At 46.7% G+C, this 72,089-nt stretch overlaps 1 long non-coding RNA gene across 1 annotated transcript; it reads right to left on the bottom strand.

Annotated features, from left to right (window-relative positions):
• Positions 1-55,310: 55,310 nt before the first annotated feature.
• Positions 55,311-70,031, bottom strand: LOC120905440. Its single transcript, XR_005739913.1, has 4 exons — positions 69,764-70,031; positions 69,328-69,421; positions 65,734-65,940; positions 55,311-55,771 (listed from the first exon to the last, which is right to left on the bottom strand). It is a non-coding gene; the product is annotated as an uncharacterized LOC120905440 (long non-coding RNA).
• Positions 70,032-72,089: the final 2,058 nt, after the last annotated feature.

Raw genomic sequence — 72,089 nt, 5'->3', positions numbered from 1 at the left:
ACAGCAAAAAATCTGCAACCACAACCCACACACACAAAACAAAAACCTTCCCGAGTGATACGCACTTAAAGCTTCCCTTTCGCCGGTGGGACGTTTGGGTGGATTGCTCTGCATTTTTCCCACGCCCCGGTTTTCTGCTTGGCGTCGGCGGACGATTCTATGCCGAAGCGTTTGCCCGTGCTGTTTTGTTATTGTTTTTGCAGGTTTTGCTGTTTGGATTTTTAGAGGTCGTTGGAAGAAAATGAAACACACATTAAGCATCGGGTCGGGAAGCGGCTGGACGATAACGGGAGCCCGGTTTCGTTTTCATCGACACCAAGGGTCTCTTATCGTTTCGGTACATTCGATGCGGGTGTGTGCGTGTGTGTCGGTGAAACCAACGGGCGCTAGTGCACAGTGTAAGCAATAGACCACACGTAGCGTCTGCGGGTGGTGTAGCTTGTTCGCTCGGAAGTAGTCGCAGCGGCAGCTGCTGCTGCCTCCGCTCGCTGCCAGCATCCCGAAAGCTGTGTCCTTCAAGGAGTTCACAACACCACGTGGGCTGGGGCTGGGGCATTGGTCGAATGGGCGCGCAGGCGTACCAGCACCCCGAGCAGACACGTGACGCCGATGCCCGAGGTTGCCGTTCGGCCCCAACGCAGGCACGGTGAGTGTTGCCCGAACCGCCCCGGGTTCGGGTGTTCACGCCGGCACTCAGCCGGCCCTGCGGGCGATCGCGAATGAACTGGCGAACCGTCCCCCTATCGTGCGGTTTTCAAGCCCTCTGCCCCGAACCAATCCCTCGAAGCCCGCAATGTCTCGCTTATGCGGTCGGAATGCGCCGTAGCCTACAGTGAGTACGTACGTTCCTACTTTGTTACTGTTGTTTGGTCGCTGTCGCGTACTCTCGCAACGGTTGTGTTCTTCATGCGGTTGCCTTTTTTCGACACGCCAACCAACCAAGACGACGAATGTCGGTTGCGTGTCCGGCGAGGATGCTTGTCGTGGGAAGCGGGATGCTTGGTAGGATCGATTCTGCTCGGGCACGGGCAAGGAATGTGGTGCACAATATACAAGCCACGGCCATCACTCATCACACTGACCCGCTGGTATGCTTGGGGTATCGCACCCGACAGAAACAAAAACGAAGAAACATAATAAAAAAGCAAAACCTTCACACACACACACATGCACAAACACTCTCTCACACTCACACACACACACACACTTAAAAGGGAGGAAGCTCGCGCGTCAACATTAAATGGTTAAAGGCAAATCACGCTGTGCGGGCATGATCTGCAATCGATTCGACCTCCGATGGTAACTGGCGAAACTTAAAGATGGTGCCTGCACCACAGCTGAGACAGTGGGGACGCTTTAAGTGCGAGCGACCGTGCCCCGGATCGTGGCAGAATGTGTATTTAGTATGGTTTCGAATCGATATCGGCATTCATTTCGGCAGCCCCGGTGGCAAGATGTGCCGGTCGAAATTATGTTTCCCATGCCCATGACGGGGTTTGAACTTGACAGATGTTACATGCTTAAGAGGATGAGTCGGTACTGTGTTTCAAGGATGTTTCTTGCCGGTGTTTTCTTATCCTGCAGCATTGCTTTTGTCTGTTTTGTATTTGTATTTGTTAAAGTTTGCTGCTTCGCTGGTAGGTTGTTGTCTATATATGTATATATTTTGCAGATTGTTTGGTTGATTGTGAAAAAACAAAGATCATTTGAGTCCCACGACTTCACTTGTCTCTCATTTTTTGCCGACTTGCTTCTAGTTGCCCACTTGAAAAAGATAAGTAGTGAGACGTTACTGTAGCGCCTAACAGTATGCAAAATTATTGGTGTGATGTTTCAGAAAAAGAAGGAAATGTATCGCTAACCACATAACTTTTCACGTATGCGGCAGAGGTCAACGTAGGCAGTTTTAAAGCTATTCTTAGTTGCTGTTTTTTTTAATTTTGACAATAGACTATAAAGTTTTTTGGATGTATACAAACAACTTCCAGGAACGCTGATTTTCGTTTGTGTTGATTCCAGGCATTAATTAAAAGTGCTTTTCAGTGCTGAAATTTAGGTAAATTATTGACTGAACAACTTTTAAACGAAATCCCAACCATATTCAACGCTATATTCAAGTCAAGTTTTCCGTCTGAATGAGCTGAACTACTGTAGATATTGACTCGCATATCATAGACATTACAGTAAATCAATGATTACGTTGAATTAGGTACAGTATTATTGTTTTTCTTTAAACATAGTTTTAAACTCTCTATAACTGTCTCCTTTCCTGAATCAAGAACTAGAATAATTAGCTGACTTTTGCAAACTGGTTGTAATGATTTCTTCCTATGGTACTGGCTCCTGACAAGCCCCCTGAAATCGCAACGGGATGACAACAAGAGCTGACTTTAATCCGGGGTGTAATCTCGAATTAGTAATGGTTTGCCAAACGATTGTAACCCCCCCGGTTATTACAACAGGTCCGCTTTCCGATGTGATGTATATACATGTATTGTCCACAGCATGAAAAATCAATCCCTCACTGGGCTGAATGCACTCGCAAAATGTAATCCCCGTAAAGTGCCACAGAAATATAGAACCGGGCAGAAAACTTACCTCCATCCCCAGTGACAGTGGGCATTATAATTGATTTATCTTCTATTTTATTCAGGATCGAATAGTGTAAATAGACAAACAACACATTAAACATGTGATTGAGAATAGTTACACAGATAAGATGCATACTTGAAGGCGCATTCTGAAGTTCGTCGCCTGAGTCATTTACTGCAGTGTACCAAATACGCCTGAAAGTATGCACCCTGCTGTACAATTTATGATATGGAATGCTTTTTATTGCATTAAAACACCTTCGTACTGCATATTTCATAGGTTTGTGTACAAACAAAACTCCTCTGTGTTGTCAAATGCGTTTTCTGAGATTCATTCAAATAGTGCTAAATCCGTTTTTGAAAACATCAAAGTTATTAGCCATTGTCAAATTGTGACAAATGTGATTTTAAACAGCAAGTTTATTACCCGCTGGCAGTAAAAATGTGCAATTTGCACTACCTTGCTACTAAGATGGCTGCGGCACGGTGTAACATAGTTCGCTGCTGATGTAAAGTTGAAGATAAGTCACCTTTTACTAACGCTCGGTGTACATAGGTACACTTTCCGTGCGAAAAAACGCAAGGGATCCACCCATCCGCAGGCTCGACTTCGTTCGTGCACCGACGGTGCGGGGTTTCGGAACGGGTAATGGATTCTTTATGCCCTTCTATTCGCGCAGGTGGAACGGGACTTGAGATCGCGGCAGCGAACATGCTGTAAGAAAGTGGGGAGTTCAGCGCAAATAAAAAAAAGGCTAAGGTAGCTCTAGCCTTCAGCCCGAGTTTAGCGCCACTCGGATGACGTAGTTTCGGAGCAGATGCGATGGGGTTGTGAGTGACAGAGATGGGTGTGTGTGTGTATGTTTGAGATATGAACATTACTGCGAGACGTGCTAGCAAAGGAAAGAACGCGAGTGAAGTGAATAGGAAGAGCCAAAACAAAAAAATGAAAAAACAATCCCGTAGATAGCAAGTGGGACAGCGGGAGAGTGAGAAAGAGACCGAGCGCTGGAGATGGTGAGAGCCGCTCGTAAGCTCGGCCGTGGGAAGGAAAGGTGCAAGCTAAGACGCGGCTCGGGCACGGTTAAGGTGCAACGGTGCTTCGGCTGTAAGGATATAAGGGGCGAAGGCGAATAATCAACGGTGCGCTCGAGGTCCTGCGCGGCTTCCACCACGTGGAAAAGGTGGAGTCGAGATCGCGAGCCAGCGAACCAGCAGGCGTGCGAGCGAGCGCCAACCGAGCGCGGCAGGTGCACTCTCGCTCGTTCGGCTCGTTCGGCTCGCTCACTCTCTGCAACGGGTTCTGTGGTGAGCCTTCCGCCTTCGGAGCCACCGGTTTAGCATCGCCGTATTTACCGTCGCAAAAAGGACACACACACACACACACACTCGGAACGTAGTCTCTCGCACCGGGCAAAGGTGTTTCGCGTGGCAGGTTTCCACTTTTTCTGGTTTTTTTTTTTTACGCTTTTGTTGTGGCGTATGCTTCTTCTTCCTACACTTTCGTGTGCGGCAACCGACAGCAGTGCGGTCCTCCAATCGCGGTGCTCCACCGAGGCGCTTCTCGGTGGCATTCGGAAAGGCGCTCGGTCGGGCGCACTGCCGTGTGCGGGCTTTCGTTTTCATCCTTGGGGCGATCCCGAGTACCCGTGTCGCTGTGTGTGTCGTCGTTTCATTGTCCTTGGTGTGTGTGTGGTTTTAAGGGGCCACCTGGAGCAAGCGAGAGCCTTCCTCTGGGTGTGTTGACCTTTTCCCATTGCGAGAGCGATAGCGAGAGAAAGAAAGAGCGAGAGTGCAAAAGAGAGCAAAAAACAAGGAGCAAAGCAAAAGGGAGACAGAGAGAGAGAGAGAGAGAGAGAGAGAGAAGGAAGAAAAAAGGGGGTCTCGAACGATACCGGTGGAAGGTGTGCCAAGCCGTTGGGTCCTTTCTTGCACCTTTTGCGCCGCAGCCTCAGCAAATGGGGTTGCGAGAGGGTCCAACCGTTCCTCTCACTCACTCTCACCTGGCTGCGCCGTCTCGCTCGCTCCCGCTCGCCGTCTCGCTTTGTTGGCCGCAAGAATAAAAACTTTCTCGCTCGTCTCGCTGAATGGCTCGCTGAAAGAAAAAAAGGACACGATTATCCTGTCCATTGTGGGCCGCCGCCACGCTACGAATGGCGGATGGATGGATTTACGTACGCTGCCCCCCTGTAAGGGAGGGAGCCTCTGACGAGATAGCTGCTACAATGAGCTGCCCCCTTCTCACGGCTATTACTATTTTTATTGAGTGCCCACCGTTGCTTCGACCAAAGAAAGAACGGAACCAAAGACGAATAAATCACAACCGTAATCTTTGCTGCGTGCCTCTCTTACAGGGGCGGAAAAAGGAAGGGGGGGGGGGAGTAGGGGTGGTGGAAAATAAGAACCACCGTGGTCCTTGCCCCGAAGGGGTCACCATTATGCGGTAAAAGGTTATTTGAAGATTCGCAGCGGCACACACACACACACACAAAAAACGCAATCCGCTGCGCAAACACACGCGGGTACGGCGGGTGGCCGGTGTGGGCACGCTCAAAATGGCGCTGAAAGCCCGTGTTTGTCTTAGTCATGTACCGTGCCTTATGAAAAATATGCTCAAGCGTTACTGGGTTACGGCGGATCGACGAGCACTGTACGAAATCGTGCATTCGATTGCATACCTTTAGGCGATTACTGAGTCTACCTTTGGACGCGGTTAGTAGCCGGTGAGTGAGTGCAGCTTCATCGTGAGTTTTATTACAGTTTTATCCTTTCTTTTTACACACACACACACACAAGACACACACACACACACAAGACACACACACACACACACACACATACACTTACACGATCCCTCGATGTTGCAAGTGGTTTAAAAATTCGATTCCATTAAGTTACGGTGGGTGCAAAAGTTCACCTTCCACACGGGCACTGTTCTAGTTTTTGGGCGTATGTGTGTGTGTGTGTGTGTGTTCCTTCCACTCCTCATATTTCATCACATTCCGCTCGCCTACACCACACCTTCTCCTCTCCCCCCCCAAACAAACCGAGTGACGGGAGTACACGGGGATTGAAAGATTGTTATGTTTGTTTGCTTTTACTTTCCTACCCGACAGTCGAGCAAACATCGCTTACCCCAAGCGTCGCACTGCTGCCCGCGCCATCCGCAGTGCCACCTACAGTGCTGGCCAAACAAAGCCTCTCCCTGCCCCTCATCCGCCACCCGCTTCGCCTTATACAGGGGGCAGCTTCCGGGGTTTTTATTTACGGACGAGCACCAAAAACGGCCCGTCCGGCGGCGGCGGAAGAAGAATTGCAGCAAGAAATGCAAAAGGAAGGGGCACTGCACGCGCGCTGCCTACAGACGCGCCGAATATCATAATCGGGCAGCTATCGGGCACGGTGCGATGGAAAGCAAAAAGCGATTCTAATTCCCAATCGATGCTCGGAGGCGGCCTCAGGCCGGGATCGGGTTCCCTGCGAGAGGGCATTTACGAGGGCATGGGGGAAAGTGTGAGGCTCTTACCTTACCGAAAATGAGCATTGCGAGGGGGGGGGGGGAGGGGTGCCTGAACACTGTCTGCGCTGTGCCGAGATTTATTGAGTTCGGGAGATTTTACCATTATAAGTAAACACACACAGCATTTTCTGATAAAATATCTTATATTCCTCCCACCGCTCGTTAATAGTTCGCGTGAGTGGTTTTTAGGGGCAAGGCCCGGGGAAAGGGGTGGCGATGTCGGCTGGTAGTGGGAGACCACTAAAAGTAGTTGAAGTGAGTGATTTCACACACACACACACACACACACACACACACACACACACACACACACACACACACACACACACACACACACACACACACACACACACACATATTTCCCCGAAGCACACGGCTCTCATCTTGAAAGCAAACATACCTTCCCGCCGCCCGTTCGGTCTGTGTCTGTGCCAGCCGGGAGCCTGCTACCGGAATTGTTTCCCAGCATCCGGTTTTTGGTTCGATCAGCAACTTCCCTTCCCGTGCACCTTACGCGGGAGGTGGAGGGCCACAAGCCACGAGGCGAATGTAAACACATTTGTACTCATTTTCGCCCCGGTTGGCCCGGTTTTTGCGGAAGGAAGGTTCGTCGCCACCAGTCTGTCCCCGTACCTCTCGCTCCTCTCGCATTCCGGATCCGGACACGAGCACGAAAAAGGATGAAAAACAATGGAACACATCCCACTGTATGGTGTGTCTGTGTGTGTATGTGTGCTTCTTGCTTGCGGCTCGGAGAGGCGAGGCGGTGTACACATTTCTTGTCTAAAACTATGGCAAAACGGAATCTATTATTATTATGCTGGGCGCCCGCGGGCCGGGTGTGTCCCGATGGCAAATTAATTTATGAGAGGTTGCGTTACATCACCGACCCGAGCACACACACACACATGCAAACACACACGCACACAGCTAATCAGGAGAGTATCCGAAATAATGCGGAGAAGATAAATGAAAATATTGACTCCGACACTGTTCGGGGCGGCCGGGATAGTCGTACCGGTCCGCTTCCCTGCGGCATGTTTCCTCCCGCATGCTTCCTCCCACTGTCTCTCCCATCATCCCACCCCCTCCCCAACGGAAAGGGCCACCCGAATGCAAAGGTATGCGGAAATTGGCCAGCCGCACAAAATCGTTACGTCGGAAAATTCCAATCATCGGCCCGAAACGGGAAGCGAAGCTGAGGTGCTTCTCGATTAGGTTTCGGTCGTTTTTTTTGCTTCCTCTTCCTCTTCTGCCCACTTTCGCTAAACGTGTACGATTGAGAGCGATTCGATTACACCGGCAAAGTTTGACCGACAACACCGTTGGTTGGGGTGGGGGAAGTATGGCGGCACGCCGCGCTTCGTTAAATCCGCTAAAAATTGTTTCGTTCGGCTGTGAGGTGCAAAGTTTTTCCGCGCAAAAATGTCTTGGGGCTCTCCAGCAGCGCGCCAATGGTTCGTAATGAAGATTGCATACTTTTGGGCGGCTTTATCAGGGGCAGCTGAATGGGATAGGAATGTTTTTTTTTGTTTGTTTGGCAGGATGAGTGTGAGTTGTTGCCCTGAGCGAGCTTGGCACACGGGCATGCATTGTTGAAGAAAATGATGCATTTTCCTTGTTAAATTATTGAAAGATAAGCCACTAAATACTGTCATAAAATATGCTTACGCCAAAAGATATGCAAACTGCCAAACAAAATTGTGTTTTTCAGTTTAAAGTAATAACCAAAAAACGCATGGTATCGACCTGTTCACATTATTCACACAAAAAAAGAGAAAAGAATAGTAAAATAAAATTTCATCCAAAAAGTCATCCCAAAATCCAATTTAATTAACATCCTGCCACACATACCAGCATCGGATATTGGTCCGTCAAATAATGCGCTTCATTGTGTCAACTCACACCGGCTGATACGGCTCTATCTAGCATCTAAGGAGCGTTACACCGCTACATGGTGAGCCAAGGTCCAGCCAGCTATTCATCTCGCGTGACCTGAGCCTCCCCCGTCGAGCATGCCAGCTCATCGATAGCTATTCTTCCGCTGGTGAAAGGGATTTTCAACCGGAACAAACCCCGGTAACGCCCGAGACGCCAGGCTTTGTTGTTCGACCGAGGCTGCTGCTAGTCTGTTTGGATTTCGGTCAGTCGAAATCGATTCAATCGGCCCGAACCGCAAGACGCCAACACCGCCACAAAGGTGCCAATAAAGCTAATGCTCGCCCTCGGCAACGGGGAGGAGATGGAGGCTGAAGCGTAAAGCAAAGATGACAAACAGTGCCTCAACAGCTCAACGGAATTCTATTCTTTTTTCCTCTCTTCGCACCCTCTCCTCTCCCCGTTCATAACAATAGCAATCTCTCCCCGATAGGCCACCGTCCGTAACGTCCGCCCTTACTCACCAGCACGGCTCACGGCCCTTAAGCTATGCCGGGCCAATATCTTATTCCTTAAAGACGCTGCCCTTTATGGTGCTGGAAACGGGCGTGAGCTTGAGCTGTTCGGAGAGTAGCGGGAAGAGTTCGAAAAAAGAAAAGAAAAGCGCGCGGCGGTGACCGGCTGGCCTCGGGCAGGTTACGGGTAGCTGTAATGAATCGAAATCAAAAGGATTTTCATATTCCGGCCGGAAAGCAGGATAGATGATGGCATTCGGCGCTCCCGCGTTGACCACTGTGAGGGTTGGTCCGCTTTTACGCTATATGTATGGTTAGCGAAGATGTTTGTTTATAATTCCATCTCCGGTGTAAGGAGATGCTTGAGAATTTTCCAAGAATACAATAATTACAAACAAATCCAATAATACATAAAGTTTCTACGAAAAAGATAAAATACCATTTTTAAACGATTTTTTATAGAAACAAGATTTACCCATTTTTGGGTAGATGCACAAAGCCCGCCTACACTCTTGGAACCAATTATTTCAATTTTCACATACAATACATGGTAACGATTCTCCCGCATAACGAGTTTTTCCCTATAACAAGTGGTCACTGGAACGGATTGAACTAGCTATGAGGAGGATTGTACTTTTATACTTTACTACTAGGGACTTCATCGTTTTGGTGATCGTTCAGGCGATCTTGAAAATTTATAAGAAATTTCCCTTACGGGAATCGTGGAGCTAAGCAGTGAAACAAAATGTCATGATTATCATGTGACGATCACCACCGAAAACATTGAACATTTCCGTGGTAGCTTGATGTTCATTACTGATACTCAGTGAAAGTGCGTCATGACATGCTGTACGGGATATGCGAATGCTTGAGCCCAACACGATACTCTGACTGACAAGCTGAGGTTAATGCCGTCGCAAGCATAATCATGAAGTGACTGAACAACAGTTGGTTGTACAAAATGTCAACAAGTATATGATGGTCATGCCGACTGTTTGAGTCTCATCACTGATCATCACAGTAGAGCTCGTGACGCTTGATTTTGTATCACTTGGAATTTGTCATGACTATGTCTGTGATATTTTGCAGAACTGATGACGGCAAAAAAAAAATGTCAAAGTGACTGACCAAGCGTTGGTTGTTAAAGTGTCATCAAGCATGTATTGAACACACCAACTGTTTAACTGTGCCACTGACATGGATTTTGTTCAAGTCAAAATTTTGTATGACATTGACAGTGACATTTTGCAGCACTGCCAAGAGGCCTTTGCAGCACTGCCTAAAGAAAGCTGTAGACATTTGATATATTCAGTAAGTATTTTCTAATCAAAACAACATTTTGGTTTGAAAAACTTACGTCAAAATGGCCCTTAACAACGTTATTTGTGAAGCAATTGCGACCCGCGAACTGAAAAGTTTGGAGGCCCCTGGTCTATACCAATCTGTCTTTCCTGTATCTGTAGTTTGTCCTAAACACGTTTGTTATTTTATGACCTATGCGTCTTGCGTTGAGTACATTCATCTAGTAGGCGTAGACACATGTTTACGTGTGCATGGTTATTATATATATTTTCTCATTCATATCCTTGGGTTCACGCGATGCTGTGAGCAGGAGCTCAACGCAGTCCCTTCACTTTTATTTGTCACTAATTTTATCTGGTACACCGGACGTCACAGCACAAATTACTTCTTACAGCTTACGCTTCGCTCCTGCTCGATGGCAGCAAAATCGCAACCCTCGGTGCCCGGTCTGGGAGGATGGATGGAACAAAGCCCGGCAACAAAAAATGCCCGCATAAGCATAAAAAGGTAGTGTACCCCGTTCATAATAACCGAAACAAATGAGCCCGAGCAGTGCGGGGCAAAGTCCGAGCAAAATAAGTCCCACCAACTTCAGCCGACTCCTTCACATTTCCACCCCTGCCTTGAGCCAGAAACAAGGTTTGCACCCCGAAACAAAGGTAAATCCTGACTGACCGCTGGAAATCCATTTCCGGATGTAAATTAAATTATCTCCTTTTTCGCACCCTTAATGCGGGATCTTTAGCCATATCTCCTGTCTCCGTGTCGCCGCCTGCCTCTCGCCACTCAACTCCCTCTCCACCCCATCCCGCATTAGGTGAAAGCAGAAATGGATGCTCGCACCGCCCGTGTACCCACATGGGCAGCCTCCAGCACGGAGTTGACAGCAATCACACAGCAAAGGTGCGGGTGCGGGCGTTGGCCAGTGAGCCGGCATGAAGAAACCTTTTACCGAAACCGTCGGTCGCAATGGCTAGGCAAAAACCGAGCTCGGCCACCGGGAGAAAGAAAAAGTTATTACCGGAAATGAAATTTTTCACTTTTCTCATTTCCTTAATTATCGGCTTCCCGTTTTCCGGGGCACGCCGGGGCGGGGTGCCTGTACTCGTTCGCAGGATCGCCGGTGTGTGTATCCTGTGGCCGCTGGTCAAGAGGAATGTCTTTATGTGTGTGTGTGTGAGTGTGTGTATGTGTGTGCTATTTATGAGATAGGTAGGTGCCGTGAGCCGTACATGTGACCAGAATTAACTTACACGGAAGCAAGCCCATGGGGCAGAAAGGCAAGACACGAGTGAATGATTGCTTGTGGATCCTTTGAAACAGAAAAAAAAGGTACACCATCTCCGTTAAACGGGCGGCATCGGGAGCCCGAGAGAAGGGTGCAGTTAAATGTTTCCTAACCTCAACAATTCCAGCTGTGGGAAGAGGGTGGTAAAGGTGGCAACAGAAATAACTAAAAACAAAAAAACACCACATCCTGCTCGTGTATTTCTGTAGGTATGTGTTGGAAATACCGCAGCTAGACGGGACGGCAAAAAACACGAAATAAAAACGTTTCCGCAGCAGCAGCAGCAGCACCGGTGATCCCAGCGAGCCCCGGGGGGAAGGCGTCACATTTGACGAGGGAAAAACGGCACAAGGAAGGATAATGAAGTTCTTGCAAGGTGTCGCAGTTCGACCTTCCTGAGGTCGGGGTGTCGGCGACGGTGAGCGACGAGAGGGAGGCCGCTTTGCCGCCATTTACGAACCCATTATGATAATTATTTCAACATGAGATAAATTAAATTCCTTCAGTGTGCCTTTAGTGGGATGTGTCAAGTGTGTGGGTGGAGTTTTTTGTCTCTCTCTCTCTCTCTCTCTCTCTCTCTCTCTCTCTCTCTTTTCATTTGCTGTACGCTGATGCCTTTCTGGGACTGTCAAATTGACTTACTTTTTTAGACTGAGCGATTAGTCTTGGGAAGCAAAAACGCAATGCGTTCTTATTAAAGGTACGGTGTGGAGTGGTTTTTGGTAATGCGGTGTTTTTTGGAAGTATTTTGGTTGTTGTTTTGCATCACATGCAGCTGAGCGCCGATAAGCAAAGGAGTAACACAGCAGCCCATATTGTTTTGAATGTGTGGTCTAAGTAGTACCCAGATGCATGCAATATGCAATACAAAAGCAACGAGCAATTCTTACTGCTTATTAGAAAATGTTGCAAAATATCTCTGTCAATGATATAAACAAATCTAACTGAAACCAACTACTTGTCAGCGTCACGTACTGATTTGTGAGAATCAGAATTGATGTTCGTACAGTAGGAGTGACCAATACATACTTGGTGGCATTTTAGTAACCAACGCAACCAACATGACTTGCTTTGTCATGACATTTTTTTTTATTGTGATCAGTTCTTCAAAATGTAGTCATGATAAATTCCGACTGAAACAATATCCTGTCAGCATGACGAGCTCTACTGTGATGATCAGAAGAGAGACTCGAACACTTGGGGCGCTCATCACATGCTGGGTGACATTTTGTACAATAAACTCATGGTCAGTCACGTGGTCACGACATTTTCTGTCGGTGATTATCACGATAGTCATGGGAGATAAATAGTGCGAGCGAGTGGTCCAAAGCAACAAAATGAGCATGCTTCATCACTGAAATGCTTTATCGTTCTACCCAACAGACCATAAAAGCAGACAGACAGTCCCAAAAATGACTTGATTATCACAGGGAGAAAATGTCATGACCAAGTGAGTAACAAAGAGTCGAGTGCTACAAAACATGTAATCAAACATGTGATTGGTCCACCAACTGTTTGAGTCTCATCCCTGAACAGCACAGTTGTATACGTGAGGTAATTTGAGCTTCATTTCAGTCATGAGTGTTGGTGACTGAAACAGTGGCATTTGGCAGCACAGGAAAAGATTATGCTTGCAACGGTATTAAGCTCAGTTTATCAGTCAGAATATCGTGTTGGACTCAAACATTCGCATGACGCGTACGGCATGTCATGACGCACTTTCATTGAGTATCAGTAATGAGCATCAAGCTACCACGGGTATGTTCATTGTTTTCAGTTGTGATCGTCACGTGATGCTCATGACATTTTACAGCACTGTTTCTAATCGCCATTTTGATTAATTAAGAAAAAAGTTCTCACTCGTGACACACATACACATACATGTATTTTCATCATTTTAAATTAAAGCATGCTGGTAATGAAGGAGACAAAAATTAACTTTCCATTTATTGTTCCCTCCCCCGATGTTGGCTAATTTTAATCATTTTCCCCATCCGGTTGCCAGCGCGGTGTAAAAACTTGCTGCTGTTGCTGCTGCGAAGCTTACGGTGCTTCTTAGTCTAGCGAAATGAATGAACCCTTTTTTTGCTGTTGAGCATGTGGCGAGTGGTTGTATTCTCCCTGCCCCCTTCCACCCTTGCTCTCCTGTAAGAAGGTGAGGAAATTAAGTTAAGAGTGCTGTCACTCGCGCATGATATTGAAAACAAATGGCAGGTCGACGAACCCCTGAAGGCGGACGGGAGAGTGGTGGTTTCGCGGTTTTTTGTTTTTGCTCCCCATTGCTGGAACCGTGCAGCGAGGTCGAGGATGAAGCGAAAACAGTTGCGAGCTTTCTCGCGGAATGTGTGTGTTTTCTTTCCCCTGATGGCTGATGAGTTTTGGAATGGATGAGAGTGTGCGTGTGGTGATGTTTTTGTTTTGCTAGACGCTTTTGAAGCAGCCACAGGAGGAGGGCACAGGTTTCGTACCAAAAAGAAATGGCAAAAATACACAAGCAACTAAAGACACGTTTGCGACCGCACGCTGCGGAAATCATTTCAATTAGTGCAGGCAAACATCAAGTAGCAGAAGAGTAGAGAATGGGGTTTTTGAGGGTGTTACAAACATAATAAAGAAAAGGAATGGAGTAGAACCTCCTTTTAAAAAAAAGGTAAACCCGACCCTGCGTTATACTGAGTGCGATGAGCGGCGTGTATGAGGAAAAGCACAGCTCGGTGCCTTTTTGTGGTTGCAAAACGTGCGGTAAAAACCGAGTGGCAAAAAGATGAAAGTGAACTGAAGCTGAAGGGCAAGAAGATTGCATAATAAAAGGCGCACCGGCACCGGGACCTTTTGCCGTGCGTCAGTTTTCTTTCGCTGCGGCATCTTTTTAAGCAGCGCAAAGCGGAAGAAGCACGCAATGGGGTTTAAATGCGCCGTCGGAATGGAGACCGATACCGACTGCTAGTTTGGGACGATTTACGAGCTCTGCAACCGTGCTCGATGTAGAGTGTGTGTGTGTGATTTTTTTCTTAACCTTCTTCTGCTTCACGTGTGGGAACATTACTCACCGCCTGAAAACCTGTCGTCCAGCGTGCAGTCGGGAGCGAATGTGCAGAAGCAACCGTTCGCCCCGTGGACACGATCGTTCGGCACGTTTTGGTCTGAAAAACCTCGCCCAGTTTCCGTCCGTGAGATGGTTTATCACAATCGGGAAAAGATGTTGCTGTATTTCAGCCACAAACGCGTTTTATGTTGTTTTTTTTTGTTGGTCGCTTTTTGGTGCGTTCGCTAACCTGCACTTTTGCCGCTGGACAGGGTTCATTGGTACGAAGCAGTAGTATCGAGAGGTTGGCACGGCCCAAGTGACCACCTACCAGAGAGACAGCTCTTCGGTAGACGCCCCTTGGAAGCGGACCAAGTGCCCGGAGGGATAGAAAGCGTCTAGTGGTGGTGGCTCGCGGCCACAGAAGTTCTATTTTATTTCGGTACATTTTATTTCGCATCCCGCTCGAATGAACTGCCGCAGCTTGCTGGTGCAGGTGTGATGGCAGTGGCGATGGAGTGGCTGGTCAAGCGGAACCCGTGGCCGTAGGGTGGAGCGGGTGTAATGTTTATTCACAGCACGAAATTTATTACATATGTGTCGGTGATGTGTGGAAAAATGTAAATCCAGGAAGCAACCTGCTGGGGTTTTGTTGAAAGGATGAATAAAAAAAACCAGAGCGTGTATGTATTTGTGTGAGTGTGTATGTTAGAGGAAGATAAATATAGAAGAAGTAAAATCGAATAAAGCTGTAAACATTGCTCCGTTCTTGAATAAAAAGGGCAGCAAATAACTATGATTTAGTTTGCGTTGTTATATTACGATAAGCACTGCAATTTTGCTACAACACCGCACTGCTAAACAGATCTCTCAAACCTTTAGCGCCTAAAGGTATGCTAAGGTAGCTTTCTTTTACCATGGTGTATGATTTTTTAAATCAAATACTCTGTTTATGTATTCGTCAATGAAAATATATAACATTATTTATTTAAAAATATTTTTTAAGGAGTATTTTCATTACAAATGATGATATATTGCTTGGTCAAGGGGTTTGTTGAATTATAGAATCATCTCTATACATAAAATTCATGTCATTTATCATTAAATGAGTAAAATATTGCAATTTTGCAGCTGCTTTGCAACGCTGATGTGGGATGATCTTTTCATTTGCGTTTCCAGTTTCTTACACAAGTTCAATAAGTTTTGTTATCTACATTCTATTTGGCACAGTTTTTTTTTCTTTTTGTCCTATTGGAGTACAGGAGTACTTGGTGGAGCTAGTCTGCATAAACGTGAAAAAATAAGCAATATCGTGTTTAAATAAGCTAACTTTGTGAAGTGCATTGCCTACATTTAGGCGTTACGAGTTCTTTCTGGTCGTATTCAGTCATTGGTTCCGTCCGTGTCTATAAGAATATTTAACGTAGCTATGCCAACAAACAAACGGTGCTCTTTTATTCTACCCACAGCCATCAAATAATAGTTTTTGGAATAAAATTAAGGCAAAGAAGCACATCGACAGCGTTTTCAATTGGCCGGGAATCATTTACCACCGGGAGCAAACCGCCAACCGATCATCGTTTAACAATCGCAACTAAGTTGTAATTTTGCAACCGAATTCGCTTACAGCCGCTTCACATTGCGCCCAGCGGGACCGACCTGGCGGGCTGGGCGCCCTTTTTATTTGCGAGCCGGAAGCAGATGGATTGCAGATCATTTCGTAGCCTGATGGGTTTTGATATTCGTCCCGGAGTGGTCATGAATAAATTTATTTGATTGAGCAAATCTCACCCCCAAAGCGTCCGGGATGGGACCCGCGTTGCCGGGCAGGTGTGGGAATAAAAGGAAAGAACGAAACGAAATCAACCCCCGGCGCGCGCAGCACGGGGACGAATCGTAAATTGTTACCGCACTGCAAGAGGACAGAAATGGCTATAAAATGACCACAACCGAAATGAAATTGGAGGGGGAGGGAGTTAGATTGAAAAAAATAAAAGCAAACCTTCGCTTCTTGAAACGGAAGCGACGCAACGGACAGCTGCTGCTGCTGCTGGTAAGGTGCATCAATTTTCACCGTTCTCCCGATCTCGGGCCTGATTGAAATACCAACCCGAGAATGAACCTTTACCGAAAGCAAACAGTAGTTGGAAGCAAGCAGAGAGAGAGAGAGAAAGAGAGAGACAGAGGGAGAAAGAGAAAGAAAAATAGTGCTTCATAAATCAAGCGACAAGAAAGCGACAGCATCCCCTCTCCGCTGCAGAGGAATGATGCAAGGTGACGTTTCGTTTAGAAAACATTTCTCTACAAGCAAAGGGACCGCACAAGTGTCATCCCCAGCGAAAGGCAGTGGCACGGCAGGCATTGCAGGTGAACGATGGGTGGAGAAGGGAATGGACACTGGAAGGTGAAGCCTGCAAGTCGGCACCAGAAGCCTCCATTTTCCGGTGGAAAGCATCGTCTTCCGTGCCGGTTGCGTAGAGTGGAATCGAATTTTGCGGAGGGTCTGTGCATGGACGGATGGAAAGGGAGGCAGCACAGGAAATGGGAAAAAATCGACTTGGTCAAACCAAAATGCAAAACCCTGAAACGGGGTGCTGAGATGAGCTTGAACGAAAAAAAAAAGAAAAAAAAGGAAGGTGGAGAAAAATGATAAAAAGGACCCAAAAGGAGTAGCTTGCGACATCGAATGGCTAACACACTGAGAAGAACGGATAAAACACACACACACACATAGGACAACAAAAGATAGAGATTGGTCGAGAGAGAGAGAGAGAGAGAGAGAGAGAGAGAGAGAGAGAGAGAGGGGAGTGGCAGAATAAAAATAATATCCCCAAATGTATTTGCATAAAAATGTGTGTACAATATGTTTTTCTCCGGGTGACCGTTCCGGTGACCGGTCGGGAGTTTTGTGTGGGGCGGGACGAGATTTTTTTTTTTGCTGTTGCTCGAATTTGTTGTTGTGGTTGGTTGGGTTGGCGAAACAGGCAGGGGCAGCAGTTTTCGAGCCGAGAACATCAATAAAAAGGTATAGTAAATTTATGAACACTTTTCCATCTTCTTCTTCTTCGCTTTGTTCTTCGCCGGTAGGAGACTACTTTGGTTTCGCAAGCAGTGCGTTCTCTCTTGCAACATGATCCCAGGTGGCGGCACCTTGTTAAACCACGCTGCTTTACTAAAACGACACTAACAAGGGAACAGGTTGTGCCGCTGGAAATCTGCTGCAGCATGACTATTGGCGTTTGTATGCTGTAGTATTGATTTAGTTTAAATTCCCCAGCACTGAAAGTGCTGTAAAAAAGTTGGTTTTTGTCTTCACTACGCCTAAACTTATGCAACCTGCATAGCAAAAAGATCCGTTTTTATGATATTTTTATGGCGGTTTTTGTGTCGTCGTCTCTGTCTCGGTGTGTGATTTTCAATAAGATTAGCGCATCTGTAGAATTTTCTCTGTGTGTTTGTGTGTGTGTGTGTGTGTGTGTGTATACAAAAAATGCCCCCAGCGATGGATGATTTCCCCAAAAAAAGAAAGAAATGAAACTCAAGAAAATAGGAAGAAAAAAAACGTACCCCTTTTTTCGTTTTGGCTTCCTTTCTTTTACTTCTTGCCACGAAAGGAAACACGCACAAGAAAGAAAGCGCAAACTGTCCCACAGGATGCGTCCGAACTGAGCTCGCCATGCCGGGGCGCGCATCCACTAGGCCAGCTTCCTTTTTTGCTTTACGTTTCCGGTCTTCTTCTTTCGTTTTGTTTCTCTTCTCTGGTACCTCTCGCACCTGCCCTGGAATGCTCCTCACAAGGCGTTTTTTTTGTTTTCGGTTGCCACCCAAAAACAGCCCAAAAGTAAAGTCCGTGAGCACGCATGGGACAATGCATACGTTTTTCCTCTATTTTCGCTCCTCGACAGCTCGACTGCCACTGCCGTGCGCGTGGTTTTTGCCTCATCGTTTTTCTTTTTCCCCTTGCGAGTGTCAAATGGACCACCGCCCAGCAGTAGCAAGATGGGGACAACGGTGGACACAGATAGAAGGATAGAAAGGGGATAACATTATCATATCGTAGCCGGAGGCCGAAAACCCCATTCGGATGGAAAACTTTGCTTGGCGGAAGGCACCAGCTTCTTCTCGGCTTCTCGGGCTGCTTGCCCACAAGTAATGGATACGGTCAGGGGGCAGGGGGCGTCAAAACTGGCCAGGGCCGAGGGCCCTTTGGCTGGAATGCCTCTGGAAGGGTAAACATCGCAACACTCGTGTATTTTGCCCGGCTACATACAAATACGCACACAGGCGCAAACAAAGCACACACATACACCAGTGAAGGTGGGATACGCCCCAAAACCGGGGCACGTGCGTGCATATGAATTGTGTTGCAAAGCGGCGAGGATGGTGAAGGTGATGGTCGTGGTGGTAGTAAAAAACAGAAGGGTCAGTGAATTGAATATAATTTTTAAAAGATGTTGAAACCGTACCCCTTTTCCTTGGGGTTATGTGTGTGTGTGTGTGTGTGTGTGGTTGGGTTGCGAAGCGGGTGTGGATGATGGGCAGATTGACCATAGGGGCGTTATTGTGCGTCCTTCGTTTCCTGCCGTGCCCGGCCAGAAAGGGAAATCAAAATCCGGATCAAACGAAAACCTTCCCACCACGCCCCGAACCTTTTGGGTATTTGGAAGTAAGGGGGTACGTTGCGGGATGGGAGGGGGGAAATTTTTAGTACACACACAACTGTCAGAAATCGCACACCGGAACACTTGGAATTGGAATCGAAAATCGGCCCAAACTCTCAACCCTTTTTCTCTCCCTCTCCTGTCGCACACACACACACACATACACGCTCTCTCTCTCTGCGTCTCTTTCTTTCTATCGGGAATGTTGGTTGGAGCAAGAATCCTCAATCAAATGCCAGATTGTTGATTGCTGGAACGGGAGGTTTTTTTTTTGCTGTTGTTGCTCCTGTTGGTGAAAAGAAACACACGTGAGGGTTTGATGATACGGTAGGTCGCACACGGCACACACACACACACACACGGTGCACACTTTTCATTTGTGGCATTTTTGGAGCACTGGGGGATGAGCCACACACAGGAAAGGCTATGAAAATGGAATGATTTTATCTTGTGATTTGATTACCTTCTCCTTCTCCCCCCCCCCCTTCCTCGCCTACATTACTCTGTGTGTGTGAGTGTGAGTGTGTGAGAGTTTTTTTTTGCGCGCCCATCCCACCTCACCTTCCGTACTGAAACTGCTTCGAGTCGGATTGCGCCTGAAGTTATGCTTTAGTTGGAAGCATTTTTTTTTTGCTACTCAGTTTTGGTGCTGTTGCGACGCGGGCACAGGGACTTTCGTGGGGTGTGGATGTTGGGGGTTAGTGTGTGCCCTCGGTGTGCCCGTAAAAAAAAGGGTTCCATATCCCGTGGTCCCCGGGTGGGGGTGAGTGTTTGTGGTGAAATTATGATGACCACAGCAGCAGGAGCAGTCCCGATGTCCAAAAAAAAAAAAAAGGGATCATTGGATGGGAACAGGAAAGAGTAGTACAGGGTAGCGGCTGGCAAACAGCAGAGGGACAGACGCGTGACGATGTTTTGCCGACGACAGGAGCTCGTTGATGGGAAAGATAAAAGAGAGAAAAAAGCGAGAAAAAAACAACAACAACATCTCACAGTAAGAAGTTGTTAGGGAACATAGAATGAGAGAGAGAGAGAGAAAAAGAGAAAAAAATACCTAATCAATATGGATGTTGTGGTCAAGATCGAATTACCTTTTTGGTCAATGCGGGAAAATCTTCGATTTCGAGCGCTTGGACGAAAAAAAAGATAAATAAAAGGAAAATGGGTTGAAACGGGCGATAAAAAATGAAGCCCCGAAATTCCAATTCACATCCCCCCCACCCCACCTCCATTTGTTCCACCCACGGCTGCACTGGGATCGATAAATGTTGATCGAGTGCGAGTTGTTGGTGCGTCCGCCAGTTGAGGCCAGTTTTGTTTTATCCGATTCAATTGCAAACATTTAGGCGCCACGGCCGGTTGGGCTCGTGTCGGTGAGTCGGTGAGGAGGGGGTAGTGTAATTTAAGCTTCGGCCAATTTCCGCCGGGCCGATCCGGGCCGACTTTGGGTAGGCAAATTTATGGCCCCGAAATCCGATACTGCGGGCGCTTGCGGGAGTTTACTACTTGCTACTTGTTAGCGTGCCGGGGGCCCACCGAGTTCATTATAAATCTGTGCTAAAGCGAGAAAGCACGGTCTAGGATTCGGGGTAAATTGAAGCGCGTCTACCATTAGACGGTGTGCGATGATCCAGTAGCCTTTTGGAGGGAAGCAAGAGACCTGACTGGGGGGGAAAGAAAAGAACAGCACGAACCTGATACTGTGGGCTCTTGTCGTAGCAGGAGCAGTTGTTTCCGCATCGTATCGTTGCCTTCGAGTGTATTGATTGATTCAATAAATTTTCGATTTTTCGTTCATCCTCCCAGTCCAGCGCGACGCCACTGACAAACTCCTAATCAACTGAACGATTTTCTCTTTTTATTCTTTCTTTTGGAGGGTGTTTGTGGGGGGAGGGGCAAGCCAGCGAAGAACTTGTTAAGGGGGCCATTTTTCCGTTCGAACGCCGTACGCCGAGACACTTGGCGGTGAAAGTTTGAACGGCGCCTTCCCTACTTTAAGGCGCATCACGCGTGTGGAAACGAATGAAAATTTGTTTTTTTCCCGCTTTCGCAATTGCGGGGAGTTTAGCTTGCTCTCGAAAAATTAGCCACGTTACACTGAAGGCCGAGTTCGGTAGCCGAGATATAGATTGGTCGAAGATAAGCGCCGTGAAGCGTCTAGCAACAGCAAAAAAAACGGATGTAAAGGGAGAATTAAAGTAAATTTTCATTTAAAGTTGAGTGGATTTCTTTTTTGCTGCTCAATCCGCTTTCTATCTCTATCTTTATCTCTCTCTCTCTCCCTCTCTCTCTCTCTCTCTGATTAGTTTGGGTGCTACAAAAATTCGAGAAGCGAACCAAAAAGGTGACTGGCATATTATAATTGAATAATCATGTTCCTTAACGCTATTACTTGTGTCTTAATCCAGAACGAAGTGGTCTTCCAACGATTTTTTGTCGTTGTTGTTGTGCTCGCCCTCCCTGTGCTGTGTACTTTGCGTCGATTAATTTCTCACCCAGTCCCTCTGTCGTGCCACTGTGTCTTGTTATTAAGCCTCACTTACCGTCTCGCTTTCAAAGGTTGCACGCGTTAATACGGTCTAATATTCGGCCGCCGTTGTTGATTCTTTCGCACTGGTTCGATTCACAAGGGTGGGAGTTTCTCCCTTTTTCCCGGATCACACAACAAAAAAAAAAAAAAAAACTCACCTTTTTTTACGCTCTCTATCCCAGCTGAGTTCTGTTTTTGACAAAAAAAAAGAAGTTTAAAAATCCTCCATGTCTTTCCGCCCCCCAGACAGCTCGTTCGTTAGATGGTAGAAGCTTCCTGTGTACCTCAGTTATTTTTTCTTGCTCAAGGCACAGGCTTTGCCACGTTCTCATCATTGCCATTATTATCATCGCAGCCAAGTTCGGACCAGGAGCGGGATGGGAAGGTAGTATTTTGAAAGAATTTATTCGACAGGACTGGACTACCGATAAGGGCTCCCGGCGGGATCTCACTACCCGGTGCGGGAGCTCGAACTCTACATGGAAAAGAAATTAAAAAGTTTTTCTTTTCCCCCTTTCCGCTGTCCTGCGTGGCGAAACTCTTCCGCACAGCGGTCCGGCCGACCTTAATCACTTTTTTAACACTTGATTTCTGGATGGCCGTACGTCTTCCTACCTGCGTAAACAGGGCAGTGCGGACGGTTTTTTGTTTGCCTGTAGCAAGCGTCTGCGGGGCACTTCTGTCTGGCCGGGCGTGCGAAAAAGACTAACGAAATAAAACCCTGGACGCATCCGAACTTTCCCCAAAGGACATCCGCCTGCTCCCCGACAGGCGATACGTACCTATGTCAAACTTTCCACGATAGACGATCGTTGCTGTAAGGCGGACTAAGTAAGAAATTGTTATAAAAATGTTTAAAAAGAAAAGACCCAACCCAAATTCTACGCAAGGTAAAACGGGAAGAATGATGGCTGGACCGGCTTAATGGCCCGCATGTAGAACCTTGCGCCAGACTCGGCAGCTCGGCAACAGTCCGGCGGCAGTGCCATTTCTACGGGGCTTTTGTTTAAGATGTCTTGGCCTCTCGTCTCCTCCCAGTGCGCCGAAAAAGTCTACCGAGTGCGATTGTGGAATTCTTTGCTCTGTGATTGACCCAGTTTTTTCCCCGGCTGCCTCTCGACTCATAAGCAGTGCCGTGGGAATTACCCGCCTGGGAAGGCTCTCCTCGGGAGGAGGCTGACTTTAGCTCAATGTTTCTCGAGACAGTTTCACGTAAAGCTGTGACTTGAACAAACAATTATGATATAATGTTCATAATTAAAGTTATGTAAAAATGAAAATCACTAGTCTAATCATATTACTCCTAAAAGTATGCAATTTTCATAACAAAAGGTGTTTAGCCGAGCAATGTCGAGCAAACGGCTGCTCCGGGTTGCACGGCGCGCTTATTATTCCATTCGTGTGATGCTTTAACATTCGTATTAGGAAAGCATTAATGGGGCTAAAAGAAGATGGTATCGCTTTGACTCGATCGCTGGTAGCTGTTCTATTAAAATGTGTTTAGCTGGGTTGTTCCAACTAGCAACAATTACGTGGAGTTGGTTCAACGCTTAGCAGCAATTCTCTTAAAGTGTTAGCTTCAAAATCGATTTGTAGAAGAAATAAGTAAAAACATGTGTTACTTTCTCAATTCCAGAATTCGCCTGAAAGTATGCAATTATCACAGCAAACCATTTTATTAAATATGTATTGAGATAGTTCGATTGGATTTTCGCCTTAGATACGTGTAAGCCAAAAGAATTTTTGCACGACATTTTGCATCCTTAATATTTTGCAACAGCATGAGCATGAGTGACTGTGCTAAAACAATCCATTTTATAATTTTAATAATAACAGCCCGGCAACACTCTCATAGTAAGACCTTTGTTAAAAAAATCGTACAGCAAATACAAGACTTTTTACACTAAAACATACCTTTTTTTTTGCTCAAAAACTCTACTACCACCATCTAAGTAACAAAATACGACCAAAACTAACCCTGTCATAAGCCGGCACTGGCGGTGAGTCGATTTGTGGCACTGTTTGGTGTGCAAATTTTCATTCTCATCGGCCATTTTTTGTAGCATGCCACGCAAAAAAAAAAACCAAAAACCTTCCACCAATAAATCTTCCACCCCCCTACTGGTAATGGTGGTGGTGATGGTGAAAAATAGAAACCCAAAGTAAAAATACCGGAAAAGCCGGCGGTTAGGATCTTTCGTGAAAGGTACTTAATTCTGCTCATTTTCAAACCGTCGCTCAATTTCAGCTTGAAAATCCCCACCGCCACGCGGAGGCAGCACGCGAAAAACGACCCTCCCAATGGGTGAGAAAATCCGTTCCGTTGTTCCGCGGCACGGCACCGCGATGTGTCCGCGGTCCTTCACTTAAGCAAGTGTTTCAATTTACTTTTGCGCGAGTTAATCATTTGCACACGTACCGTTTTTTTCTTCTTCTTGTGTGTGTGGCTGTTGTTGTTGTGCCTCGCTGCTCATTTTTGTCTCCATTTAACTCGCGGCTGGTTCTTAGTGCTCGATTTTCCGCCCGCTGTTTTTTTCCCTTTGTTTTTGCTGTCAAGTTTTGTGCGCTCTCTCTCTCCCTCGCGCTCTCTATTTATCTCCCTTGTTCTCACCCTCCAGCTGCTTGCTTTCCCTGTCGATCTTTTACCTTCGGCGAAACGCTTACATTTCTTTTTGTGCACGGAAATTACATTTAAGGGTTTTCGTTTCGTTCCTTTTTTATGTTCTCCCGCCCGCCTGCGCTTATGCAATGGTTTTAACTTTAACTGTCTTAAACTCGCTTGTTACGCCCGACTTAAAAAAAAGGGCACGCACACAAACACATGCGGCTACCCCAATTGCCAGTCGGCCCGTAGGAAATGAAAGTAGGAGAGAGAAAAAGGCAGAAGGTGGAACCGTTGGCTCGCCGTTTTCATTTGATACTGGGGGGGGGGTTTGCAGTTGGCGGCACAAAAACACACTGGGACGGTATAATGGGAAAAGCCGGCTCTCGCGGCGAACGACACTTCAATTCTTTTGCCAACACCATCGAGCGTGGATGCAGCGGAATGTTTTGAAGGCACACACACACACACGCGCGCCCTTACACCATGAAAAAAGCCACACGTATACAAACGTTTAACAGGAGAAGGAACAAACAAAAAAACCTGGCACCCAAGGAGAAATAAAAAAAAAGCCTGGGAAGGGCAAAAACAAATGGGCCCTTCCACGGTACCAGCAGCAGCAGCGGCAGCAGCAGTAAAGAAGCAGGCGAGTGCTGAGAACGATCGCATTAAGTACCTCTGCTGATGATAAGAAAACAAATTGAAGCAATTTCGTTTAATTTAATTCAATTATCCGCGTATCGAATGCGGATCGCGTGGCAAATGAAGAAATACTCCAGTGCTGGTCGGCTTCCCTCTCTTTGCCTTCCCCGAGCTCCTTCATTACGCTCACTCATACACACACAGACACTCACACACACTTATTGCTCATTTAAAACCAGCTAGAGGTGGCGCACAACAGCCGACCGAATCTGCTGGCCGCAGGAAGGAGGAAGTGGAAAGTACCTTCCCATTTTGTGCGTCTGTGTCAAGGACTTTTCACCATATTTTACACGGCGCAGCGGCATGCAGACAGGACAAAATCCGAGTCCGATCAGGCGGCAAAACCATCCCTCCCCCCCCCCTCCCTCCCTAACAGTAGGTCGATTGGGTCGGATCAATTTACGTCACCATTCGATGGGTGTTGATGGTGGCGGTGGGGTTCATTTTTTTTCCTAGTTTCCCTAGCCCCTATCTCCGGGTAGGGTGTACGATTTACGCCGCACACCGGGAGGTGGAACGCCGGTGCTTGAAATAAAAAATTGAATCACATTTTCCAGCCGAGAAAGCGAATAATTCGGTGTACCACCGGCCGGGTGGGAGTCGGCACCGGCTCGAACTGGTCGTAATTCAAAGTTTTACACTTCATTGAGCCGCGCGAATACTGTCGTAGGTGTTGACTGGGCTCGCGTTTATGGCAGGATGATTCAATTGCTTTTCGGCATGGTGCTGATGCTGCTTCTGGTGCTGATAGCAGGGAAGGATGCAACCACTCAGGAAGAGCATGACAAATCTACTGCTGAAATTTTTCACATGGTCGAAAAATTGGAAAAAAAACCCAACGAAGGGAAAGAAGTTGAAAATGAAAAATAGTTGAATTAATTCGTTCTTTATCTGTTCTTTTTCCTTTGTTCTTGACGTTTCTGCGCTGCTTTGAGCTGTTCTGTTTGCTACATTTTGTTACTTTGTAATGTGAATCTTTTCTTTTGCCATTTACCCATGCACCCTGCTTTCATCATTTGTTGTTTCTGTTTCTTTTGATTAGTCTCAGTTTCATCGGCTTTATATATATATTTTTGGTTTGCACATTCTACAAGGCTTTTGTGGCTTTTTGGTACTCTGGCATTTTATCTTCTTCTTCTTCTTCTTCTTCTTCTTCTTCTTCTTCTTCTTCTTCTTCTTCTTCTTCTTCTTCTTCTTCTTCTTCTTCCTCTTTTTCTTCTTCTTCTTCTTCTTCTTCTTCTTCTTCTTCTTCCTTTTCTTCTTTTTCTTCTTCTTTTTATCCTTTCTCTTCTTCTTTTTATCCTTTCTCTTCTTTTTTCTTATTCTTCCATTTTATTTGTCTTCACATTCCATTTTTTTGTCTTCATACCCCTCTTCCACGTCTTCTTTTTTATTATGTTTTAGGGACAGTGCCGTGGTATAGTCGTCAACTCGAAAAACTCAATAACATACCTGCTACGAATTCTAACCCTATATAGATAGTCTCCCCGTGGCAAGGGCTGACTATCCGGCTGCGTGATTTTTTAGTTAGTTTAGAGGTAGTTATGCCAAATAGAAGAAAAAGTATTATTTTTTGCCATTTTTAATGTTCCCATTGTCTTTACCCTATTTCACTTCCAAGGTCTTTTCTTCAAATATTTTTTTCTGATTTCTTTCACCTAATTTTCTTCTTCTGTTTCATCATAGTTTTCATTTTAACGAACTAGTTTTTACTACTTTTTTGCATTTATACCTACCCTATACTTTCATTGTGCCTATTTTCATGTGATGTTTTAAATAAAAAAATCATCAATCATTATACCTTTTGGCAATTTGGTATAGAACAAGTAAAGCTATTCCCTAAATCCAAGCGTATTTCAACGCATAGTACGAAGGTTACTTCAAAGTGCCCCTCACATTCTCCTTTTTTTTGTTTTTGTGCTACAGTGTTCATATTCTTTCTGAGATGTGGAAAAAGATGTAAGACAAGAATAACAAAAAAAAAAACATTCGCGGTGCAAAATCTGTCAGAAAATCCATTATCTAGTGCCATTGGTCATGCACACGGGTGAAAGGATTTATGTGCCGACCTGAGCTTCCGTGAACGCAAAAACCGTGTCGTCGCATGCCCTCTCTATGGATGTGTGTGTGTGTTTCTGTGCAATTTATTCCTGCAGCACCACTGCTGACTTCACTGCCAAAGGATTGGCAAGCTCGCACGGCACGGCTTCCAGGCTCGCGTTAAAATGGATGCCTAAGTGCTTAACTAGGGGGTAAGCCACCTCCCGTAATGTGGAGCACAATTTATAGCCCCTCCTCACACCCACCGAGCCGCCACCAGCAGCGCAGTTGTAAGGATCACGAAATTATCATGTTTCAATTTCAAACCCACTTAAGCGTGGTATTGCGTGCATAATTTACCACCCAGCTCGGTTGCCGGGTGCTGCCTCGAACAACGGACCCACGGTTGTGATTAACGTTCGTGCGTGGGATTGAATGAAAATTTCACTCCGTATGTGCGCTCCTTGGTCCTTCGCGCTCCCTGTTGCACCCTTTTAACAACCGGGGACGCGCGGAACGGTAACGGAAGCCGATAAAACCTCGAACCTGTCCGTGTGCCGAGATTGCATCTTTTGCGAGCGCGACCAAAGGCAAACAGTACAAAAAAAATACACAAATCCATCCGGAGACGGTGCCAGCGGTGTGGTTCTCGCTGGACGGAGGTGTGTAATCCGATATGACACCTTTCGTTTTTTTTTGTTCGTTTTTTGGTTTAATGCCCGTTGTCACCACCCAAACGACCGCTTGTGCTACACCACTTGTGCCGGCATGGCTTTATATTCTCATCCTCATATAACAAAAAAAAAAAACGCAACCAAAAAGAAACTGAGAAAGAGTCGCACACCGACCGCACGGCGTGTCCAGATGGCACTAGCGACGACTAGGAGAAATGATATATGTCACCAAGCGCTATGGTTAAAAATTAGATGGAGAAATGTGAACTGTATACCTTCCAGGGGCAAACAAAGGCAGCGGGCTCAGACCGTTAAAAAGGACACGCAGAGCAAAGCAGATTAACGGCGACGTCGGTGCAACTACCTTCCGACGAACGAGAGCCAAATATCCATCTGTAGGGGATTTTTGTGTGTTTTTTTTTGTTTTGATGGGGGGAAGGGAAGAATAAAATATACACCCAGGCGCACACGGTGGCTCAACTGCTCTATTTGTTCGTGCCGTGCGCGTGCCATCTGGTTTGCATAACCGTCGGGGGCGCCCACCCCGGGACCGGAGGACGGAAAATAAAGATAAAAGCGAAGGAAAACATTGGGATTACATGAAAATTTCGTACAATTTACCACAATCTTCTGTGGCCATTTGCTTTCCCTTGCGCACACGCGTCTCTCGCTCCCTCGGTTCCCTGTTTTAGCGGGCGGGCTCGGCGAGCAGGAACGCGAGCGACACACAAAAGAATTTTTGTCGCGCGTTTCGCGGACCAACCGAGAGAGAGAGAGAGAGAGAGAGAGAGAGAGAGAGAGAGAGAAAGAAAGATCCGTCTGTCTGTCTGTCTTGCCAAAAACTTGCCCCTCCAACACGCCACCGTAGCTCGCGGTAGGTTAACTCACTTTCACCCACTTATAGACCGACTACTTGTGTGTTGTGTGTGTGTGCGCGCGTTTGGCAATGTTTACCCAAGGGAGCACCCAATGCGGGGGAGGGGAGAATGGTGACATTTTCGTTCCCTCGGATGCCTCCTACGAGCCCAACTTTTGCTAGGCTTTCTTTCGGCGTTCACCGCGCGGTTTCGAACGTCGCCCTGTTCATGCACACACATGTACGCGGCGGCTGGTGAGCAGGAGAGAGAGAGAGAGAGAGAGAGAGAGAGAGAGAGAGCGCTCGCGCGAGTATTATCGGTTAATCTTTCACCGCATTGTCGTCGTTTTGCTCGGCTCTCGCTTGTCTCAATCGCAACCGCTTATCGTTATCAGCCAGGGTGCTGAAGATCTTTCGCGTCGGTTCGCGTTGGGTGCACGGTCCTGTCGGGGCCAAAAAAGGTATTAGCGCTTAAGGGGATCTTTTAATTTATTTTATCTCGAAATATTATTACACCGTACACTGCCGAAGAAGGAGAAGGAGGGGAGGAGTTTTGGTGGGATTTTTTTTTGGCGGGATTGTTGCAAAAGGGAAGTAGACGATAAAATGGTTCGTGTACGCGAGATGCGATCACAATCTGCCGTGCCGAGAAAACACCTCCTTTGGCCCTTTGGAGCTGGAAGGAAATCGGGGAGAAAAGGGGGATATGAGGAGGGGAGTACCTAGAGACACTTTAGATCCACGCAGGATCATTATTATAAACCACTTTATACTCCATCAGCGGAGATTTATACTTTGACGATGAGCTCATCGAGCTGGAAGTTAGCTGCTTCATACTTTCCACTACTTTCACGCCGGGTTTCGGTTTTATTTTCCGGCGTTCCTGTTTTCCGTCGTTGCTGTTGTGCCCACGCAAGCAGGGCACAAGTGGGAGCACTTCCCGCGGCGCGCCATACTCACTGCTGCAAGCTCGCACGCGGGTCGTGTGCCGTGTGAAGCGCAGCTAATTATTGCTTTTATTTGCCCTCGGCCGTACCATGCGCTCTGTGTGCATGTGGACACGCATACAAACACAAAAGCCACCCGTCGGGGTCCTCACAGCACGACGAGCTGGGCAACAGACACAGCTAACGACCCGTTAAGAACTCCGAACTCCCAACTCGCTGCCGGCGAGGAGTGGACCGAACATGGCGTCCGGCGAGACCGGGCCAAACAACAAAAGAAAAAGTTGACTAATTATCCTGGCAACATATACACGCGCAACGGGGCAAGCAAGGGAGGCGAACGGGGGCAGGAAGTACGCCTCCAGCGCTGAACCAGCCTTCCGGAACAGGTACAGGAACTTTAGTGCCGTCGCCCGCCGGCAAGAAGCGACTCGAAGATTCCGGCCCCAAGCCTCCCTCGCCCACCCCACATCAGTCGGGGTGTCGCGACCCAGACAGGCATCGGATGTACGACGACACGCTTCCGAGCGTATCGATCTTTTTTGTCCCAGGTCTCTCTCTATCTCTCTCTCTCTCTCTCTCTCTCTTCGCTTCCATCGCCGGGCGCACATAAACAATCTTAAAGCGCATTAATTGTGCACGGGACATCCGCCGCCGGTTTACGGTGTCATAATTTATGGCCAGTGGGCGCATACCGTGAGCGCGTTGCATAACTTTAGGCGAAACACTGACCGCAGCAAACCCCAGGCCCAGGGAAGGGAAGCAGAAAGGTTGTGTGTGCTGTCATGGCATGGAAGGCATGGAATTTTCAGCGCACACACACACACACAAACACACACACACAAACACACACACAAATGCAAAGAAAAGGTGTAAAATGGAAAGGTTTATGAGTTTATGGGTTCACGGAAACGTCCCCCAAAAAGTGTGCTCAAGATGAACCTAGCTAAAGAATAAAAAATAAACCCTCTGTGTGTTAGTCTAGAGTGGCGAGCTCTCTTCGAAGCACAAGCCCCCCTTGCCCTTCCCCCCTCCCTCACTTGGCGGACGGAAAACTACGGCGACAGTAACATCGCTTAGCATCGCTTATTGCGAAACTTCGTGCCCAGCGGCCGTGCCGCCGGATTTAGTACACACACCGCTCCACTGTGGTGTGGGGGTTTTTGTGTGTCCCGTTTATTCTCTTACCTCTCCCCCCCCTCCCTCCACTTTCCTTCCCTGCAAGGGTTTGATGATGGTCATCATCAAGCGGTGCGGCCCATAAATAAAACGGCAATGGATGATGATAGGTTATAATCGTCGGCCAGTAAAAGCCCGCCAAATTCCCTTCCCCTTCCCCTTCCCACAGGGAGCGGCGTGCAAGGGTGCCACCAAGGGTTAGGACGCAAACACGTTAATATACGAAATGGTGATAATTATTCGTCGTCGCTTTATTAATTTTTTTTGTTGCTGCTGCTGCTGTTGGGCAAGCGAGTGGAATAGAGAGCAAAAGAGAGTAATTTTCGCATGCCGTTTCATGTCTTCGGGTGGGGTGCACTTGAAAGTGCGCTGCGAGTTGGGAGCCCGGAGTGTGTGTGTGTGTGTTACATTCATTAGGTGCGAGGATAATGGGTCATTATTGGTGGGATTGTTTTGTGTGGCGTTGCGGATGATACTGTTTTAATATTTATTGGTGCTTCGGAATGTCACGCACGCGGAAATGGGTTGTTTGGGCACGCGGTTTGGTATGTGTGTGAGACGGCTTTATTCCGAGGGTGGTTTTGGTTTTTTTTTTGTGGCACAAATGAAGAGCTACTGCGGATGGCTGTTGAACGAAACGCCTAAAGATATGTGACATATGTTTTGTTGTTGCCTGACATAAGGTGCTGTAATTGAATGATTGATTTGTGTTTGTGTTAGATACTAGATATAGATTTGATAGAGATTACTGTAATACATTGAGTAAAAGTAAAGTGTAGCCCATGATCGTTTCTTCGACAGCGCCTGAAAGTATGCTGTTGTCAAATGCCTGAAGATATTGTTTAGGATTGCAGTGCGCCAAAATATAGGCAATCTGTAGTACACTTGCGTTTAGCTATAAAACAGAAAAGCAGGGCCATCTCGAGGCGATGAAACAACCACTCCTTCTTTAACAGCAGCGCCACCTACGTATTAATCATGTGAATCATGGTGTCACAGGGTGGTGTATTGACTAATAATTAGGAAACGTAGATTCTGATTATTGATTGGTAGGCCCGCTGATGTTGCCACCATCAGTTTGGTCTTTGCCTCGTTTATCTGCAATCCGAGGTTCTCTGCCACCTGCTCGATCCCTTGGTAGGCTTCTGCTACATAGGAGAGCCACAGACCAATGATGTCTATATCATCAGCGTATGCCAGGATCTGGGTTGACTTATAGAAGATGGTTCCCGTAGTCTCCACCCTCGAGTCACGGATGGCCCGCTCTAGCGCCAGGTTGAATAGGAGACAGGTAAGCCCGTCCCCCTGGCGCAGACCCTTGGTGGTAGCAAAAGGTTCTGAGAGTTTTCCATCCACCTTCCCCTGGAAAGTGACGTCAGTCATAATCGTTCTAACTAGCCTTATCAGTTTGGCCGGGATTCCTCAAGAGCTCATAGCGTCATACAGTTTTACCCTGGCTATGCTATCATATGCGGCTTTGAAGTCAATGAAAAGATGGTACGTATCGTGATTGTATTCAGCCATCTTCTCCAAGATCTGCCGAATGGTGAAGATCTGATCAGTGGTTGATCGGAATCCTCTATGATAGTTTCCGACTATCTCTTCGACGTGCGGGACAAGGCGATCCTGAAGGATTAGGGAGAATACTTTATAGGCGAATATCTGGCTTAGCATGAATTAAATAGCAACGAATTTTTAGTTGATTGAAAGCAAACGATGTGCATCAATTGCAACAGTATACTGCTGCTCACTTGACGGCAACCCTTTCGTCTGAGGACTTTACTTTTTCGTACATACAACGCCTGAAAGGTTTACCATTTTTGAGCACAGGTTGTAGTACATGTAATACATTTGCTCAGAACTCGTTAAAAAATTAATGTACTGTGAAGGTCATAGGAAGCAAACCAACAACAACAAAAACTGTTAAAAAAAAATTGCGCAAAAAAATAACATTTTGGTTTAAACACCTCGTTACAAGTTTTTAATAAGATAATGCTGCTGCACAACTTGCATTACTTTAGGCGTTCTTGCATGAAAATTGCATACTCAGCACAGCGCATAAATTTGCCCTGATGTATGCTAACCTGCATGACAAGATCGTCTTGAGCAGTTGGCTAGATTTAAAAAGGTTGTCCAGCAAAAAAAAGAACGTAGCCTCCTTTCTACTTTGAAAAGCTATATTTCAGGTCTAGCCACACCAAAACTGGTCCAATACGTCGATTTGCTGCTGTTTCCAACAAAAAACAAGCACCGAAAAGAAACTTGAAAGAACGCCATAATTGGCTCGCCCTAAGGGGTGTGCATCGTCCCGTGTGGTGCAGCAAAATCGCCAACGAAGACGCTGGAACGTATTCTGTGCTCAGGGCTCTTATTATCTTCTTCTTCTTCACCCTTCTCATTATTTTCTTACTTCTTCGAACGTAAACGTCCAGTGCACGTCGCTGCCTTTTGCGCACACGCTCCAGTGATCGTAATTTTAATAATCTATTATTGAAATTTTCCTTTCCCAATAGTAGTAAAAATAATTATGAGTGCACAAGTCCCACCCAGCTTTTCATTCTCTCACTCACACACACACACACATACACACTCATTCATACACAAATATACGTAATGGAGGTATCAAGCCCTGTTTTGGGCATCTCTTAACGAGCTGGGCAAAAGCTTGCCCGCCGGCTACGAATTCCTTTGTCCGGTGTGTTTTTTCAGCACAAGAGTTGCTTTTTTTTCTTTTCTATTTCTCTCTCCTTCTCTCAATCTCTGCTACGTCTTCTGCTGTGTGTCCCACTTTGCCCTATTTGCCAGCGCTTCCCGTTGTCGGTTAAATATTTGATCTCCGATTTTCCACCGTCCGGTCAATCGGAAAATGCGATCCTCCCCCCGCAGGAACGCATGCCGTGAAGGAGCGAATCGAAGAAGGAAGACAAAAAAAGGATGCAGATTTGGTAGTTTAGGATTTGTGTTTAAATAATTTCCCCCCGAACGGGCACGGCAAGGATGCACCTTCGTCTCGGGCAGCTTGCCCTATTGTTTCTTACCGACGGCAAGGCAGCAAAAACAGGGATACAGGACCGGGGCTGTTGTTATTGTGCTCACCGCTGTGCTGTGCACACCCTGCCTAACCTTTCGCCTCGCTCCACGGCCTAGCGCGCTTGTTTGACCAATCATAAATGTTATTAAAATTCTTCAATCTTACTTTCCGGCTCGGCAGTTTCGATCCGCAGGCGTTGGGAATTCTTCCCCAAAAAAGGGAGGAAAGTTTTCCGACAGGGCTAGCACCGGGCAGGGTGCGTACAGCGGGAGGTAGATTTAAATTTATCACGGGATTGAAAATTATTCTACCCCGTCTCCTGACCCCCGTCTCACTACACCAAACCTTTGCTCGTGGGTTGTAATGAAAGAGTTTGTGCTGGCCGTAATAAAAAGCGAAAGCGCCCATTTCGATTTTTACACCGCTTTAGTGGGAGCGCGCGCGCGCCCGCGTGTAGTTTGCCGCCAGGTTCGACACATTCGCTCAACTGGTGCCCATAAATAATGTACTCAGCTGTGCCTGGGGATGGCACGGGGAACGCAGTCGGTATGCAGTCCGGGGCGGCGGCGCGGCGGAAACAAATGACACAGCTAATCGAATTTAAAATCCTCCAGCAACTTGTTCCACGCAGCACCGACTTGGGCAAATCTTTTGCCATCATTACGATTCGATCCGTCCCGTGGAATGGACAGCGCCGGGGGCAACAGGGCTGCTGGCAGCTTGCACTTTTATGGCGACCGTTCCGGGGGCTCGCCGGCACACTTAAGGGCAGCACTTTTGGTCTGAGTTATGGCCCGGCTTCACTCTTCGATGCTTTTGCGTCTTTGCAGCTGGATCGATGCCACCACTGGATCCTTTCTGTGTGTCGCTTTTTTCTTGTGTTCGCTCCCTTTCTCTTTCCTTTATTTCTTTACGTCTTCCCGGTGTCACTTCGGTAAGAGGTTTTTGTCTTCCACCCCCATGGGCTTGGCTCGCATTCTTTGCTACCTGCTCGTGGTTGCATCCGCTAGGGGGAACGGAGGTGCTGGGGCCACCTTCGCCAAAAAGCAGCCGCCCAACCGCGGCAACAAGTGGAAAAGTTGTGCAGCACGCGTCACCGTACGGGTTGGGGCGCACCGCACGCTATCGATCCCATGGCGGCACAAAACTATGCGGGCAGGGGGGGAAAGTGGGTAGGCAGCACAGACTGCAAACAGACGACGAGGGCACTTTTTCTAAGCCGCACTACCCTTTAATATCCCAACTGGTCTGTTGTTATTGTTGCCGCAAAACAGCTGTCGTTACGGGAGCGTTCGTTCAATATTTTATGTCTCGGTGGGATCTTTTACTTTATTGGCCTTTTTTGTTCGATCACCGCACTGCTGGGGGCAGGGGACGTTGTTTGCTAGCTGTAATGAATCTTCTGAAAGGCAAGCGTTGTTTCGCTTGCTACAGTGTTTGCGCTGGAAGCTGTTTGTTTAAGTATGCATTGAGCAGCAAATATTTTATGCGTAGTGCTTTTAATACATAAAATTTGATACTTAGTACCCACTTATCACTATCATCCTTAGTATATTGTGCCAAAAGCCCAACGACTACACAAAAATACATTCAGGCATACATTCAGGCGCTTTGTAAGTATGTTGACCAAGAAAGAAAATCGGACTGCAATAACTGTGTAAAACGCCTGCATGTATGCACTTATTTTAACAAAAAACTCTTTTTTGAGACTTTTTGTTTTCTGTGTTTAGTTACATGCGTGATAAATAACAAAGCAATATGAAAACATATTTTAAAATGAGGACTCTCTTTGGATAAAAATGTCAAATTTCTTCCACTCTAACTAAGCGCCAAAAGGTATGCAACATATTGTAGGTGCATTTTAAAGTGAGCACTAGCACAGATGCCATCAATAACAAACGTGACACATAAAGGTACATAAATGTGTTTAAGGTACGAGGTCAAAGAACAAACAACACAGCATAACTCTAGGCGCAGTACATCTCGCTGCCGAAGGGACGATAAATTTTACTGCACCAACCGCCAGCACCGATACGTGTACATGCTTTGTGCCAATAAACAAAAAGTGTCATTCGGCAAACATTTGATGCACTCTAGCGCAGAGTGAAAAGTAAAATAAATCTTTTTATACCGAGCACAACGCACACACTCTGCCAAGGTAAATATGCGCACGCGAGCAGGGTTCGGTTTCAATAAAGCTTGCCGGGTTGCACGCTGGTTTTGCCAGTTTTGCAGACCAAAAGGAAGAAGAAGAAACACCATTCCCACTCAGCGACAATTGCTTCCGGTATTGATGTACGAGCGGGAAGTTAATTGCTTCCGTGTCCATTCATGTGCAGTGAGGACAGAGAGTGCGCTTGTGATACCTTGCCTCTTTTTTTTTTGCTAGGTTGAGGTACCGCGTAGCCCTGCGTGGTAGACGAGAATTGAACACTCAGAAATAAATGCGGATGCTGGACGAGTGGCAGCAGCAACAAACTAAAAAAAAAAAACGCCACCAAGGTGGCCGAGAAACGCAAACTTTGACGCAAAAAAGCACATGCATAGCCCGTTGGAACGGCAGTCACGAAATGCCAAATGAAGTATGAAGAAACGACTCGTTGCGGAACGGGACAGTGTCAATGTTACCGTTGCAAGTGTAACAGAGAGAGCGAGTGAGAGCGAGAATGACTAGAATATTGCTTTGTGTGATTGTAACGCACTATTTGTAACGGTGAGCAAACGACTCCCGTGTCGTTTGTGTCTGTGTGTGTGAGTGAGTGCGTGTGTTTTTTCCTATTACTTCCATCGGAAGCGTCACCCCTTTGGAATACCTCTTGCGAGAGTGTTAGGTAGTTACGTCACTGCTAAGCTAAATACGTCAAATTCCAACCGAGCACACTCCCTGTCACCCTCTCGTACCACTCAAACGGCTACCCCAAAAAATAAAACCCTTTACCGGCATAGCCGGAAAGGATGTACCCGAAAGTCATCGAGAGTGACCGAAAGAGGGGGACCGAGAGCACGGGATAAACCAGTTGAGCGTTCCAGCTCAATAAATCTTCTTCAAAACTCACCTGTCAGTTCCGTTTAATGTGTTGCTCAATTTACTTTCCGTCAGTGGCCTGTTGCGGCCATCTTGCTTTTGCGTTTGGTTCAAACACCGTTCCCGAGTACATTGGGTGAAGCGATCAGTTGAAGTGGACAGTTGTTATTGTTTTTTTTGGCCTCCTGTAGGCAAAGTGATAAACAAAAAATGGTGAAGGTAAAACAAATATAAACGCAAGCCAGCTCCATTACCGGTTTGATGGGTCACGGGATGACAACGGAGATAAGGGATGGCATGAGCAAGGTTCGATAGGTTTTAATAGTTTCGCTCTGGAGCTCGGAGGCGCGCGAGATGCTGTAATGCTGCCCAAAAACATCCCTGAACCGCCGTTCGCCATACATTGCCTCAACCGCTAAGGCACCATCCACCAATGACGTAACGCAAATTGATTATTTCGAGCAAAACCTCTCTAAAAAAATACGTAACAGGTTCATCCCTGTAGGATCCTTATGATTCCGAAGCAAATATCATTAAATTGAAATAAACTCGCACGACCTAACAGCATGTCCGTATTGAGTTTTATTTGATGTATACTTTATATGCTATGACTCGTGCGGAACATTTTGTTATTTGTGACTTTTAAGTGGATAAAATTTATTAGCAAAAATGCTGCATTGGACAATTCTTGAAGCAAATTGCACTGATTTGACATTTAATCTGTAAAATTTAGAAAACCACGTGTCCCCGAATCCACCGCACCGTTTGTTGAGCACCACGGTACTCGACAACAGACTCGAGAACAAAAGCGAAATCCTGGATAGGCCGACATAGGCCGCGTAGGTTGATAAGTCAAGAAGAACTGTCATCGTTTCGTGTTCATTTCTTATTGGAGAAATGTTTTTCCGACTTTGTATTTTGCGCTACGTGACGAAAGCTTAGGCCCCACCTCCTCCCCAATGTATAGTATCGTAATGTTTGACAACAAACGCCCCTGCTCCCCCTATCAGCGTTTCGTAATTGATGGATAACCCCTAAAAGGTAAAGCGCTAAGTAAGCCGCCGTCCCCCGTGCTGACCACTGTTTTGTTCGCATATTTTGCAAAGTTGTGCCGCATGTGTGTGTGTGTGTGTGTGTATGTTAGTTTAATTTGGGCTAAACTCGGCAGCTACCGCAGTGTGTGAGGTGCGAGCGCGCGCTCAGCTCAGGGATCGAGTGGCCGCCCGTTTGACGTAAAATGCGAAGCACCGGCGACAGTGACAGTTGTTGCGTGAGTGTGGGCAAGATAAGGCAACACCGAAAGGTTGCCGGAGCTGTGCCGCTCAGTGCAAAGAGCGCACAGAAGTCGAGCGCTCCCATGGGGGTACGCCACTTGAATACGCTTTGTGTGTGTGAGCGTGTGTAGTTGCGTCTTTTACGAGACAGATAGCGTTGCTGCGCTCAAACCTCCGCTGCAAAACAAATCTGCTCCCTGTGTGTGTGTGTGTGTGTGTGTGTAGGTGTTGTAGCGAAGATGCAGAGCAGCGCTAAAGGTAAGTGATTTGGATTTTAATTGCTCAGGAAGTCCCAGCGTAATTATTTTCGTGCACAGCACCGGGGCATCGGAGCTCCCAGCCTTATCGATGGTCTGTTGCATTGGGATTTGCCGGGACGCTTGCACCGGCAATCCAACAAGCCAGCGTGGGCGAGCGTTTCCGGAGACGCCTTCGAGCTGGCCGGAGCTGATTTGTGCTTTCTATTCGCTTTCTTCTTTTAGGTTTTATGCCCGGGCCCGTACGGTTTAGCCGTAATTCCCTTGCCGTGAAGGTTAAAATCATTCAACCCAAAATCGGCAGCACTGGGAGGAGGCTGGCTGGGCTAAACACAGGACCGTACAATTGTGTACAGCAAAGCAGCTCGGGAAGGTAATGTAGCCCGGAGCTGATCGTTGAGCTGATGCACCCATCCCGCCGCCCCAAAACAGGCAGTTCATTTGGGAGGCTTTACTCCCTGTTCTTCCTTCGGTGTGCCTCGGAGTTCTCGAAATACACTCGGATTGGATTATCATACCACAGAGCGTCCTTCCCCGCCCGGCCTACCTTGCGCGCATGATGATTGCAGCACCAAGAACGACAATGGCCGGCCACGGGAACGGGAAGAAGATAAAAACGTACAACACAACACAAAACGGGAAACACACCTCGCCAAGAATAAAGTTATCACTCGTCTACCGCAGGCGGTGGTGTGGTGTGGGCCACCCACCCCGTACACAGTCGTGGACAACACAATCATTCCCTTGGTTAGTAGGTAAATCACATTTCCTTCCCAGCGCCCCCCCCCCCCCCCCCCCCTGTACCGCAACCGAACTCCAACGGTTTTTGCAGCTGGTGACCACCTTTTTCCTCCCCTTCGCTTGTTCCCCACGGCAGGGGCCCATATCGTCCGATTTTTGCCCATTAAAATTCAAAACACAAATATCCCGGGAACACACGGCACCGTTCCGGCCGACCTGGACGACCGACCGAGGTGGGTTGGTCCCGGCGAGAAATAAATAAAGTCACGGATCGCAGTCTCCGGTAGAACAAGCCGCACGCAGGATTTATGGTCTTGGGGAGAGCCGGGCTTCACGTTGGGCTGGGGGGGGGGGGGGGGTTGAAGAGGGCGTATTCGATTCGGATCTTGGTTTTGGTGGCGATTGTGTGCGATTGTTCGCTCGAGGTTGGGGCGCTTTCGGAGCCGGTCCATCTTGGCCTGGTTTTTTCTTAGCCCAGTAGCACAAAGCAAAGAGCCAGCGGGCACAAACACCTTCGAAAAGGTAAGCCGAGCCATATTTCGTCATTAATTAATTGAGTGTGACGGAAAGCCTCACTTCACAGCAAACTGGCACTGGTCAAACGGTAACAGTTCTACATCCTCATTCTGGCCTGTCTGTGTTTCCAACAAAAGCCAAAAGAAAGACAAAACAGCAAAACAGCAAGGCAAAAGCGAAAGCGTACCCCATAAAAGATGCAAACGCCAAAAAATCACAGATGGTGATGGTGAAAATAATTTTTGAATTCATTATTTATTAACACCTCCCGGTGTGCCCCATTTCGCACCAACCTCCCGGCAGGGCCGACAAGACGGAAAACCGAATCGACCGATTCAGGTTTTATCACACGCTCGACTTCAATCTGCGTCAAATACGTGCCCGGAATGCCGTGGCAGCACGCAGTGCTCTGCCCGCCCGGCACACGTGGATAGCACGGGCGGCGTTTTGGCCGTGCCCGATAATACCCCTATCCATCATATTTCGGGGGTTTACAGTCCCGGGGCCGTTGGAGCGGCTGCGGATATCGTTTTCTCTGCCCGGTGTGTTGTGTTGCTTTTTTTTTGTTGTGCTTGGGGTGAAAATGACTCCCTTACCGTTTGGCATTGGCGGAAAGGGTTCACTCCACCGTTTTGCAGTAGCGAAACGGCGCCTGATACCGAAGAGGTGGGCGGAAACGTAGAGAGAGGTTTTTTTTTACTTTGGTTTTGCCTTCCACCGGCACGGTACTGCAGATGAAAGAAGCACCCGGGAAGGGCGAAATGAACACACCGGCGCCATTCATCGGTTTGACATCGAACTGATTGTTTATCGTTTCGGCCGAACGAACGACCGAACGATGATGAGGGTGATGATTGTTTGGGAGTGGAAAAGGAGAGAAAAAAACAACAAAGAAAGAACGTCGGGGGGAGGAATGGGAAAGCATGGTTGTGTGTGGATAAATAAATTCATCAACACCGGCTGCGGTCACCGAAATGTAAACAAGCTGGTTCGGGCCCGAGAGGTTGGGAAATGGTTGGGAAATTCACGTTTTTGGTTTGAAACCCATTTTAAGGTCTCATTTTGATTACTGTTCCGAGCAGTTTGTTTCAGCGGTGCTCTAATACTCGTACAGCATTTCAGCGAAGGCCTAATTTAGTCCATCGAATTGCATACATTTAGGCGCAACGCAAGGTGTGCAGAAGATATCGATCGGTTTAAGAAATAATTGTAAAAAAAGATTAAGAAGATTGGGTAACATTATTTGCTCATTCTTTGTTCAAATTGTTCAACTGTTCCCTTGCTGTGTTCGAGAAATTAAAAAAAAAATTGAAAAATATCTTCTTAATTACATCATAATAAACAATCAATTTCTAGAACGAGCACTTTTGACAATTTCTATCTTAATGTAAGCATGCATATTGATTACAAAGAAGTATCTTGAAACTTACTCTATTTGTTAGATCGAATTCATTACACACACTTTAAAAGCGTTGATTTTGTCACACAAATTGCCTTCATTTAGGCGCGATGTTCGACAAAACGTCGAACGTAAAAAAAACGACATCATTCGAAAAATGTTCGAGTGCCCTTTTTCCCACCCAAAAACTTGTGGGCGTCTGTGGCTGTCCGTGTAGGACATACAAAAAAAAAAGGCGAGAAACTTGGGAAACTTCCTTAATCATTACCGCCAATCAATACCGCCTAGTGCAGAACACATGGTTGCCTCATATCGAGGCAAAATTGCACAATATTAGTGGGAGTGAGAGTGTGTGTGTGTGTGTGCTTGTGTAGCTCTGCAGGATTTCTACCTACACCGTAGAGTGTCTGATTGGATCAGGTGGGAAGGAGTGCGTGGTGCCATCACTTAGGATGCTCATCGTGGGCTCACACACAGCATCCCAGCAAGCCGTCACTTCGAGTGTATGTCTTTGCGCGAGCAAACATCGATAGACACTCAAACACAGAGAGAGAGAGAGAGAGAGAGAGAGAGAGACACACACACACACACTGAGCCACACACGCTTTCGGGCATCAGTCGGAGCGCTTCGGGAGCGCACCGGAACAGACCTGAATTTGATATGATGGATTACAGTATCGATTAGGGTTGATTGCTTTCTAAATAGCAATGTAAACATGATACTCGTAAGCACATACAACACGCCGAAACACGCTGGAGTACACACACACACACACATGGTCGGGTGGTTGTGCAGACAATTTAGCTTCACTCGTTGACGTGACGTCGTTCGCTGGGCAGAGAGCAAGAGCGAGAAAGAGCGAGTGCATTGGAAGGTGAATTTGGGGCGAGCAGGACGATATTTTCGGTTTCGATTCGATTGGCCCGTGAGCGAAGTGGAGCATTCGATTCGACCGTGCTAAACGGTTTATGGTAGGAAAGGTGGCACAGAGGAGGGACCGAAGTTGGCGGGTGGTGTTTGTTGGGCGATGTACAACAGGCAGTCGACGTTGCAATTATCTCTACAAGCAACCGCTGGACAACAACTGGTGGAGGATCGGCCTCCTCGTCCTTTCCTCCTTCCATTTGGCTGTGTGTGTGTGTGTGTGCCCTTCGCAATTAGCGCTTGTGTATCGGTTGCGGCGGTATGCGTTACGGTGTAAGTGGGTTGGCGTGACAGGTGGTGTAGAAAGGAAGATTTCTTTTGTGTGCACCACTATCGCCTTTCGGCCCTGGCATGGGATGGCAAGCCACACAGGGCACCCCACCCAGGAACTGGAGCTGAGTGTACGTGCGTGTGTGTGTGCGAATTCTGAAGCGGAACGGAACTTCTACTGTACTGTCGGAAGCGTACAAAAGTGTACCGGGCGAACGTAAGCGGTTGATTTGTTTTTCGTGAGCTTCGAGCTCTGCCGCAAGTTCAAGTCAAGGCTGGTCGTCCGTATCCGGCTGGTCGGGAAATACGGAATCAACTTTTCGTCTCAGTTCCTGGAAGGTACGCACGGACAGTGACTTAATCACTCACACGCACCGACACACAGCCGTACAGATGCACGGAATGGAGTTCACTCCGAAAACAATTAAGATCTAATTATGTTTATCCATCACTTTCGCCTGCTGGAGGTCTTCGGCTAGTGGGAACGAACGTACAGGTACGTTCATATGTGTGCGTGCGTGTTGGTAGAGGAGCAGGAGAAGCGTATCATTAGAATCGTACTAGTTTGATTTATCTGGCAGCGAGTGAGTCGATGGAGGGGAAGCGATCGACACAATTCGAAGAGTGGAAGAGAAAACGATTATTTGTCGTATGTTGCTGACCCGACCAACCTGGGAGCGGTTTGTATTCTTGCCGAATGAGGTTGGATTTTCGGACAACATCAATCTTCTGCTGCAACCAGGCAATGAGGTTGAAATAGATTGAAACCTTCCTGGTTTTTCTCGACAAATCAAACCGACAAATGCTTGAAACAATTTACCGATTGCTTGAAAAGCTAATTTTGTTTTACAAATTGCATACATTTAGGCGCATTGCACCTAATCGTGGAATGCTCGAAATGATTCTTGCGGTCATAAACACTTGTCCGATTTGATAATAGGTAAAGGCCCACAAGTTGAAGTCAGAACCACTTCTGGGTAACTTTGGTAGGTTTTTTTTTGGACAGGAATTAGAGCCTGGAGTCTGGATGAACCATCATTAACCATCACCATATCGGCAGCTAGGTATTATACAACATCTGACATCTGATTTCAATGATCCTTTCTGTTTAAAAGAACTTTTCGCCGCCATAGTCCGGTTCATACGCGAATTCAATGTTGTAACATGGTCACTACACACTAACAACATATTGAGCGTTTTCAGAAAAAGTTTACTAGAGTAGCTGCTAGAACTTCAAGATGGAATATAGATCAGCCTCCTACATATGAGACTAGACGGCTTCTTCTGGGTCTGCAGTCCTTAGAAAGACGTAGGAGGGTTGCACAAGCAGCTTGTGTAGCAAAACTAATTAAAGGCGAAATCAATGCACCCGAACCTCTTCTTAAGATTAATTTGTATGATCCTGACCACGAGCTACGCCCTCGGAACGCCTTTTTGCTTAGAATTGCCCGTATGTGAACTTACAGAAAAGCTCAGGAGATCCAATTTATCTGAATGTGTAAAGTTTTCAATAAGTTCTACTGCTTTTTTATTTCCATATAACTATTGTCACGGACGATACTTTTTTTGTCAGTTAGTATTTTAAAATCGGGTTATTTCTGCTCTAAAATCTATGATTTGTAACGCGAATAGCATACATTTAGGGGCTTAATAGTAACATTTCAACAATCGATTATTTGTTTTCATTGCGTATAAGTCTGGTAACTATAATAGTCACAATCGATTCAAATCTTGCACACACACACACATACACACACACACACACACACACACACACACACACACACACACAACAACAAAAACAACAATACGCTGACACACACTAATTGCTAGACGATGCTTCGATACGCTCGCTCACGGTATCGGCGAGTTTCCCTTGCCAAACGATTCTACCCATCCAACCCACCCACCGAACCCCGTGGACTCGGTCGCGACGATGACGAATCTCTTTCGATTGTTTTCCCCCCGGTGCGCGCTTGATTGAATGATGACGGTCACGCAAATGGACCGTAACGGGCGAACGGACCCGGTTCCGTCCGTTCCGTGCCGAGCGCATCGGTATCATCGGGAGATCGGCCACCCCGAAAAGGTAGACTGCCAACGCGAATCCTCGAGCTCCCGGGATTCAAACGATTCGGCAGGGAAGGGCGGGCGAAAAGCAAACCCCGAAAGCCCGTGCGCCCTCCGGTGCAAATGTCGGTAAAATCATCCAACAATTTATCATAACGCATCATCGTCATCTCCGGCTTCCTCTTCCGCGGCACGTGCCGGTACAGCCGGGGCTGTCACACGTGTGGGTACGGCCGCCTTTTTGGCCTTTTTGATTATTCGGGCTTTTGATTTTTGCTTTGATTTTTCGCATCCGTTTTCATCCCGGCGCCCGGGCGGTGTGAGTCATTCGGCAGCCGGTCGGGCAGTCGGGGACCCGGAGGATGTGTCGCAGCTTCCTTTCGGTACCTTAGTTTTTTTTGCCGCCCTCTCTCTCTCTCCCGTTGTGTTGATTGTGCCATTTCCCCCCCCCCTCTTCTCTACTTTTCTTCTCTTCTTTTTCTTCTGCGTCACCTTACCGCACGCGTCTTTTCGGCGACTTTTGCGAGCGTGTTTTTCTTGTCTCCTAGTCTGTGTGCGTTGCGTTTTGTTTGAGCACGGTGAGTGCTCATTTTCATCAAATCGACCGTACCGTACACCGCTGAGAGGGGGAGGAGAGGACTGTGACACACTTCCCGCGGGGTGTGTATCTTCCTGCCGTTTATCCACGCGTGACGCTGCGTGTGTGTGTGTGTGTGTGCGTATGTATATGATGCTTCTATTGTGTCTTGCATCAAAGGGCGGCATTGTTCTTCCGGCCGTTCGTGCGTTCTGGTACGCGAAACTGTGTCTGGTGTGCCCTATACCTTCTTTTTTTCTTTTCTTCCTCCTGGCGCGGAACCAAGACACTTTTCCCCTTCATTCGCAAAACCTTCATTCGGTGCCATTTTCGTGTCGTTCGGATTCAAATCAACTCAACTGCTGCACGCCGGCTGGGGCCGGGCCCGTTCGCTGCGAGAGCGCTGATGATTTATGAGTGGCACTTTATGGCTGCCAGTTTAGCCCGCACACTCATATCATCGTTGGACAGAGGGAGGAGGGGAGGGAAAAAGGTAAAAAGACCTCATCCCGCGCGGCGGCGAATGAGCGAGTCAGTTTATTTGCGCGTGCAATCTTGCCGAATTTGATTTAATGCATTCGCTCGTGTACGTGAAGCTAGAACTTATTGATTAGTGGTATAGCACACATACTCACATACAAGTCACACACACACTCACACACAAAGATGGAAACGATTGCGCCCAACACTGTACGGTTGTGTGTGTGCGTGTCTCTTATCTTGCACCTGCCTGTCCCAAACGTACGCTCGAGCCAAATTGCCTAACTTTAGGCGCCCACAAAAAGCGCAAATGTTTCCTGGGTTGGCGTTTTCTACACAAATCGCCCCCTCCCCCCCACCAAGCGGCCATAGCACCTTGTGCCCGCTAGCTCTTAATAAATGACAGTAGGGCAATGCCGGAAAGCGAGCAGCAGAAATGGAAGCAAATAAAACCGAAGGAACAAAAAACAACCAGGAAAATAAGGGGGGTTTTTTGTACGCCCGCTCGTATGCTTTCGCTGCCCGGATGATACGTTCGTCCAGTCCCGATTACTACCTCAATCCTCTGCACTCGTCCCTTTGTCTCCCTTCCCTCCTCACACATCGTGAGGATGAATGTTTGTTTTTCACAGGCAAATGTTTTAATTACTGTTTCGTAGCCGGTGTAACGTTGCGTTACGTTTTGCGCGCGCTTTTGCAGCCCGCACTTTTGTTGCGGGCATTCAGGGGCTACTAGGGTTTTTAATAACGCTCCAGCTGTCTCTCTCTCTCTCTTTCTCTTGCTCTCTATCTCTCTGTCTTTCTTCTTCCAGAGGGCAAACAAGTGAGCATCAATGTTCTGAAAGGATATGAGTGTGAGTAGAAAAGGAGAAGGAGAAAAAGCGCCACAACAACAAAAAATCCTCAAAAAAGGATAAATAGCGCACCCGACCTGTGGTAGCGGTGGAAATTAATCCAGTCAGCAAGCAGCCTCCACGGTCGAGGTTTGATGATTTGATATGGCTGACGGGGGGTTTTTTTTTCTTCTTATTTTTGTTGATCACGTCACATACGGCTACTTTGGCGGGTGGCAAACAAAAAAAAACGATAGAAAAAACACGCAAGAATCACACACGCCCACACCTTCACTCTGTCACGCGTTCTGTTATTTGATCCCTTTTTACCCGCCGCTCGCTGCCGCTGTCACCATCTGGAGTAGGTTTTTTTTTTGGCTGGAAAACCCATCAAAGTAAATAACGGTGCGGTTGTTTGACCACAAGCTGTACCAAAAATAGCCCTCGCTCTTCTTTCCGCTTTGCCGCCGCCGCTGCTTGGTTGCATGGTCTCGGTCTAAGTGGTCGGTAGCGGCACAGCATCACCGGAGGCAGCAACTACAGCAAAAAACGCCCTCGGAGCACACACACACACACACACACAAGAGGGTAAGATTGAAAGATGAGTGAATGGTGTACAGTAAGCAAAACAAAAATCGTCGAAAAAAGAAATCAAACCTTTGCCGGTAAGAGCGCGAAAGGGGGAAACATAAAACACACATACACACACACACACACACACACACACACATACCCGTGACAGGGTAAGTCAGTGGCAGCAAAATTAATGTGGTCAGTGGATACCCCGTACGATGCTGCCAGCTGCCAATTGGTCGGAGCATCGAAGCAGCAACAAAAAATCGAAATAAGCGACAAACCCCCTCCCGAATCAAAGGAGGAAAACAAACCAAAACAAATAGAAAGAGAAATAGCACAACAGAGAAGAAAAAAACAGAACCAACAACACTGAACCACATGACCACCTGGCACACGGTGGGCCACAATTTTCCCCGACCAGATTTCTTGGCCTTCGCCTCGCCTGCATCGATATTTATGTTTATTTATTTTCCTTTTTTTTCCCCCTGCTCACTGTCCACAGTCTGTCTGGCAGTTTTGGGCATATCTTGAAAAAAAAAATTCATTTATGATTTTGCCAATAAAAATGCCCCCGGCGGCAAAAAAAAAACAAAAACTGGAAAAAAGAAAGTACCACTCTACCTGTCCGGGCGGGCAGCCCTGAGGGCAGGGAACGTGGCTTTCGTGGAAATCTTAATTAAACGATTCTCCTGCCCGGCGCGAACCGATCAAGAACAAATCGAATCTTGTTTATAAGCATACTTACCGCTCCGGAATGTTCCGAATAGCCTCCGGTGGGTCAAAAATCGAATCGGCCCATCAACGTCTTCAGCCTGCGAGCAAATACATTTCCCCTCTTGCAAAGCAAGAAGGTACGCTAAATCTGCTAGCAGAAGAAAATAGCGTAAAGAAAGCAAAAAAAAAAAACAGGAACTCACAGCCCCAAAAGACGTCCTCTGTGGAAGTCTCAATCGTGCAATAAAAATTCATGTTCTGCTTCCTTGCGCTACACTCTTAAAAAATCAAACAGAACAAGAAAAGAAAAACAGGCACGGGACAACCTATCATCATCTTGTTATGAGGCATCCCCACCAACGTCGGCACCCCGTCCCGTCCACCCACGTCCAAACGAACAACAGCAACGAAGTAAAATTAGGCCCACCACCACCAAGGCACCCAAAATGTGCCTCTAATCTTCGCAAATCGAACCTTCTGCGAAAGCGCCTGCGAAGTTACCTTGATCGGAAAAGATAAACTTTGCCCGAGCGAGAAAGAATACGCGCGAAAATGACGGGAAGATAGGACAAGGGGAAGAGGAAAATGTATTAAAATGTACTGCAAGGTGTTTTTTCGGTTCGGTGGAAATGGTTTCTTTTCAAAAATTGTTCTGTACACAGTGAACGAAACATTGAGAAACGTTTTTTTTTTTCTATATTATATTATATTATTATTTTTATAATATTAAATATAAATAAATTAAATATATTATTTTTCATCTTGTGTGTGAATAAAGAAAAAAATTCAGAATAAATCTTCTCAATGAAACTGTTTAGATCTAACAGATTTGTATACATTAACCTCTTAATATTTTGCCTCATTTAAATATATTTTTATTGATGTTTTAATTTACAAAACAAGATAAACAGTATTTTTGCATTTGTAGAAAATGTTGTACAATTTGATTAGTGTCCTCTAGCAGATTACCTAAATTTTCGGAAAAAGGTACTATTTTGCTACAGTTTCTCTAGCGACAAACGAATATTCAAAAATTGTATTGCAAACATGCAGGCGATCATAAATTTGATGCAGATACAGCTTCACAATTATTGTAGTTTATTTTACTTTGAGCTGGAAGCGCCTTAAGCGATGCAAAAACAACTATAACGTTCTCTTTATGTTGAATTAACGCTTAATTTCTTTCCAAATGTACAGGGTTTTCCATGTCACTTTCGAATGTGCACATAATTATTCACCGCGCCCAAGATGTTTTTCAACAGCTGTCAAATGGTGTATTCACTTCAAAGTGAAATTTGAGTTTAAACACATGATTTCCAACACATCTGTAGCAACCTTAGTAAAACATACATCAAACCCCTGCTGCGAAACGTTAACTAAACCAAAACGAGAATGTTTTGTACGACAGGTTGCATACATTTAGGCTTCCTGCTTCTGCAGCTATGCATAGCTACGAGGGGAGTGCAAAACAATGTCCCAAAAAACCCAAAATCCGTACCCACACGGTGCGGACCGATCAAACCAAAGCCAAAGCCCCTTATTACGATCCCGCCGATCTCGTTAACAAGCGAAGCAACCATTCCGAAGGTGTCCAGTTACTGCGTGTTTACAAGTCGTTCTTTGTTTTGCTGGCTGTTGTTGTTGTTGTTGTTGTTTTTTTTTCGTTCATTCATTTCGCCACGCTCGTTTGATTTTGTTCCCCGTGGCATCGCCCGCTTTTGATTGCAACTGTCGGGCGGCGGTTCGTACATGCGGTGGATCGGCTGCTATCGACCCTTGTCGGTAGATTTTATGAGCGATGCAATCGGCTGCCTAGTAGTGTGTCCCGGTGTGGCCGGGTAAATCATAAATTGAGCGTAAGAAAAGCGCACGCCAAAGGAACAGCGAATCCGAAGGAGAGATGAGGAAATGGGAAATGGCTGTTTTTTTTTTTGTTGGGGAGGCGTTGGATACAGCCAGCCGACCGAACAAGGGAGATGTAGCAGCAGCCGAAGTAACCGAAAAAAATAAAATAAAATTATGTAAAGGTGAACCGCACGAGAGCGAGCGAGGGGACGGGACAAAACAAGCGTTAAGAAAATCGAACCAAATCGGCCCTCCGCATCGTAAACAGTTATGACACGGCACCAATGTGCGTGCCGGAGTGTGTCTGTGTGTGTGTGTATTTGTTTTTCCGCTATGCTTCATTGGCACTGGAACGTATTTTCCTCCCCCATCGGGCCGCCTTTTGCCATCCTGTTTCGGTGTCCTGTTGACACAATGTTTCCTCGTGTGTGTGTGTTGTTTCTTGCTCTCTCCCTATCTATCCCTCATCTTTTCGATCTACATTTTTATGGACTATGGTTTGTTTTGTAGCGTGCTTTTTTTTTGGGGGGGAGGGAAAACTTCCCTCCAGCAGCTTCATCCCAGCAAACTTCTAATGATGCGTTCAGGGATCATTTGCATCCCTGCGCGCTGCTCCTAAAACACTTTGGCACCGGAATTGCGAATGGTCCGGAACAGAAACAGGACATCGAAAATCGATTGCCATAAATCGATGCACCAGGACGAAAAACCTCCCCCTCTCACCCCTCCCCCTGGGTCGAAAACATCTATTGGCGGTGTACTTTTGTTCGCCGGTCGAATGTGGAAAAGCACGCAGCACACGGTGACACACACACACACACACACAAAGGTGCCATAAATGGCGGCTGAAGCGAGCAAAGGGAGGGAAGGGGACAGCGATTATCGATCTCCAGCACGGCACGGCACGTCGACAGCGTCAGGCGAGAATGTCAAAATGAAAAATCGAAAATCTAATTATCGGTCCCCCGTCAGGGTGCACCTTTTGCCACCTTCGGGGCGGGCGAACAAAGAAGAAGCAGAGAAAAAGCTGTCGCTAACAGCAAACAAGAAGCAGCGGCTCATCCTTCCCCCTCCCCCCCCCCCCCCCGTCCCGCCTCAATCGTGATGGATGATGCACGTGCGGGAGCAAATATCGGGCGTCCCTTGGCGGTTTCTTGATTGAAGCGAGCGAACCGAGCCGATCGCTTTCAAAAATCCATCATCGTAAAAATCACTTGAGGCTCGGGGGATGGGCGGCTCCCTTTGTTGCATGGACCGGGGGACCGGGGGTAGAACGCACAGGCACGCACAGGCACAGGTCCCAGGTGGGCCATCGGGGATGGGAAAAAAGCGAACAAGCAGTCGGTCGGCCACTTTGGCGCCTAAAAGTATGCACTTCCCTTACCTGACCGGCAAGCACCGGCGCTTTCGCTCCTTGAGCGTGTGTGTGGATGGGTGGGTGACCAGGCAGGCAGGGGAAACGTTTCTCCAAGGCTGACCTTCTACATATTCCCGCTCTTTCCTCTTTCCCGGCCACCATTGCCACGAAATTCGACAAAACGCTTTAATGGCACAGCAGCGAATACTTGCGAGAGGGGGAGGAGGGGGGCGAAAAACCGACGCCAAAGACAAAGCCACCCATCCCCTCCCCCGGCTCCAAAAGAAGCGAACGAAGACAAGAAAAAAGGCAATCGCCCAATGGGAAAAGCGGCGCTCGCTGCACGTACCGTAGTTCCCCGGGGTTGTAGGAGGTGTAGAGCTTGCTGGCCCCTCTCACCTTCCCGGGGGCCCCTTAACACAACACGTTATGAGTAGCAGTAGTTTCTGCCACCTCCACCCCTACCCCGATGAGGGGAAACTGGGGCGGCGACTCACTTTTGCTTGCGGGGCTTGTCAAAAGCACTAAAACCCTCGCCGAATCCCTCAGCTCAACGACCTATTTGTGTGTTTGTGTGCGTGTGTGTGTGTGTGTGTCTTTTCTTTTGTCCGAGTAACGAGCCCATTACAAGGGCACGTTCAATCGCAACGGTGGTGCAAAAAGGGAAGCTTCTTTCTTTTTTCCGTTTCCCCTCCCCTCCCCGGGCTCCGGCGCCACGGTCGATGACGAAGCATCGCCGACAACCTGACAACATTATTGAGTCCTTTTTTTTCTCTCCCTACCTAGACCATCCTCCGCCTCATCCCCTCTCCCAGCTTCGGGGCATTCAATTTTACCCAATTTTCTTTCTTGAAAATATAAGAACAACAACAGCAACGAAAAAAAAGAAGAAGATATGCCAACAGACCAACACACTGCCCAATATCCTCTCCGCAGCGGAAAAGGATAATCACGTGCTTCCGGGCGTCCAGAGTGGCAGCGCATTTGGTCACCATTGCTTGCCGCGCGGGACCACCTGTAGTTCCCGTCCTCCCCCCTGCCCTTGTACACTACATCTACTATCCTATGCGCCTGTAGGTATGCAATTCAAAATCGTCATTTACCGCCACCGTGTTCAGGGGGTTCGTTTCTTCCCTTTTTTCCAGCCATTTGGCCGTTTTGTGAGCAGGATTTACAACCCCCCCCCCCCCTTTTGCCTCTAAACCCCTGCAAGGAACGTCGACCCGGCATCGTGCTCCAAAAAACCGCATCGTAAACTAGGGTACAATTTATTATAAAATTGTCATCCCACATAACAACTTCACAACTTCGGGTTTGAGGGTGGGATGGTAGGGAAAATCGCTCGAGCAAGCGGTACACCACACCCCGCCGGGCAGGAAAGGTGCGAAGAGTGGGTCAGCGGGTGGGTGGAGGGGAAGTAAAATGATTCAAATCGAAAGACAGCCAGCAACACGGCCAAAGCGCTGGAAGAAATGTCCACAACAACAGCAACACCAAAAAGGACGAGAAAAGAAACCAAGAGTGACGCGTGGTTCTTCTTATTTTATTTTTATCCCAGTCGGTTGTCCTTTTTTTTTTTGTTGCTGCTGCCGCTTTCCCGGGCTGGCTGCATAGGGGGCCACCTCTCATCGGTGGGCCGGCCGGTTGATCCTTGCGCCTTTTTTTTTTTTTTCGTCGGTTGCCACGATAATGTGATAATCCATTTTAAATTTTATGGTTTTTATTCGCAAAACGTGACATGAATTGATGCATAATTAAGAGTGTTCCGTTTTACACCGCCAGTAAGGATGATGCTGATGGCGACCCGGGGTGGTGGTGGTGGTGATCACTAGCCTTCACCCCCCCCCCCCACACTACGTACGTCCTTCATTAAGGGATGGAAGGGCCGTGGGGAGGAGTGTTTTTCCGCTCATATCCGTATTCGTACTTGCTTCTGAGGTAAGAAGTGGGCGCGAACTGCTGCTGCTGCCATTTACTGTCGTCCCCATCGTCGTCCATGTTTGACAAGCGAATCTTGCGGGGCAAGAAAAAAAAAGGCGATTAGGGGCGGCAACAAACAACAGCAGCAGCAGCACGTGAAAGGAAGGGACAGCAAACGAAGAAGAGTGGAAAGACATAAAATCCCATGTCCAAGATGACAGGTTGCCGCTTAACTGGCGCGGCCGAGCGCTTTGCTATGCGAGTTGCATAATTGTAGGCGTGTTTTCCGTGTGCTCAATTGCGTTAGGCCGCTCGCTTCGTGCGCCTTGTCCCGCATATGGAAAGCAAGAGGTATGCAATTTACATTGCAAAATGGCATTAAGTGAGACGCACAAGAGGGTGAAAGTCGTTTTATGGTTGTTCCTTCTTTTTTTTTTTTACGTTCGCTGCAGTCTGAGGGATTAAATATCATTTTAAAGAGAGCATTACCAGTAAGATTACCGGCAAAAAAACTGTATTAAAAAACACGAAAGTCTTTACCGCTTGAAAGAGCCAGCCGCTTGGTAGCGCGTTTCCACAGGTGTGAGTATTTCCACGGGCCGGCAGCACGGTGCGGTTCTCTTGGTCCATCGCGTTTGTGCGTAATCGACGGGCACGGGCGCAAAAAGCGGGCAATAAATCAACCTTAATTGTGCTCGATCGAACCTTGATATTTTCTTCGGCTTGCGTTCGACTGCACACACACACACACACACACACACACACACACACACACACACACTCACATAGATATAAAGCAGAAAAAAGCAGGGAGAAAGGCCATGCGGACGCTACACAGGAATGAAATCGAAAATGAAAGACAATTGAACGATTGGTGCCGAGCAAAAGGCCGATAAAAGACACAACGGATGCCCCGACCAAAACGTGAACGAAGAGGGAAACAGTGGGGAGGGAAAAACGGGACCAAAATAGTTTATTTATATCGCTTCCAATCGGGGCTTCGGCAGATAGAAAGGTCGGCCAAGGCCTCGGTACAGGTTACTTTTCAGCGCCTTTGGAATGAAGGGATGCCCACGGTGGGGATGGGGGTCGCGAGGGACAAAAAGGCTAAGAAGTTGAGTCAATGTTTGAACAAGGTAAATTTATCAAACCTCCGCTTCCTCCCGCAGGCAAGCTGCTTCGTTACGGCGTGTCCTCCCATTTTTGTTTTTTTTTGGCTTTACTTTTCTTCCCGAGGAAAAAGGGACGAAAAAATCCTCAACACACACAAATAAGGTGATGCCGGTACGTGACGTTCCTCCGAGCAATGGGAGCGTGTGCGCGCGTGTGTGCGCGTCATAACGTGTGTCATCCCCGTAGGGGACAAATGGGTGGAAAATGTGTCCGAAAAGGCGGAAAATGGCTCTTCCTTGGCGAAAATAGTAGTTCCCTTTGCTGGACCCCTCTCCACGACTGTCTCTGATTCATCCACTTTCGAGAACAATCCATCAGTCGCACCTTTTCCGAGCATCCCGAGTTTCCCCGCCCCTTGGTTTGGCGACGATGGAAAACCCACAAGAAGGGCAGGCCCGGAAAAGCCGGCCAAAAGCGTTTTGCCCGTGAAAGGAGCAAGCGAGTCGCTCTTCCTATTTCGTACGTCGCTTTTTTTCTTTGGTTTTATTTTCATTCCTTCTTCCTTTTCCGCTTCCTTTCTTTAGAGACATCCTCAACGACGATGACGACGACGACGACAACGGAATGAACGTCGAATGAATCGTTCGGTAAATATAAACATTTATCATTTTCCCCAATTTCTTATCGTTGCCCTCGCCGGCCAATCCCTGTCCCCCGATGGGAAGGGTGTAGGGCCGGCCCCTGCCCGTCCTGCCCCGCCGGCAGAAGCGCGTTCAGTTCATTTTCCAAGCAGTACGTCTTGCAGCTTCCCATTTCCTTGGGCTGCCTTTTTTGTTGTTGATATTGTTGCAGGAAGGATGGGAAAAGTGTTCTCGCCGCAAGTGAGGGCGTGCAAAAGGGTGCTTCCCCCCCCCCCTTCCCCCCGACGGTCGAGGAAAGCCATTTCCCGAATGCAATATTTGTGGACTTCATTTATTTTCATCTCACATTTCCACAACTGGCCAACACGGCAACACACTGCCCGGCCCTAGCCGAGGGACGATTTCTTTCCATTTTGCCGTGTTTTTTCTCAACCCACCCCCTTCCCAGTTTTCCTTCCTTTCTCCCTGGAAGGTTGCTGCAGTGTTTTCTTTCCCCCTTCGCCACACACCAAGAAGAAAAATCAGGTTTCCAAGTTTCGACTTCTGTTTTACCTTGCGCTGTAAGGCTGGGATGCGTTTTTCTTTTGCTACCCTGCCCCGCACTAGCCACCTACACCCCCCGCCTCTAAAATGTGGGCGAGCACGGGTGGACGAAGAATTTTCTTTCGACTTTTCGCAAAATGGTAACAGAATCAATGTGCCAACGGTGTTTGGCCCACCACCCAACCCTCCCCCCACTTTCGGCGCTAACCACTTAGAGCGTATTTTCCGGTCGAGCTCAGCTCAGACGCCCACCCACGAAGCAGCGGCGGTGCAACCGGAGATGTTTTTCCTCCCCTCGGCCCCTCGCACCCCCCCCCCCCTACATTCCCCTGTTGCAGGAAACAGGAAACCAGGTGGAATGGCGCTGTTGGAAACAAGTGGATAGCATTTTTCCGGTAAATTTCATCGAGACGCTTACGCCGTGGTGCTGTGCTGCTGCTGGCAGCACGAATTGGCGCCCGTTTCTTTCCACCGCTTCTTCTTTCCGTCGGTATGTTCGGGTTGTTGGCTTGAAAACATGTGGTCGTCTTATTGAGAAAACCCCTTCATCAAACGCTTCATCGAACACTGGCTGGCGGTTGTGGGTGGGTGCGGTGATGGAATGGTGTAAAAGAGTGTCCAATGGCAAGTAATTTGAAGCATTGAACTGTCTTTTTTGTGGCGTACCTTATCGATTGTGCTTTTTTTTTGTTGGGTGTTGGGGTCGATTGAGAGGCTTTTATTGTATTTAAAATTGTGTTGTGATCGTTCTTTCGGACAGGTATTTTTTTGTTATGAACCAAATAAGCCGGTAGATAGCGTTTTATACAAAATTATCATCAAAATGTTCTTTTCACATCATGTTTAAAATTGTAATATTTATCATAACATAAAGCAGAAGATCTAAAAGACACTAGATAAAATAATTAAGCAACGATCTATATAAATGAGTAAAAAAGTGAACAACTTATAAAGAGCCACTCAAAATAAAATCATGCAAATTTTGTGGAGTTCAGTCCATTCAGATGAGCTGATGAAATAGAGCAAACTCTCCTTACGGCATTCCTGAACGATTGAAGCTTTACAGACTTGAGTTCAATCCAGTTGAAAGCTAAAACTGTCTTTTCCAACAAATATATTAGTGCAAGGCTTCAAAAATGGAAGCAGCTTCGGTCGGAAGCGTGCACGATTAAAGGACGGCACTCAGACACGGCGTAAGCGGAAATTGTGCTGCAGTTTTTGGTAGTAGGATGAGCCCAGTTCCGGAAAAGCTCAGTTCTAGAACAGCTTGACTATATTAGGTAACAATCAGAGCATCGAAAGCTGGCCTGTTTCCGAATAGCTGATGACCCTTAGCGACTAGCGGCTCCAACGAAGGCTGAAGAGACATAGGGAAAAAGTGGAACATTGAAACAGTACCTTGAAAACATTAGCATACTCCAGCAACTTTGTCGCGAAAACTGAGGAGGAGTTGATAAAAATCGAAGAGAGTGCCTACATACATGCCTTCGTCCGTCATGGCGAAAATTGCGGAAAACTGACGGAAGACAGCTGACAAGGTCGTAGATTTATGTTTGCAAGTAAGCTTGAATGATTACCTTTCAAAGTATTTTTAATAAAAGGAATTACACCTGTTCTCACTTTCCTTGGAATCTTTAACTGGTTGCTACGGAATCCATGAGAATGGTTCGCAGTCAACTACGTCCGAATCGTTTAACCCCATTGAAAACCTTTGATGCCAAAAATTGTTGTAACTGATGGATAACATTTAATGGCTGCATTTCTAATCACTAAAGACAATTGTTAAGGTGTACCGTAGGTCTAATTGCCAGATGCATCGGGGTCTACGTATCACCATCGTTTCCTAACCGGACTGTTCCCCTGTAGCAAGGGATGTGGGAGGGAATATCCGGCAAAATCTTGAAAGCTTGAACAGGAATTAATGTCCACGTAGGTAATTACGGTCGTTATGCCAAAAGGAAAAGATTGAGCAGTTTTGTAAAGAGAGGTTCACATGACCTAAAAAACACTATTTTTAAACATCTTGAGCAGATACGAGCTTCAACTGCCGATCATTCGAATTAATGACAAGAATTACTTTATTTTTTGCACTCAATTTTAGTTGTATATTTATCAAACTAGCTGAACTATTTTTTCATAAAGCTATCCACTACCAGAATAAAGCGAACAATCAGAAAAATTAATGCATTATCTGCTGCAACCTCTTCTGCGATCCATAGCAACCGGTTGAAGATTTCAAAGGAAAGAGAGAACAGGTGTATCTGTAGATCGCAAGATTTAATTTGCTGCAGCCAGCCGAAAAAAGTCCATTGTTTTTAAAGCAAACATTAACATAAACCTGTTCTTTGTCCTAGTGATGGCTTGACAACATGTTACAAAGCATCACCACAGCGGCCGTAGTGATGTGGAAGGGAGAAGAATTGTATAAATCTGAAGGATCTGAAGCAAAATGAAGTCAAAGCCAAAGCAACAAAAATCTGGTGTACAGCTACAAATACAGCTAGGCAAAAGACCTCAACTATCGTTCGAATACTGAGCTCTTCGGGTATGAGGTTCAGATATCAGATCCTGGACGTAGTTGCCACACCTCATGAGGATTTATGAAAGATATGCAGATCATTCATATATATGATATCTAGACATATAACATAATATCTAGATAATAATATAATTGATATGAACTAAGCTATTCATTTGGAAAACCTTCTAACAGTTCAACTTCAGTGCGTTGAACACCAGTATGAAATATTTAAAAAAATGTAATACCTTGAACTAACCCAAATACAAAGCGTACGTAGTGACTCGCTTCTGATAAAACAATGCCCATGTAACCTCGTTTCCTTTTCGGTGTTTTTTTAAGCCGGGGTGAGACGGGCGCAGCAGTAACAATAAATAAATAATGAAACAATTTTTCAACCCCGGTAACGATCGAACGAACAACCGTCGGCAAAAGAGGCAGGCCCTCCCGACGATGCCAGCGACGACCGTTCGCGCCGTGATATATGTAGCAGTGTACACGAGCGCCGGCTTAAGCTGGGACCGTTTCGGCACCCCCACGCAGCACCGGGGCACGCACCTGTCACACCTGCAACCCCACACAAATCCCCCTTGCGCGGGGATGCTCGCGTACGCAAGCGGGAAAGCGAGGGTAGCAGCAAAAATACAAACAAAGTAAACGCGCGATGGGAAAACCCCATTAAACAGACGGCTGCCGCGGGCGGAGTGGAATGTGTGCCGTGGTGCAGGGAAGGGAAGGAAAAGTAGTGGGGGGGGAGCGTTCCCGGTCGACTAAAATTAAACAAACCTGACACGTCGTTCCTTCCCGCCAGGGCAAGGGTGGGCAGTAGAGCGCGGGACAGGCGGGCAGATCGCAGCATATAGATGGATGGATTGAATTATGCTTGGCAGGTGCGTTATACCTGGACATACGATCGTGACGGCTACCCGGCAGCTCCTCCTCCCCTCCCCTCCATTCCCGGCTGCCCCAAAACCGTCCGCTGGCCTCTAAAAACTGGCCGAAGACCACCGGCATGTGTCAAACCGGGTGGCACCAGCTTTTCACGCGTAGGCGAGCGGCGCTGGCTGGCGGTGGGGCTGGCGAAAGATCGCGTTTCGATCGCGCGACCAACCGCCAAGGTGTGCGCTCGTACCAAAGCTGGGCCGGGCGCGTCGAGGCACGCACTCGCTCGCTGACACGGCTGAACACCGATTCGTCTTCGGTAATGGTGTGTGTTTGGCGGGGCGGCGTGGTTGGGCCGTTATTATGGCGAAGATGCTGCTGACAGAAGAGGGACGAGCAGGAAGAGCAGAACGAGGTGAAGGAGAGGGAAGAGGAGGATGAGGTGCGAAAATGAGATGCGAAATGCGTTGATGCGGTTACCGCGCGCCGTTTGGCAAACATTACCTTACGCACCCCGGACAGCGGATGTGTGTGTGTGTGTGCGTGTGTGTGTGTGTGCGGGTTAGTGGCGCAACCTCACATTCGAGGTTTATTTTACGACGCCGCGTAAGTTGCTGCGGTACAGCGTTACAGTGAGTGTACAAAATTGTGTGCAGTGTGTAATTTTTTTTAAAGCATTTGAAAATTTAACCTCGAAAAAATAAAAAAATATGTATACATAACGAAAATGTCCCATGTGGTGGTTCTAGTGTAAATGACCATAAGCTAGAAGTCTGTCTCGTCTTTTTATTCCTAATTATTCAATAATAGGAGCAATAATGCACTTTTGTTGTGCCGCGAACATACATTTAGGCGCTTAATTTGCATTTTACTACAGTAGCTCAGTGTTTGGCGTTTGTGTTGTGTTTTTTTATACCCCCTTTTTACTGTTTTGACCGTTGTATGTAAGTGTATGAAATGAAATAAAATTAATAAATAAAATAATATTTCCCACCGGCTTAAATGGCAACACCAACATCCGATAAGCGCTAAAAGGTTGCATAAACAATACATTTTTTAACATTTGCATGTAATACATCGAGAGAATTTCCGTAAAAAAGTGTTTTTGAACTCTTCCGAAACCTAAACAACATACATACAAAAGCAGTAAGGCTTATAATGTAATTTGTTGCACTAATTGGAGCTAAATCGACACTTGCCCTGCACACAAGCTCATTTATTACACCGTAATGCATACTTTAAGGCTCCCTTCTGCTCTCAACCTAAAGCACTAAAATAACTTGTTAAAAAAAACTCACACTCACACACACACACACACACACACACACACACACACACACACACAATATTCTCAACTTCAATCCAGCTTCAATGCAGCAATGTATGGCCGCGAGCCAAACGTTTACTACTCATCAGCCTGCCGGTCGAACCCACCCACACGCCGCACACTGTACTGTACCGGCGCGCTGCAGAAAGGAGGCCCCCTCCACCCCCCCCCCCCCACCCGTCACAGTCTGAAGGTGTAAATTGTTTCGCTCAACGATTCGCCGACCGATCTTTTGCATGCCTCTAACCGTTTTAATTGCATCTATTTAGAATCTGCCGCTGCTGCTGGCCGGCCGTCCGGGACGGTTTGAGGAAGCACGAGCGGCCCCCTTAAGCAAAACGTGCAGTTTGCAGTTTGCATTCGCCGCCAAAACAACAACACTCGTTGGAATGGGACACCAGCAACAGCCAAACATATGGGGATGGAAATATTTGGAAATTGTCTTGGCCGAGGGGCAACGAGTTTTCCCGCTTGTGTTCGGCTGTTCGGCAGGAACAGTTTACAATGTTTCGAACGGGCCGGTGTAAGTGTCACTGAAACGGATGGTGTGGGATTACGGCGGAACAGGGACAGCGGTGATTCGACAGGACATGACAGGGATGATGGACGTTCGGTGTTTTGTTGTGTACTTTCCCGCACCGCATCCCGCAACCGGGCAAAACCGGGCCCTGTGCGCCCGAAGATTTGTGCTAACGCGATGTTCGACGTCTCGTTTTTATGGCATTCTTTTACATACCTCCATGCCCCCCTTCATTTCCTACTCCTTCCCCACGCACCCATCCGCCGTGTCGGTCATTTTAAACCCCCCCCCTCGGTGGCGCGAACAAATGAGCTACAATTTTTTAAAAACAACCCTTTCCTTATGCACCCAGCGTCTTGCGATGGGACGTGGAAGACAACCAACCAACAAAAAAAACAGCGATCACTCTTGTCCTCTTTCTTGCGGCACTTTGCTTTCGCCGCCGGTGGGAACGGAAGCAGCGCGGGGTTTTCTTCTCCTGTTTTTTTTTTCGTTATTTTCTTCTACGCCCCTTTTAGTCGTTTCTCCGACATCTCGCCCTCGCCGTCACCACGCTTATATTGGCCAGTTCCGTTTTGCTTCCGTCGCTCCCGCACCTTTTGTTTCGCGCGCGGGACGCGAACATACCGAAACTAATGACGTAAAACAAAGCATGATTGGGCAGGGGGTGTGGCATGGTGCTGCAGTGAGGACAGTGGGTGGTGGATGGGCCGGAGTGTAACTGTGTACTGCACCCATGCGCGCGCTGCGTTTGAGATATAATTGAAAGCCGCGCTAGAGAAGGATGGCGCAATCATAAGTCACAAGTCAATGTTTTTTTGTTTTGTTTTGTACTTTCTTTCCATTTTTTCTCAATTTTCTCGTTGCTCCAGCGCGCAAAGGGTCCGCGGTTTGGCCGCGAGGATAACGCTACACACCTAATAGCACCCCCTGCCCCCCCTGCGCCCTCTCCCCCACCGCAAAGAAGACAAATGGGCGCACAAATGAGTGAAAAAGGCGGCAGAAGAAAAAAAAAAACGCCTGCCACGAAAGCCCTTTGCTCACTTGCTCACCATCCAACCGCTCGCCAGTTCCGGCTTTACAATATTCTTTCCACTTAATTAGACAAATTCTAACAAATTGCCTTTTCCTCAGCGCGATGATGCTGGAGGTGGTGGATTTTTCCATCTTCCTTACTCATTGCTCACTCCGAGCCGTATGTCACCCGTACCCGCGGGTTTTTGCTGTTGTTAGTATGCTTTCATGGTTTTTGGGTCCCCCTGCCGGTGGCCATTCTGCTAAGCTTTGTCCCTCTCATTAGGTGTGGCTAACGGAAGCTTCCGAGTTTTTTTTTTCAACCGGAATAAGTTTTCTTTAGATGAAAATAACACCCAAAAACTCTACTTCATCATCATGTGTGTGTGTGAGAGAGAGAAAGAGGCTGCGATGGGTTTACAATTGCTCAAGTCAAGTGTTCGTAATTGAATTCAGGAGCGTTCCAGCTAGAAGATTCCAAAAGGATGATTTTGTAACACAATTTGCATACCTTAAGGCTCAGTGTTAGGATAGGGGGCACATCCAATACTTACGTAACGTAATAAAATGAAGAAAAAAACGTATGCTTTTTATCCTAATGTAGCTATGTTTGCCACTGAGCTCATCTGTCTTTTTACCATCAAGATCTTTTTAGCATTTATCAAAAATCATAGAAAATTAGGATTAAAAAACTTAAACATTCACTCAATAACCGTGACATACATTCTTCAGCTTTCAATGGACCTTACTGGTTGACATGTTGGCATTGCAATCAGCCTGGATTTGAAGACTGTATTCCAACGATCCTTAACGACTTAAACCACGACTTTACAAAATGCCCGTCATGGGTTCAATCCCCAAATAGATCGCGCCGCCATACTATCCTGCTATGAGGGGAATCTATTAGTCACTGAAAGCCAAGCCCACAAGTGGGTAGAGGCAGGCCTTGACCGACATCGGTTGTTGAGCCAAAGAAGAAGAAGAAGATTCCAACGATCCTATCCGTATTATGTAATTGATGGAATATGCCACTTCCCTGTAACATTGTACGGTTAGAAAGACTTGTTCAGATAGAATTCACCTATTTCTATTTTTGATAGGGTCACCGCGGTGCTATATGGATCTTTTTTATAGTGATTTGAAGGTATTGGAGCGTTGGAGAAGGTTTAATAAAAAGTTGTACAACCAATAGCACTTTTCAACATGATCCAGGAAGAAAAAAATCGAAACTTCTTTGAAATTGAGGTTCCTGATCATAAATGTTACATTACCAAAGCATGATCCAGTGTCTACAGCAAATATACAATACTATTTTGCCGTGAAATTTGCCGGCAAATAGCAGTAATGTCAAATCATTCGCAGGTGAAAACACACAACACGTACATTCATAACCAATGATACAATTAATTCAAGCATTTAAAAAGAATAATTCCTGGATAAAAATAAATACCGAGAAATACCGTATTGCTTCGAATTACGGACAATTAAGACATTTTTGGCTTTTCGTAATTTATTACTAATTCAATTTTAATCGGTCAAACCTCTTTTTAACTCACTTTACTAAAGCAAACCTTCTAAATTTCACCAAAACAAATTATAATTTAATTTGCAACAATCTTGAAAACTGCTCTAAATATGTTTAGCCAAAAGTACAATAGCAATACAAAGCCTGCCACAAGCCTTAACTCCTGCGTAGGAAACGGTAGAGAAACCCCCCAAAACGCCTAAAGTTATGCATCTCTGCTTGCAAAATCATACTTTTAAGACTTATTGCTCGGTTCCTTTGCCAGCTCCCTTACAAAAGTGTAATGCATCAACGACACATTTCCGCCCGGAAGCACAAGAAACAGAACCGCACCTGTACCGACCTCCCCTCCCCCCCCCCCCTGCCTTCTCCTCCTCCAGGGCGCGCTCAAGCTTTTTCTACAGCCAGTTTTTGCTGACTGGTTGCAAAATATTTATCTGCTTGCGAGGGTCCTATGCCGAGGCAGCGGGCAGCGGGAAGCGCAGCTGATGGACGGAGGCACTCGGAATAATCGAACAAGGTTTCCAGCCTTTCTGTTTGCGTGCGTGCTATTATCCCCTTTTATGCCTGCCCTCCTAGCTCACAACAACATCCTCAATGTGTGTGTGTGGGAGGGGTGTGACCAAATTCAACCCCCGTCTCCAGGCACAGGAGACAGAGGAGTTCGTCCGTTTTGCTTCATAATTGCTGACAATAAGGTGCCATACCCGCCCGCCCGCCCGCCTGCCTTCCTCGCCGTGATGCAACCTAGTACACCCTGTTCGGCTCGATCCTTCGCTCCACCTGATTGCAATGGAATCCGGTTACGGCTGGAAGGGAAATGGTGTTCTCCCATGCCGCCTGCTCGTCCTTTCCCCTGGTCCTGCGTCATCCCCCGTGAAACCAGGTGTCAAGGGGGGGGGGAGGTTTGGCTTCAAGAGGCTGAGCGCCAGGGAGCGAGCGGTTTTTGTTTGGCTTGCAGATTTGCCATTCCTCTCCGGCCTAGAGCAGAAAAGGGAGGAGGCGGCAGTATGGGAAAGGAGGAGCAGCGGAGGGCAGGAAAACAAGGTACGCCGACCGTTGTGTTAGGTGTTAGTGGTTGAAATTGTTGTCGTTTTCCTGCCCGTGGTTTGGGGATCAAAATCGGGCGTTCTTGCCCGATTCGCCTCCCAACTCTCAATCGTACACCGATGCGTTGGGGAAGGTGGGGGACCGATTCGGATGAGTTGTAGTTGCAACATGCCTCCCAACCAACTGGCACCCGGCGTGGAGGAGACGGTGGCGAGAAGGTAGATACAAATTTGATCTATCGTGTACATCCTATCTAATCAAACTGACAGAAACAGTTGTGCTGACATAAATCAAATTGCAGGATTATCCTCCCCTTCACTGTTCCGCTCATTCTTTCTCGCTCTCGCTCTCGCTCGGAAGCTCCCCTTTTTTGTGTGTTCGTGTGTGTGTGTGTGTGTGTGTGTGCTCGAGTTTGGAAAGGATCAAGGATCATGCCCACGCACAGAAGTCACACCGTGCCCGTTTGTTGCGTTGCTATCCCGATGACTTCTGGGGACAGCGGTGGCAGGGCGCATCGGGGAGAGGGTAGGGAAGGCAGCTGCCCTCCCGCCCACCATATGTTGCACGCTCGGCATCAGCCTTACTTTTGTCTGTTTGGCGGAACGTCGCGGGACACATTGACAGGACGCCACCCGAAAGGGGTGGATAAATAGCGCTTTTCGGCCGCGCTGGAGCAGGTGGAGCAGGATTAAAGACGCATCGCCGTACGCTGGTCGCCGTATTTGCCGCGCGCGCGTTCCCGGTGACTGACTGCTGACCATCAAGACTACTGCAACCGACAGCCCGAAAAAGGAGGGCCACCATTTGCCACCGCCCGATGCTTGGTAATGCGACCCACAGCACATTCAAGGACACTGCCGCTTCCGGTCGCCTTAGCCTTGCCGCCCACCAGGGCAGTGCAGTGCAGGCAGGGGCCCTTTTTTGTCGCTCGCATAATCTCCCCCTTTAAAAAGAGGGGCAAAACGCAACTGCAACTGGCAATGCAATTAAGGCCAGACCAGCGGCAGACTAGGGGCACACACAATTGCACAATTTGCGTGCGGCCTGTGTAACGCCGCTACCTGAAGGTGACTTTACCGGGCGCACATGACGGACCAGATGCGGGGTCAGGTGGGAAAGGGCAATGGAAAGACGCATCACTCAGCTGCAGAACTGCACCGTTCTAGTGACGGGGGGATGCTGAGTGGAGAGAATGCTTTCCATGCTCGAGATAGCACGATTGATTTATTGCGAAAGTAGCAGTAGCAGCATCGGTGACGGGTTTCGGCTCAGTTTCGGAAGGATGCGCCCGGAAAGGCCAGGGCAGGGAGAGGCCTTTGTCTTGCCAGGCTTGGTGAACGGTGTACGGAAATAGGATCAGCCCAAGCCAAGCCTCCGGTCACGGTCGGTTGCGCCAAACCTGGGGCCACTTGAGGGGGGGGGGGGGGGGGGGTTGAATTTTTCGGCCGACATGTGGCATGGAAGAAACATTGATGCGTTCCGACTGTCCGGTTTACCCAGTCGCTCACACCACGTGTTGGGACTTGTGTCCAGCGCAAACTGGAACAATTGTTGCGAGCTCGATGCTACGAGATGCCAATGAAAATATTCTTTACGCTTTGTTTAATAGGTTTTAAATTAAACCTTATTGAAAGCTCAAACAATAATAAATGGATAATTTTCGTCAATGAAACCTTTCGCTATACTCTTATGGATTGCATATAGCACAAATTACACAACAACAGCAAAGTTAAACTGTTTAAAAGTGTAAGCCGTCAAAATATGCAATAAAATACCCCACGGATTAAAATATGAGAAGCTACTTTATGTATCAAATATTAGCCAAAACGACGATCAAAAAGATGTAAGATTAGTTAATAAATAACTGAATGAACACAACAACCATAAATAAATAACCTAAAAAAAAACTTCATCAAAAAAGTACTAATTGATTACATCCCTTAGCAAGGACATAAACTACCATTTAATGTTCTACTCCAATTGAACCTATAAATACAGTCAGTCCATCCGAGAAGACTTATTACAAACAGAGTAAATGAACAATTCAAGAAATATTCATAAATAAATACATCAAAAAATAAAATAATAAACAAATATATTAATTAATTAAATAATTAATTAATGGAAAAATCAATAAACTAAATAAAAATATGTGATAAATAAATAAATAAATAAGATAATAAAAAATAATACTAAAGTAATTGAATAAATACATAAATAAATAAAAAAACGTAATAATAATTCAATAATAATACATATATAAAAAAAATATTTAGTCAAAAACAAATAAATAAATAATAAAAGGATATTTAAACAAATGAATCAATAAAATCTATAAATCAATAAAATAGTCGATTAAAAATAAATCAATCGATAAATCAATGCATTAATAAGTAATTAGAAAATAAATAAACAAGTTTATAAATAAATTAAAAAAAAAAATAAAATAAAATAAAAAAAAAAATAAAATTGTACCAACCTACCGTATCATTCTCCATTTGCTTCCCAACACTTTAAAAATACAATAAAATCAATCAAACAACATTTTCATTTTCTCCAACAGCCATCGGCAGCAGCGCGGAAACATCATCGAAAACATGCTATCCTCACACAGACCTGCAACAACCACCGTGTGCACAACCACCAGTGGAGTGTGTCATGTCTGCGCCACACTGCAGCAAACAATCGAACTAAAAAAGAAACGAAGAAACAGAGGAGAATCAAACAGACGTAAACACAGCGCTAAAGAGTGATAGAATGAATGATGAAAAACAAAAACAAAAAATGCGACTACCGAAGCTGCATCCAAATCGGCTCGCATCTTCCCAAAGCATGGCATGATGACAAAAGGAAGGAAAAAAATTGGGCACGAACAGGGAAAGGAAAAAAGGGGCAACAACTGCAGCATGTGCAATCGAACGGCAGAAGCAGAACACAACGCCAAGAGGTGTAGATAAAGCTGGAAGTACAAGGAATGGAATGGCTAAAAAGGCAGCAGCAGCACATGGGGAAGCAGCAGAGTGGAAAACAGGCACATGAGGTGTAAAGATGAACGATCGATCGAAACGAACCAAACGAAAGTGAGCATGTGTGTATGTGTGTGTGTGTGGGTGTGTGTGTGTGTGTGTGGGAGAGCAAGGGAACGATGCAGTACCACCGGCTGTACGAAAGGGGGCACCACAGTAAGGCGACTTCTGACTCCTACACCGATCGCGGCTCAACTCCAGATGGAATTGATATTTTAGCTCGCAGCCCTGTAGGTGTGTGTATGTGTGTGTGTGTGTATGCGTGAGAGTAGTTTGAAGATTACAATGATTGTTATTATTATTGTTATTGCCCGGTGCCCGGATGATGAACGATCGCGGCCGCGGCCCCTTAAGCAACATAGCTTCACCTTTCCCCCCTCATCACACTCACACACACGAACTACTCTTTTTCCTCAAACTCGAGTGTGTATGTAGGTGCATGTGTGTGTGTGTATTATTAATTGAACCGAAAGAAAAGGTGGCACCGACGAATCGGGGCACAGCGAACAGCCAAAGAGGCGAACATAAAATACGACGCCGATGGGCTTCCATCGAAATGTGAAAGACTTTGTGGCGGCCATTATATGGGGGCTGCACCTCGCTGCAATGGCCTTTCCGCTCTGTGCTCTGTTTCTCGTTTCGTGTGTGTGCGTGTGTCTGTGTGCTTTTTTCTCATTCATTTTCTTTTTCAATTTCGAACGCGTGTGTTTCGGTGGAGGTGTGTTTAAGGACGCACTTTATTGCTGTTGTATTTTCTACATATTAAATGTTTAATATTTAGGTTGGTTACAGTCACCATCCGATGAAATGAGTTTGAAGTTTGTTTCTTATATTCCCTGCATCCCAGCCGACAAATATTATCCATTATTTAATAATACTTTTAAAAATAAAACATTTATTGGCATTGTGAATCATTTGAGTCGTTTCAGATTAACTCATAGAAAAAAAAAAACAACTGATAAATAGCTTATAACAAAACTGTAGGTATTTCAGCAGATGAATCATGCATGTTGACACTACAAACATAATAAACAATATTCAATTATTAATTTAAAAACCTCATATTATCCTAACCAAAGAACTAACACTGAAACGATTCACTTCACAATCAATATTTATTAAATGCACAACACAATGGCACACACTCTTTCTCACACACACACATACACACACACACACACACACACACACACACTACACTCGTTTCAGGTACTCCCTAGCACGTTAGAGAGATATGGTTAAATATCTTTCTTCTTTTTTTTCAATTTAATTTCACCTTAATGTTTATTTGCATTATTTTTAGCGGCACGGCGGCAAACTTTAACACAACTTCAAACCTGCTGCCCCTAATAATAGCACACCAAGCAGGCACCGCCAAGGGCTGAGCGTGCGACGTGCGCTGCCGTGCGTTTGCTTTATTGCCTTCCGATCGATTGCGCGGTTCGGCTACATAAATCGCTCAAACTGTCACCCAATATAGAGAGATCGTGTTACCGGTGGGACCGAAAAATGACGAAGAAGAACAAAAAGCAAGAAGCTCAATGGCGCTTGTACAGCACACACACACACACACACACACACAGTTTGGGGTGGGACCTTCAACATAGGTGATCTTGCACGCAGTGTTTTTAATTTAGAGTTTCAATATTTTTGTTTCAAGTTTTGTAAAATACGAAAAAGGGTATCAGTTTCGAGTAAACTTGCCTTTAATCACAATATTGCATGGCCCGTTCGTGGTGGTTCGATTTGAGTTTAGTAATGCCAAAAGATTTAATTCTTTCTTGCTCGATAGTTCATAGAGGCAGAATTTCTTTTTGGTTTTTGCTCCCCACCAGCAGCGACAGAACGAGCATTAACCGTCTCAACGCGTCCGCACCTAAGCCCCCCCCCCCCCGGGCCAGCCCACCAGCTCGTTATTGATTTTCAAGTGGAATTACGGGACAGGGGAGCAACAAGAATGAAAAGAAGAAGAAGCAGACATCTGGAAAGTAATAAAATCAACATACAGAACTACAACAAAAAAAAAATCCCCAACGACTCGATGAGAAAACGGGAGGAAAAAAGAAAAAGCAATAAGGCCACTTAAAATTGTAACCACTTTGTTGCCATTTTTAAAAGCTGCGAGATGATGTGTGTGTGTGTGTGTGCCCCACGTATATTAAAATGTAGCAACTCTTTCCTTCCCCTCTTCCCTCCTGGCACGGCCCCGTTGCAGACATGTTGTTGTCACGCACTAAAGGTACCTACCACTGTGCCCGTTTTCCCACCGCATTTCGTCTTGTTGGAAGAAGCGAAGAAAAAGAAAAGGTTAGAAAGAAAACTTCCAAATAAAATAAGAAGTCAACCGTCTCATAAGGTGGTTTTTCTTCCCATCCCCCGGCGCTCTCGGTCCACATGGAACGGCCTACTTACACAGACACACACACGCACTTTTACACACACACACACACGCACGCACACACAAGCGATCACTGGAGTCTATAAATTGGAAGGTTGGAATATGGGCGGCGAGGGAGAAGAGGGAGTCTGCTCAAGTGGACTCCTGTTGAAAAACGCACAAACGCACACACACACACACACACATACAAAGGTACGAGGGTGCTCGCGCTTGTTTGAAACCGCTTGAATGGGTGTCTTTGTTTCCCTTGTGGCTGATGGGTTATGGTTCGATTAGTTAATTTGTTAGTGTGTTGTTTTTGCTTCTTTTTTATTTTTATTTGTATGTACGCTTGCAGCCCTTTTGACTTAAAATGTGTGAGTATGATACTAGTGTGTGTGTGTGTGTGTGTGTGTGTGTGTGTGTGTGTGTGTGTGAAAATGCGTTTTTTGTCGTGCTTTGTTTTGTCGGTTTCCGTCTACCCGATTGCTATCTCGAAGCGCTTGGACGTTCCATGCCACGGTTGAATGTTGATTGAAGACAAATTAAACGAAAAAAACACCACCAAACCAGGGAGAGAAGAAACAAGAAACGAAAAAAGAAAAATAGTACATGCACACACACACACACACACACATACACAAGCAAAGTCACTTTACGCGTACGCCGTTCACCTTCGCTTCCATTTTGCTTTTGAAAATGATTGATTGATGATTGGTGTGCACGCCGATGGGCATCCCATTACACTGGCAGCGCTTTTTTCTTTGTCTGCAATGAAAAAGGGGAATGAAAGCGGGAAGATAGAAAATTTTGTGTTTCAGATGCAACTTTTTTGTTTTTGTTTCAAAGAAAAGATGAAAACCCATTTTTTTAAAAGTTTTGTTTGTTGGTGTATTTATTCGATTCGATGTTTTATGACGCATCTCGGAGCAATAATTTATGAAAAAATAAATAAAAACATAAAAACATAAATTTATGCCATCGCAATAGTGTGAGTGTCTGAAACACTACCTTTATTGTTAATATTAGTTAGCAAAAAAAAAAAAAACAACCGAAAAAATAAATCAACTCGTCCCCAGCCACGCAAAACGCGCAATGAAGCAAACGTACGCCTATAGCGGCAGGATGCTGCTCGCTATAGATGCGCCTTTCTATCGGTTCCGACTAGCTCGCTGTAGGGAACGATGTTGCAAGTGTACACACACACACACACACACGCACACATGCACAAGCACAGCTCGGTACGCGGCGATGTGGACGCACGAAAGAGAGTAGAACAGACTGCTGCCACGCACTAACAGTGAAAAGCAACGCAGCAGCAGCAGCAATAGTAATCTCGGCACACTGGGCGGAAATGAACACATGGCCACGGAAATGAACACCCGCTTGGCCTTTGCGAGGGAACTCACACGCACTCACGCTTGGTACGCACTTCCCCGCTAGCCGCAAGCAGAAAAGCATATATATATATGAAGGAAAAAACGGAACGTTAGAACGTTAGAAGGCAGCCATGGCCGTTTCGGGTGTAGTTTTGGTCGGGCTTTCGGGCTTCGGGCGGCAGACATTTCTAAGTGGTTCATCGGCCGACACATAGCATCATCAGGGGCGGTGGGCGGAGCTAAGCGGGAAGTGCGATGAGCGCGATCTCGTGTACTACGACGACGACGGCCACGACGACGCTGACGATTCCTTTGTTTCGTGCGCTTTCGCCATTCAGCCCCGCTTCCACACGCCGTTTCGTCCAGCCAACAGGACAGAAAAATCCACCTGGGCCCAGCATCCGCGTGTTTCCGCGGGGGTGGAAGGGAAGGGATGAGAGACGAGGAAGAAGAAAGAGAGAGAGAGAGCGATAAAACGTGATGAGGGGGTTGGAGTGAGGGTACAGGGGATGAAGAGTGACGCGCAAGGGCCGCTGGCACTTGTCTTGCGTGGTCCAGTTTTGCCGTTATCGTTTACCTTTTCCCTTCCCTGCTGCCCTGCTTTATGCGCGTGCTGTACATTATTTGTTCATCTCAAACTTCTCCCCGAAACACCCATCTACCCCACCCTTTCTACCCACTCCTCCTCCCAACCCACCATAATCTTCGCTTTGTTAATCTTCACCGGCTGGCGGTGGCCGGCGGTGGGCACTTTCTTCATCGTCGCCCGTCGACGTCTCGTATCGAACCACGGTCCTACGCAAAAAAAAAAAACGCACCTCTCGGTTGCTGACCACGGGCACCGAGGCATGATCGGCGTTTCATTCCTGGCGCATTTTTTTTCTCATTTTTCTTCTTCCTTTTCTGCCTCAGCTTCCGGCCGTCCGAAGTGAGCGCACGCAAGTGGCAATAAAAATGCTACTTTGTATATGTGCGTGTCTCTGTGTGGGCCGCAAAGTACTGTTTTTTTTTTTTTATTCCTTGAGCTCGATCGCGAACAGAACCCGTGTTTGCTTTTTGCTCTCCATCTTCCGCTTCTTGCCTTCACTTTCGATATGCTTCAGGTCCGATTGAATGGTTCGCAGCAAGCGATCGACACGGTTGCGGATGGGCAATGATTTACACCCATACTTATGCACACGCTTGCGAGATCGTGTGTGTGTGTGTGTGTGTGTGTGAGAGTTGTTTCCCTGCTCTGGCGTGCCGCTAGCAAAAGCGGCTAAAAGGCTACCAACGGCAACGGCTGCACGTGTTTATCTTTGCTTGGCCTGTTGGAAAGGGCGTTGGAGATTATTGTATGTGCTGTGCGCTCTCGCTGATACATCCTTTCCCGTATCTGATGTACAATTTACTCAGGAATGTAGTTTGAAGTATTTTTTATTTAACCAATGAATTTGATAATATTTTACTTTTACTTATTACTGTAAACATCGTTGTGTCTTTATGACAATACGCTTCCTCTATAATGAATAAAATGAATATGATAGCGTATTCAAGTGATTTTGATGCGCTGAATGCAGATTTAAAGGCGTTTTCTTCAATCTCCGTTTTTAATGGTTGCATACCTTTAGGCGTAAAAAAAATCAATGTTAAGCACTCATTACATGGCCTACAGCTGATGGCATTTTTATTGCGTATACCATGACTATCGTTGTTTGCGGCAATGCTTATTAAATCGAGTATATACAAAAAATCAAGTAGAGAAAGCATTCAGGTAAGGACAAAAGAACATTGAACAAATGTAAAATGGAAAAGAAAAAAAGTTTCCATAAATATAATGTTTCTTTTTAAATTTATTTTGAATTTTCATGAATATCTATGATTGTGTTCCATATCGGTGGTCAGTTCGCTGCTCGATGCTCTCACCATATGACCTTCGCTGCCCTTTTTCTTCCACGTTAAACGCCTCTGGGTGCTCGTTTCCTTTTTTCTGCCCTGGCCAGAAGCACACCACCCAGCAACAAACTCATTATTCATGTTCCAGCTCATCGTGACACATACACGCACGCACACACATA

This window comes from Anopheles arabiensis, chromosome X (assembly GCF_016920715.1).
Source record: "Anopheles arabiensis isolate DONGOLA chromosome X, AaraD3, whole genome shotgun sequence".
Taxonomy (NCBI): domain Eukaryota; kingdom Metazoa; phylum Arthropoda; class Insecta; order Diptera; family Culicidae; genus Anopheles; species Anopheles arabiensis.
Note: the sequence above shows the minus strand (reverse complement) of the source record. Positions and strands in the feature narration are given on the sequence as shown.